General features: G+C 37.2%; 1 long non-coding RNA gene across 3 annotated transcripts; it reads right to left on the minus strand.

Annotated features, from left to right (window-relative positions):
- Nucleotides 1–435: 435 nt before the first annotated feature.
- LOC309863548 lies at nt 436–59,767 on the minus strand. 3 transcript variants are annotated; one of them, XR_014311103.1, is made up of 5 exons: nt 59,698–59,767; nt 44,634–44,702; nt 12,987–13,061; nt 11,608–11,651; nt 436–1,475 (listed from the first exon to the last, which is right to left on the minus strand). It is a non-coding gene; the product is annotated as an uncharacterized lncRNA (long non-coding RNA). The 3 variants fall into 3 exon arrangements; XR_014311102.1 differs by lacking the exon at nt 44,634–44,702; XR_014311104.1 differs by lacking the exon at nt 44,634–44,702 and having other exon boundaries at nt 12,987–13,143; nt 59,698–59,748.
- Nucleotides 59,768–72,089: the final 12,322 nt, after the last annotated feature.

The raw sequence follows: 72,089 nt of genomic DNA on the forward strand, positions 1-72,089 counted from the left end.
GCTACCATTTTGCTTTTAATCAGCAACGCACAAGAGTTTGAACTTTTCCACATCTTTACCAAAGTTGTTCTTTTCTGGTTTGTTTTGCTATGCTTTGTTTCTCTGGGGGTTTTTTGTTTGTTTGTTTGTTTTTTATTTTCATAATAGCCATCCTAATGGGTATGAAGTGGTATCTCATTGTGGTTTTAATTTGCATTTCCATAATGACATAGTGATGTTGAACAAATTTTCATGTGCTTCAACAATTACATTTGACATAAAGTGAACATGGTATATAGGAAAGAGCATGGAATTTGCATTTAGAAAGACTAGAATTCCAAACCAAACAATAACCACTATATGACCAAGACTAATTTATTTAAACTTCTTTGAGCCTCTGTATCTTCATTTATAAAGTGAGGGAAGCAATACTATTTTTCAGAATTTAAGGTACACACTCAGATAATGGTCATAATTAATAACTTTGTAATATAAGAAAACAAATTTAATGTTTTATTTCAGGACACTAGATATACTGGTAAAATTCTAAATGAGATTCCAGTTTTAACAATAGTGAAAAAACTCTATTCTCTAAGTCGTTTAGCATTACACTAGGGGAAAAATAAAGAAAATAGTCCTTCAAATAAAAAAACTAATGATCATAAACTTGTTTTTTAATGTATAAAAGTAAAGGTGAAACAAAATATTTTAATATTTTTTTGTTTCCTTTTCTCTACTTGCAAACCATTTTGCATGGTAAAAGTTCTGAGTTAGACAATGGAAGGAATTTTAGATTTCTTGTAATGGGGCTTGAACAAACTAATAAATCTTGAACTACTGGCACACATTTTTCAATGGCAGACACAGGGTGATGTTTTATTTGTTTAATAGAGAGAGAGAATTAGTTCTGGTTGTGCTGTCCAGGCACAGTGATAGATCTAACTCCCTTATCTAAATGAGAACCATTATTTTGAATAAATTCTTCTCCCATGTCAGAGAAAATGGAGTCCAAGAGCCCGTAATATAGATAAAGGATAGGAAGGACATGAGACTGCCCACTCCTTTTCAGGCAGAGATCTGTCACAGATGAAAGCAGGATTGATTAAAACATTCATTTTCTGACTTTCTGCCAAGTTATATCACTTGTAGATAAGAAGAATGGCCTGAAAAGTAATAGGGCTTGCAGGCATTAATCACAGTGACTCTTTACCTTGGCTGATTCAGAACTCCCCTTTTGCAGAAGCAACTGATGACTATGCAGAGCTTAATATTCTGTCTTTTAAAACAATCAAGTATGAGAAACCTAAAAATCCTGTACTCGCAAAACACTGAGCATTCAAGACATTCAGTGAACCAGTCATTAAGGAATTAACAAATATTTTTCAGCTTTTCCAGTTGGTGACAATTCCTACATCCCTTGAGAAGAACGTGTGAATCTTCATAGATTCCTTTGAAATGCTTCTGTTAATGACGATGATCACCCCTTCTGTGTTCTCCTGTAGGGCGGAAACAATCATTTCTTATAAAAATGAGTCGGGTCTGGGGTTGAATCCTCACACTACTACATCCCATCTGTGGTTGACCTGAGACAAGATCTCAATGAGCTTCAGTTTCATCATGAAGATAGGGAGGAGAACCTCAGACTCACAGGACTGTTGGGAGATGAGCTCTGATAACACTGGTGAATGTACAGTGCCAGACCAGCGGGGATTCAAAATAAGTCTACTTCGTTCTTCTTTTTATACTGTTTTATTTGTTATTATTCATTATAAACTTTCCACAGAAGTATGATTCCTCTACCTTCATGTAGAAACTCCTCAAGGGTAGAAAAATGATTTCTCCTTTTTCTACTATACTCATGTAGGGTATTGAATGTAGTCATCCATATGATATGGCTTCTTTTCTAATTATAAAAATAATATATGTTCATTTTAGATGATTTACAAAGTAGTTACACTATAAAGGAAAAAATTAAAATTGCTTATACTACAATACCATAGAGAGAGCCACTCATAACTCATTTTGGCATATTTCCTGCTAGTCTTTCCCCCTGTGTGTTTTTAAAAACTAGGATCATGCAGTACTTAGAGATTTGTGCTTTGCTTTTTTTCATTTAACTTTATACGGTGAACATTTGTCACATTAGTATTTTCAAAAATGTACATTTAGTAATCCATCAACTGACTGTTAATACTTTATTTTACCTTCTTTTGGACATTTGTTTCCAAATTTCCACTATGATAAAAAATTATCCATTAAACAATATTGTACATAAATTTTTGTGCAAATTTCTTATTATTTCCTTAAAAATTCCTTTAAGTGAGATGAAAAGATAAAAGAAAGCGACTATTTTTAAGACTCACCGTCTCTTCTCTTTAATACAACTTTATGATTTTTACTGATTTATAAGACTCATTACATAAGATTCAGATATTATAAATATCCTTATTCTTTATGAAAAGCAACAATATCTATTTTGTTTACTGCTGTATAGTCAGTGCTTTGTACATGTTAGTAGCTCAGTATATATTTATGAAATCAAATGAGCCTGAATGAACTTATTAACACTTGGCACTACTGACATTTTGGGCTGGATGACTACCAGTGCCCCTGTCTTCCACCTACTTCATTAGTACTTTCCCAATTGTGACAATCAAGAATATCCCCAGTTTTGACAAATGTCCCCTGAGGAAAAAAACAAGTACTGCCATCTCACCACACAAATATCATTGAGAAACCCTACCTTATATTAAACTACATTCAAAATCATCTATAATTTCACACACATAAATACATTCCATTAATATGTGGTATGTATCATTTGCCCATGCACCTATACATACCTATTAGTTTTCAAATATGGTCATATTATTTTTGTGTTTTTTGTAGCACGTTGTTTGTTTTTAATTATCTAACACATTATGGACCATCCCTGACAGTGGTAAATATTTATGTCATTATCTTTGATGGCTGTGTAGAATTTCATTGTGTGAAAACACCAAAATTCCTATAATCAAATCCATATGTATTAAAATTATTCTCAATTTTTTACTATTATAAATACCCACTTTAGTTAAGCACACACACACACACAATCTTTAAACACTCATCCAGTTTCTACCTTGAGATAAATCCCCAGAAATGGAAGATATTGCCAATTTTTTTTTCAGGAGATTATTCTAATTTATATTTGCAAAATTAAATTTGAGGAGATGTAAATGGTACCAACTGTTACTTGCTTTATTAATTTGAGAATGTGCAGATTTCTTCATATCTTTGTCAAGCCTAATTTTATCAGTTTTTTCATGACCTTCTTTCAGCTTGTTTAATGGGACACTGTTTTTACTAGAAATGACAGAGTATGGTTATTCATACTCAGGTACTTGGCAGACATTTTACCCTCCAAAGAAAACGACTATTTATTGTCAGTAATAAAATTGGAGATTTCAAAGGAAAGCTAAAATTTTGGGGAAATTTGTACCTTCCACCATTAACTTGACAATATCACAATACTTAACGGACTTTCTGTCAAGGTCTGCAGTGATGTGAATAAATACGATTATTTGATGTTATATGATGGAATATATCCTTTATAAAATCTTCATAACTCAATGCACTGCTATTTTCCAAATATATACATTTACAATGCAAAACTAAATGACCAGGGAGTGCCTGGGTGGCTCAGTGGATTAAGCCGCTGCCTTCCGCTCAGGTCATGATCTCAGGGACCAGGGATCGAGCCCCACATCGGGCTCTCTGCTCAGCAGGGAGCCTGCTTTCCCCTTTCTCTCTGCCTGCTTGTGATCTCTCTCTCCGTGAAATAAATAAATAAAATCTTAAAAACAAAAAGCCAACTAACTGAAAATGTAAAAGAGACAATGGATTTTAATGTAAAAGAGTTCTTTAGTATTAATTATTAACAGTGCTAATAATTTTATTATCATTTAATATTAACTTTTAAATTAATAACTTTTATTAATTATTAACAGTGTAAGAGGTTCTTGAGATCAAAAAGTTTGGGGACCATTATTTTAAAGGATACTTTTTTAAAGGAAAATGAAATATCAGTGTGTGTTCTTTCTATACCTTACTTGTTTTCTATTAATTTCTTTTTTTTTAAGATTTTATTTTATATTTTAATATTTTTTTAATATTTTATTTATTTATTTGACAGAGAGAGATCACAAGTAGACAGAGAGGCAGGTAGAGAGACAGAGAGAGGGGAGCAGGCTCCCTGCTGAGCAGAGAGCCTGATGCAGGACTCGATCCCAGGACCTTGAGATCATGACCTGAGCCAAAGGCAGCGGCTTAACCCACTGAGCCACTCAGGCACCCCTTAAGATTTTATTTATATATTTGACAGACAGAGATCACAAGTAGGCAGAGAAGCATGCAGAGAGAGGAAAAGAAGCAGGCTCCCTGCGGAGCAAAGAGCCCAAAGCAGGGCTTGTTCCCAGGACCCTGGGATCATGATCTGAGCTGAAGGAAGAGGCTTTAACCCACTGAGACACCCAAGCATCCCTATCTGTGTTATTTCTTATGGAAAAAAAAAAAAACCCTGTGCTTTGGAGTGAAAATTAGGATGACTTTTCTGAAGGGAAACCTCTCAGTGTGTTTAAACGTTTTAAACTCCTGCTTTTTTAATCCAAGAATGCCTCTTCTAGAAATTTATGGTAAATTAAAAAAGGACATATGCAAAAAAAGTAGAAGTTTGTTTAAGCATACATGCAAATTTTATAAATTGCTGATAATCAGACAAATTAGAAAAAACTTGTGTCCATCAATAAATATGTTTTTCAAGATTTTTCTCTTGATTTCTTTTTTCTCTCTATATTCCAAAAACCATATTTCAAATGATTACCAAACTGATCAATCTTGTCCAAATTCTAAGTATCGAAAATCGGGAGAATTTTACCTTTGAGTATGGAATGAAGAAGAAACTACCAATATTTCAAATTCAATATAATAAAAAAAGAATGAATCTTTTGAACCAAGTGAAATTGATAATTCTGACTGTTTTTGCCTTACAAAAACAGGAATTTCACATGGTTCAACCTAATAAAATGTAACACCTTCCTCCCAGAACCTCAGTTCCTGCATTTGAAACATTTTATTTAATTCTTTCATTTGCTATGTGTAATTAGTATAAGTTATCTAGTCCTATTGCTTCTATTTCTATAAAAATCTCTATTTTATCTCAGTTCATAAAACTCACTACCCTAGTTCAAGGTATCATAACCCCTCACTTGAGTTATTGGAAAAATCTCCATATGGCTCACTATGACTCATTTAGTTGGCAAATTGTGTGCCTGCCCTATCCTAAGCCCTGAACCTGGATGTGCAAAAATAATGTGATATGAATAAACTCTTGAGGGAGATTTATGATCTAGTGGACCCAGAAAAATTATACTCTATGATGTCAACAATAATGATGCTAACAAAACTTTGAGTAACTAAAAAGTCAAACATAGTGAAAGAAATTCAGTGTTATCTTCCACATGCAAAGGGAAATTTTAAAATTATTTATTTTCCTTTATTCTTTAAAAAAGCACTCAACTTTTACTATGAGGTAGGCACTATCGTTGGGCCTGATGGTACTATGAAGAACAAAACATTCTCCTCGTGGATCTTACGGGGTGGAAAAGAAAGCCCTCACAGCATAATGCCTGTCCATACAGAATTGCAAGTAGTGGTTTAAGTGTTTTGAAGGAAAAGTGGTGGGGGCTTTTTGTATTATGGTAGGGTGTACAAAAGGACAGAATTGAGAGTGGAGGAGAGTGGAAAGCATCCACAAGAAAGTGACATGTAAGCCAGACTTGAAAGATAAGTAGAGTCACCAGAGTAAATGTACAATTAAGGCTTTCTGAGCAAAAGGAACAGCTTGAAACAAACACATCATGTGGGAAAGAAGCCCACATATTCACGTGGATACAAAGGGGATGTCAGATGAGATAATATATACTAAAGCACTCTGTAACTTTGTAAACCATAAACGGTAAGTTGTGTTAATTATTATTGGCAAAAACTATTCACAAGGATAACAACATAACCATATATTTATATGGTGTTCTAGAATTTACATATTGATCTCAGGAATACGCTATTTAATCCCCATCATGATTCATGAAGCACTAACCTATGAACATAGTGTCCAATTTTTTAAAAAGATTTTATTTATTTATTTGACAGAGAGAGAGGGGTCACAAGAAGGCAGAGAGACAGGCAGAGAGAGAGAAGAAGCCGAGCTAGATCCCAGGTGCAGAGCTAGATCCCAGGACTCTGAGATCATGACTGAGGGCAGAGGCTTAACCCACTGAGCCACCCAGGTGCCCCTCCTATTATTTTTTTATCTGAAGATTCTACAAAAGTAAATTTAATCATCTATGATGTATGATTTCCTATTCACACTAGAGAAATGGAAGCAATGTTATTGATAGCACAAAAATAAGATCCAAATTTGTCCGTCTCTATTTTTGCCTATATTACCTAAATCAGAGCTGATAATCTCCCCCCTGGACTCCAGGAGCCCCTTCTAACCCCCTTTCACCCTCAGCCATGATCCCCCAGTCTGTGTGGTCATGAAATAGTCATGAAACAAGTTTGATTGTATTACTCTCCTGTTTAAATAGCTACAGATTTTGATCTGTAGTACAACCTGTTCGCCGATATTCTTTATACATACGACCTCTAACCCATCATCTGTTGGAGAAGCACTTCAGGTATTCATTACACAAGGAAATGAGATGAGGAGAAGCCGAGAGTTTCTAGGTTCAATGCGGATGAGGGCAAGGATTCACAGGGCATTATTACCCAGAGGCTAAGTTAAGTGCTTGAGAGATTTGTCTTTCGGTGTTCAAATCTGATCTTAGTGGGTAGTTATTTTCATAAAAATGAACTGCATACTTATGTCTTACATTTTTTCCTGCTTCAAATGGCAAAACAACATCCTCTTTAGAATATCTGCTTAATGATATATCAAGAAGTGTCTTCCTTATACTATCATCAAATTTGTACATGTTACCTTTGTTAATAAGACACTTTTTCTTTCCCTGTGCTCAGCTTAGGAACACAGAAGACAATTCTCCAGACACTCTCCTGGACTTTCTTTCTTTCTTTTTTTTTTTTAAGATTTTTATTTATTTATTGGACAGAGAGATCACAAGTAGGCAGAGAGGCAGGCAGAGAGAGAGGAGGAAGCAGGCTCCCCGCTGAGCAGAGAGCCCGATGCAGGGCTCGATCCCAGGACCCTGGGATCATGACCTGAGCCGAAGGCAGAGGCTTTAACCCACTGAGTCACCCAGGCACCCCTCTCCTGGCCTTTCTTAAACACCTTAATCTCATTCAGGATTCATGTGATTTAATGTAACATCTACCAGCTTCATAAAGATCTCCCAAGCATCTTAAACCACACTTTATACCAATAGGTATGTGCCTTCATGTTGAAGCTGTTTCCAGAATGTTACATGGATTTGGCTACAGTTGGGGTGCAGACACTTGCAGAGTTCCACTTCTGTGTGCATTTACTTGACTTCCCGGAAAGAACTGCTGGAACCAAAGGGCCTAATTCCCTATAATTCTATTCTTCCTAGTTCCTGAAACCATGGACCAATAACCATCGCTTCAAACAGATATCAAATACTATGATCAACCTTCTTTTTAAAAAGCTTAGTGAGGAGGAGGTAAGGAAGATTGCAACAGAAAGAGTAAAACTTCTCTCCAAGACTAGAGAAATTTAGTTTCATCCCTACCAATGTGCATTAGGAAACCTTCCTCCTAGGGCAAGATGAAGCAGATCTGAAAGATTTCAAAGTCATTACCAACACTTAGATCCAGAGAACGTATGATGATCTTAGCAGCTTTCCTAACTTAAAGGTCTGTCGAAATCCCCATTTAACTTCTACATGGACCAGGTACACTTTTCATATTTTGGCATAGAATAATGCCCAAATAATGGAGACAGCCACGCCATAAAATCCACATTATCTTCCAAGTAGTTTGGCCCTCGGGTAGTTATATATCTTAGCAACAGACTGAAAGAAAGACTGTTATTCTTTTCTTTAAGAGCTTTGTCATGCAATAACAGATCAAATAATGTCTTTTGAAACACTTAATAGCCCAAGATGGACAGTTAAAACCGTGTCTTGCTGTTATGTATTCTTTTTATCAATACCTTTTCTATCATTCTACCTCTCCATACAAATCAAACTACGATTTACCATAAACTGAACTGCAACCTGGGAATCCAGCTTTATTCTGTAGACCCATATATCATCGACTATCTTGAATAACAGCATGTCTGAACTCAGGGGGCAATTCTGTTGATATATGAGACAGAATGGAACACAGCTTATTCTTTTGCTGCTTTATTGACTTTGCTGCATGACAGTAGCAAGAGCACAGCATTTTTTACTTATAATTTTCTTGAACAGCCAGGTCTTAGAAGCTCACAAAAGAGGAACACTGTGGTGACTTTCTTGACTAGCTTGTCATTTTAATACACCAGCAGGAATAATAATTATGGAAATAGTTCTGTTATTTGACTCTTAAAGATTGTACTCTAAGTAAACATTCATTCATGGCGTTGTTACCAAAAAAATTTAAGTGAGGGTTAATGACTGTAAGAGAGCAGCCACTAGATATTTAAGAAAATGAATGTGTAAAGTCGGGCACATGGGTGGCTCAGTTAGTGAAGCTTTGCCTTTAGCTCAGATCATGATCCTAGGATTCTGGGATCCGGTCCTGTATTGGGCTCCCTGGTCAGCGGGGATTCTGCTTCTCCTGCCTCTCCCCACCATCTCCGGCTTGGGCTCTCTCTCTTGCTCAATCTCTTTCTCTCAAAGAAAGAAATAAAAACTTTAAAAATAAATAAATAAATAAAGCCTTCTAAGCAGTCTGAGGTTGAGAGACATACTTGCAGTATTCATTGCTTTAAGTGTTTAATATGTACAGCTTCATTCAAGTTTCCCGGAAACCCTATCAAATCAGGATTGTTGCTATCCCATCCACATCCCGTTCCCTTTACCACTTCATTGCACACTGTCCAGCTTCCCACTTCCAGCAACTGCATTTCTTCAACCTTTACCGAAGGGCTTTCTCTCTTTCATACTAGCTTGTATGGTAGGCTACCAGGCTAGCAGAGAATTAACTCCCTCAGAGCAGCCTCCTTGCAGAGACTGACAAGAGTTAGCATTTCTGCTCCACTTTCCTCCATTCCCATGGGGTAACTGCATTGACTCCCCAAATTTCCCACGTGGAATTCATGTTCATACGTTGACTGCTGCTAAATACACATTTTGCTGACCTCCTCCCTATCTCACTTTTTACTCATTCGAATTGTTTTTTTTTCTCTCTCTCTACTTTATAAATAAAGTACATTCACTTAAATTTCTATCTTAAAGTCAGCATTGACTTTCCCAGCATTATCTGGGAAAACTAAAAAAAAAAAAAAAAAATTCCTCTTTTCACAGAAGGGGAAACTGAGGCCTAGAAAAGTCAAGTTACGTTCCTAAATTCACATAGCTTTTCCCAAGATGCAGGCCCAAAATATTGTCCTTAATCCCTAGCACTTAATCATTATATATACAACTTCCACTTGGTAAAGTAAAAAGTTCTCAATTTCCCCTTCAACAGTGCACTCATAAACACTTGCTAACAAAACTCTTTCTACTCAGACATGTCATTTCTGAACAAAACAGAGAAACATCATTTGGAAAACAAAACATAGTCAAAATCATCCAAGTCCAAACTGATTCAAAAATAAATTTTAAAAAGGCTGGACAAAGCAAATTACTTGAATTAGACATGCAAGTGATTCTACCTTTCTTTTCTTTCTTTCTTTCTTAAGAAACAAGAACACAGGGGATGCCTGTGTGGCTCAGTTGGTTAAGCTTCTGCCTTTGGCTCAGGTCATAATCCCAGGGTCCTGGAATCGAGTCCCACATTGGGCTCTCTGCTCAGCAGGGAACATGTTTCTCCCTCTGCCTACTGCTCGCCCTGCTTGTGCTCATTCTCTCTTTTTCTCTCTCTCTTTCTCTATGACAAATAAATAAAATCTTTTTAAAAAAGAAGAAGAAGAAGAACAACATGGGTTTTAATGCATGCTCTAACACAACCAAGTCCTAACTAAGAAATAGGACATGTCCTCTCTCGTGCACAGCTCACAACAGGCTCTTAACAAACATGCATTAGTTTCTTGATCCTTCTCTTCCTCCACTGCAAGGGGGGCTTGCAGGAGTAGCTCCTCTTGCTATATGTCAGAATCACAAGGAAGACTTTAAGGACAGATGGCTGAACTCCCCTCCACGAAACATGGACTTAAAATATTCAGAAATGTGTATTTTAAAAAGCTCCAGATGAGCTCTAGAATAGATATACAAAGTGGTCACCTGTGCATCTGTCACAGACAGGGCTTACAGAAACTTGCTGCTGCAACCTACCTACCTGATCAGCATTTGTTTAGGGGAGTAGAGGAATTAAAGAATAGACACTGTTTAAAGCCAACACACTCATTTCAGACTTTCTTTAAAAAGACTGAAAAACAATCTGAGGGTTTTGAAGGGGTAGGGGGGGTGGGAAGTTGGGGAACCAGGTGGTGGGTATTAGAGAGGGCACAGATTGCATGGAGCACTGGGAGTGGTGCAAAAACAAGGAATACTGTTATGCTGAAAATAAAAAAAAAAGAAAAGAAAAAGAAAAAAGAAAAATCATCTCTTGGGGCACCTGGGTGGCTCAGTGGTTTGGGCCTCTGCCTTGGGCTCGGGTCGTGGTCTCAGGATCCTGGGATCAAGTCCCCCATCAGGCTCCCTGCTCGGCTCTGCTGCTCCCCCTGCTTGTGCTCTCTCTCCTTCTCTCACTCTCTTGTCAAATAAATAAATTCTTTTAAAAAAAATCAGCTCTTGAAAATTCTCATAAATTTTAATATGCTTATCGGGAATCTCTGGGCTTCCTTGACTTTTCCCATAGAAATCTAAATATACCAACTATAATTTTGAGATATAACCTTCTCTCTGCATGTAAGCAAATTCATTTTTGAGATTTTATTTATTTATTTGACAGAGACACAGCCGAGAGAGAACGAACATAAGCGGGGGGAGTGGGAGAGAGAGAAGCAGGCTCCTCACTGAGCAGGGAGCTCTATGCGAAACTCGATCCCAGGATCCTAGGATCATGACCTGAGCTGAAGGCAGACTCTTAACGACTGAGCCACCCAAGGGTCCTGCATATAAACAAATTTAAAATGTGACTTTATTATTAGGATTTTATTCAATGTGGTAGATTAGCAGGATTTGGATTAACAGATTTTTGGCTAAGAATAGTTCATTTTCCAAAAGCTTAAAGCAGCTTTAAAGCACCCTGATACTTGTGTTACTTAAGTTCCAAAATAATTTTGCATTATGATAAAATGATGTGACATTTAGAAAAAACAAGGGAGAAGATTATAGAATTAAATAATATTTGAAGATCTGTAAACTGTGATTTCTAAGGTAGAAGAGTGAATTTGAGTATTATGTTGTGACTAATCAAGAATGATTTATTAAAATCCCAATTTCTCAACCTAAGTTCAAGGTGAAATCAAATGCAAGGATGCAACTCTAGAATTTGGATTAGATGTGAGTAGTAGATACTTACGATCTGTTCCTTGAAGTATTTGATTTTCTTGGTCATGAGGTAACCTAGAAAGATGACATAGTCTTGGTTCAGTTTCAGAATTCAGAAAGACTTACAATCTAAGAATATGATTGTTTCTGATTTCTTTGAAGGCTTCACATTGCCTATTTATGAAATAAATTCATAATTCCAGAGATATGATAAGTCATGTTGGTTCTAATCTATCAAAATTTCAGTGTAGATTTAAGATAGAAACACATTAAAGTTATTTTAAAAAGGAGAATCCTACCATAAAATTCCTGAAAGGGTACTAAGCTTTCAAGTTTAGAGACATCTATTTTAGGAAATTTCTATTAGGATTTACAGAGAAGCTTACAGTCAGTGAGAAATAATTAGTTGCATTCCCTAATTTTCAAAACTCCCCAGTCTTCCCAGAAATTTACACTACAGACCTGAATGGCTAGAAAATGCAAAGTGTAGGAGGGACGGGTGGCTAGGGTGTTGACTGAAAAAAAAGGAAGACATTCTCTGACTGAAGAGTATTTTAAATTCAGTTCCACAATAGAAAAAAAGTTTATTATGGCTTATAGCCGGGCACAATATTCCAAATATCTAATCACTGCTATGGCACAGAAAATAATCAATGAGAACAAAACCAGAGGTTAGTCTACATTGGTGTACATGAGGTCAATCTTATGATTCCATGTTAACTGGCAAAGAAATAAAAAATGATAGAACAGATAGGCTGAAAGAAGTTGCAAGCCAAAGAGACGATTTAGAGTGTGGTCTATCTTTTTCAGCAGGCGAAATACAAAGGGAGAGATTTCCAGTTAAAGATCAATGAAATGTACTAGAATCACCATACTCTAGAGAACACCACACACATTTCTTGACTCATGGCACCTACTGTAACTTCAAAGCTGGCAACATCCCATCTCTTAATATTCCTGCGTTGTTCCCTCTTTCTGTCTTTGCCTCCCTTTTCCACTTTGAAGGACCCTTGTGATTAAACGGGGGCACCTGATAATCCAAAATAACCTCCCAGCTTAAATTCATCTGATTTGTACCCCTAATTCTCTTTGCCGTATTACCCAATTTATTCATAGATTCCAAGGATTAGGCCACAGGATTTCTTGGAAGACCATTATTCTCCCCACCCCAGACAGTAAAGAGATTTTTTAAAAAGGCCACCAATTCACAAATCCAAAGAGAAGAGGTAAGGAGAAAACAGCACAAATTTATAAACTGAGAATGGTGGTCACTGATTTGGCAGACCAGAGAATGCTAAAATCTTTGTCAGCATATGGGAAAGTGCAGAAACAAGCTGATTCCTGTCGCATAACCATAAAAAGTAGGAGAGTTAAGTGGAGTTCAGTGTATTTATGGCATGAAACTTGTACCTCCAGATCTTCTTCTCAAATTTCAGCTTCTTGGCAACTGCCTCTTCATAATTCCTTCAGACACTGGATGCATCTCTTGAGAGGTTGATTCAGGAAAAAAATTCGAGTCAGAGACTGAGCCCAGCAAGGTGATGAAGGAGCACGCTGAGGCAGGTGGCTGGAGCACAAGTCTAAGTGTTACATACTGAAGACCCCAGTCTCCTCTCCCTACTAGCCTTGAAAATTCTGGGAGAGTATAAATTCATTTCTGGAGAAATGAACTAAGCTCCAGATAAAGACCCATAGATAATAACTGTTGGGAGCCAAATTCAAATTACCCAACCTCTCTACCTCATCATCCTACAGTGGACCCCAGTAGTTACTGCTAGTCAAAGTCCTGTCCATCTTTACAGAGCTTCCAATTAAGTGGTTTTTTTTTTACTGCCATATAATTCACAGCATACAACTCAGTAGTTTAGTACATTCATAATATTATGTAACTATCAGCACTTCTTAAATTTCAAATATTTTCATCACCCCAAAAAGAAGCCCCATATTCATTAGTAGTCACTCCCCATTCCTCCCTACTCTTAGCCCCTGGCAAACATTAATCTATTTTTTTCTCTATCAATTTGCCTATTCTAGTCATTGCATTGAGATAGAATCATATTAAAAAAATAAATGGAATCATATAATCTATGGCCCTGACTCCTTCCATTTATCATGTTTTCAAGGTTTATCCCTTATGTAACATGTATCAGTACTTCACTTCTTTTTGTGGTTGAATAACATTTTATTTTATAGATACACCACATTTCATTTATCTATTCATCATTTGATGGATATTCAGGTGCTTTCCACTTTTCAGCTATTGTGTATAGTGCTGCTATTAACAATCAAATACCAGTCTTTATATGAAATCATACAAATCGCTATACCACTTTACATTCCCACCAGCTAAATATGAAGGTTACAGTTTCTCCACAACCTCACACTTTTATTGCCTATCTTTTTTTTATTTAGACATCCTAAAGAGTGAGTGGTTTCTCATTGTATTTTTTCTCGGTCATTTCTCTGATGGCTAAGGATGTTAAGCATATTTTCATGTGCTTATTGGCTATCTGAATACATTCTTTGAAGGTATTCAAATCTTTGCCCATTTTTAAGATTAAGTTGTCTTTTTATTGTCTGGTTGTAAGAATTCCTTATATATTCTGGATACTGTAGACTCTTACCAGATATATAATTTCCAAATATTTTCTCCCAACCTATAGATTGTCTTTTTACTTTCTTAATAGTGTCCTTTGAAGCACATAAGTTTTAGTTTTGGTATAGTCCAATTTATCTAATTTTTATTTGGCTGTTTATATCCAATTAACATTTTGTGCATGTCTTAAATATAAGCTGACAGCTACAGGTCAACAGATGTTGGAGATCTTCTCTAATAAAAATGGCAAATGAACACACTACCACCACCACCACCACCAACAACAACAACAAAACTAATAGAAATAGAGGCTATGCAGAAAGTAGAGGCAAATTCAAAAATTTACAATTATTATTGTACAGATGAAAAAAGTGAAGAAAATTAGTGTGGAACATTCCAAAACTAATTTTAAAATTGGAAATTTAAAATATACTTGTAGAAATTAAATGTACTAGAATTATCATACTCTATAGAACAGCAACAAAATAGGAAAAAATTAGGTAATAATTCAAGAGATTCTATTCACTAAGTCCTACATCGGATTACTACTTCTAGAGGTAGAAAATAGAGGAAAGAAAATTATACTAAAAAATCCTGAAATATGTTCATAACTGAAGAATAGAACCCTGGCTTCTAGATAGAGAAGTTCTATGATGAGCCAAGTACAATGGATAGAAAAACCCCAACACTTCATTTAGCATGAACTTTCAGAGCTTTCAAAACAGAGAGTATCTTATTGTATAAGACTGACGAATCACAGACCTGTATCCCTAAAACAAATAATACATTATATGTTAATAAAAAATAAAATAATTAAAATATCTTAAATATTTCCAGAAAGAAAAAAATGAATAAATCATGCTCAAAAGATAAAAATTATAATCAAACTGCTGAAACTTGGCCCAACTCTTTCGTTGAATAGGCATGTTTATTGGAGTTATACCTTAACTTGCTCACATAGTGTTATCAGGTATGCTGAGGGAAAATAACAGGTCTTTTACTTTATGAAAGACCATGAGGAGCCACACCTTGACCCACTGGAAGGGAGAGGGCTGACCACCACCCAGAGGTCTTAGATTTCAAACTTGGGAGGTTTGAGTAAAGACTCCATGAGGCCAGGTTTCATCCAGTTTACAGATGTGTTCCAAAAGTGTAGATGGTTCCTGGCCTTACCTAAGTTTTTGATAAATATTTTTAAAGGAATAAATGAACAAATGAAAATTTGGATATAATTTTAAGGTTATCTTCCTTGTATGTATGTATATATATGTATATATATATATAGGTGGTGAAAGTATTGGGTAGTTCACTCAAAAACCATTCCAATGGAATTTTCTTCCATCTACAAATTATAGAAGCTAGAAAATGTAAGAAACTACCTAGCAAAATTCATTCTTGCAAGGGTGTCCACATGGCCAATGAGATATTATTGATCTTCTAGAATTTTCTTGGAAATTGTTTTCTTTTCCATTATAAATGCTTCTGCTTCTTGCTTTTCTTCATCTTCCTTCTGAGTGGAATGCAGATATAAAGGCTGTTGCTACTGAAGCCTTTTTAGGACCATGCAGACCAGGTGAAAAATTTTGTAGAGACCTTGGTATTGACATTCGGATCCACTGGCCTACCCTCAAATATACAATCCAAAAAAAATATTTATATTTGGGCCATTGTTAATAATATTTTTTGGTGTTGCTCACAGCCACAGCCCCCCCCACACACATATTTATATACATATGTATATGTATATGTATATGTATATGTATATGTATATACTAAAGGATATACTGTCTAAAGGGAGAGATGAACAGAAATATTAAATAAATTAATCTACAAATAAAAACCATAATAAACACTGGGGCACCTGGGTGGCTCAATGGGTTAAGCCCTCTGCTTTCGGCTCAGGTCATGATCCCAGGGTCCTGGGATCGAGCCCCACATTGGGCTCTCTGCTCCGTGAAGAGCCTGCTTCCTCTTCTCTCTCTGCCTTGCCTCTCTGCCTACTTGTGATCTCTGTCAAATCAATAAATAAAATCTTTAAAAAATCATAATAAACACTGAACACAGTGCAATAATGGAGAATGGGTGGAAGGAGATAAAAGTGACTGGATAGGGTGTCAGACAAGCTCTAAGTAAGTGACATTTACTAGGGCCTGGAAGATACAATTCAGCCATGGGGAGAATCAGGGAAGACAGATTCGATCAAAGTTGATAAAAACATTCACTAAGCATCTGAGGTGGGTATAAAATGGCATGAAAGCAACTGTGTCCTGAATGCAGAGGGTTGGGGAAAGAGACATCTAGGGAGGTGATGAAAGACCAGTTGTCATGTTTTGGGCCATTGTTAGGAAACTTATACAAAGGATCATGTAAGGCTTTTACAGAAGGTAATGACCAAAATATAGTTTATGCTTTTAAGACAAGTCAGAAAGTTTGGTGGTGAGGGAGAATAGAGAAATAAGATGGTACCTGGAAGGACATGCAGGATCAAGGAAGATATTTTTATACTGATGTTAACTATATAATAGTGAGGAATAACTGAAGGCCCAGAAGGTAGACGTGGTAACAAAAGAGACAAAATCCTTGAGCAGCTGATAGAGAGTGCTGCCAGGATCTTGAGTACCTATGCAGCAACAAGTCTTTAAAAGGAAGCACAGGGGCACCTGGGCAGCTCAGTGGATTAAGCATCTGCCTTTGAATCAACAAAATCAAAATCATCAAAATCATCTGTCATGATCCTGGCATCCTGGGATTAAGCCCCCATCAGGCTCCCTGCTCAGTGGGGAGACTGCTTCTCCCTCTCCCTCTGCCTGCTGCTCCCCCTGCTCATGCTCTCTCTCTTTGTCAAATAAATAAATAAAAATACAATCTCTAAAAATAAATCAGTAAAAGGAAGCACAACAGGTCCTCAGGTCCATCACAAGTGGAAAAAAAGGAGAAGGTTTTGAACTGGATATCCACATGGCTGTACAGTCACCAGGAGTAATGGCAAGAGCTGGGCCACAGGGAAGAGCGGGGGTTAGCAAGTGAGGCATTCTGGAGAAGACAGAAATGAGAACAGGAGGATATGCCCTCATGTGCGATCATTAAAAAAGCAGAGGTTTTATAGGATGGAAAAGAGTAGAGTTCTGGAGGCAGCTGCAGAGAATAATAAACACAAGCTCCCCATCTCTAAATCCAGTGTTCACAGAGTGTGAGAAAAACCCAACTTTCTCCTTAAAGGCCTCCAGGGGAAGCCTTCTGAGTATGGTCACTTAAGGCCAGTATAACAGATAACGATAAGTAAAAGGTGTGCCCAAGTGCTTTTTTTGTGTAAAAAAAATTTTAATAGACTTAATTTTTTTAGAGAAGTTTTAGGTTCATAACAAAATTGAGCAGAAAGTACAGAGATCCAAAGTATTTCCTGCTCCCATATTTTCACAGTCTCACTGTGAACATCCCCCCCAGATGCACATTTGTTGCAGTTCATGAACCTACCTTGACGTATTATCACCTTAAAGTCCATAGTTCACACTTGGTTCAATCTTTTAGGTTGTGCATTCTATGGGTGTGGATAAATGTATAATAACATATACCCATCATTCAAGTACCATACAGAATAGTTTCACAGCCCTAAAAATTCTCTATGTTCAGCCTGTTCATCCATCTTAACCCCTAAGCCCTAGCCACCATTGATCTTTTTACTATCTCCAGTTTTTCCTTTTCTAGAATGTTATATAATCAGAATCTTACTGTATGTAGCTTTTTTCAAATTGGCTTTTTCCACTTATTAATATGCATTTGAAGACTCCAACCCCTGTCTTTTCATGTCTTATCCTGCCCATGTCTTTTCACATTTTGGCAACTAATTTCTTTTTAGTGCTGAATAATATTCCATTGTTTGGATGTATCCACAGTTTATTTACTCACTCACCTACTGAAGGATGTCTTCGTTGCTTCCAAGTTTTGGCAATTATAAATAAAGCTGCTATAAACATTCATGAGCAGATTCTTGCAAGGATCTAAGTTTCAACTCTTAATGGGTAAATATCACAGAGCATGGTTGCTAGAACATGTGTTAAGAGTATGTTTCATTTTATGAGAAATCACCAATCTGCCTTCCAAAGTGGCTGTACCATTTTGCATTCCCACCAACAATGAAAGAGAATTTCTATTGCACATTATTTTATGGGTTATTGTTTTCTTATTGTTGAGTTTTAAGAATTTCTTCTTTTGTATGTTTTGGATAGCGGCCTTTTACCAGGTGTGTCTTTTGCAAATATTTTTTTCCAGTCTATGGCTTGTCTTATTCTCCTGACAGCATCTTTCTCATAACAGAAGTTTTTAATTTTGATGATATTTGATTTCTCAGTGATGTCCTTCATGGACTATGCCTTCAGTTCTGTACCTACAGTGTCACTGCCAAATCCAAAGCCATCTAGATTCTATGTTATCTTCTAGGAATTTGATAGCTTTGCATTTTACCTTTAAGCCTATAAATCCATTTGGAGCTAATTTTTATGAAAGATATAAGTTCTAAGTCTAGATTCATTCTTTGCAATGTATTTGTGAGGGTCTACTTTTGCCCAAGCATTTTTATTCCTTTAAAACTTATGTGTGGAATGAGAAATTATAGAAAAAATGTGTTACAAAATACACCTAAAAAGAAATTATGTCATTTTTACTGGGCAAGTAGTATCTATGATTTTGTGTAGATATTCTTTGTTTCCCCATCACTAAAAAGGCTTTTCTTAAATTATTGTTTCATAAAGTGGATAGCTGTCATGCATTGCAATATTATAGAACCAAAAGTACTACAAATATGTTTGAGAAAAACACTTGAAATTTATTTATTTTGGTTTTTCTTGACTAATATCATAAGATTGTAATTGTGAAATGTAGCTGCGTTTGCACTGCCTCATTCCTTCTTCCTTTTTTCCCTTTTTACTCTGAGAGTAAAACAGAAATAAAAAATCCCCTCCAATTATTTAAAAAATTTTTTAAGTAAGAAGTAGACACAAACTTAAGTGAATTTAACACCTGGGTATGTATTTGTGTGTGTGTGTGTTCAGTTAGCCAACATATAGTACATCATAAGTTTTTGATGTAGTGTTCAATGATTCATTAATTGCATATAACACCCAATGGGTATTTAATAGCTCCCTCCTTTATACAGTAACATTATTTTCATAATAATAATGTAGTAATCAATAATGGTCATTATTCTCTTTTTCCATTCTTTAGTTTTAAAACAATTTAAAATAATGTATGTTAAATTGAAAGACAGTATTCAAACAATATTCCATGTGTAATAGAATATTTGTACTTAACAGGATATTACACTTTGAAATTCACATTTTGCAGAGAAGTCAGGCTGATTCTGAGATGGCATTTTCTTTCAATCTGAAAAATGAAAAGTCTGCCACAGGAAGAGCTCAGGAAGTCATGTTTAAGCAGAGTAAAAGCATATGCTTTTACTAAGTTGGGCCCTGAGTTGGGAAAAATTTAGTATATTTTAGAAATGAGGAAAAAATTTACTAGTGTGACTGGAGTGTCCGGGTGAGGAGGAAAAGTGGCATACTTTTAAATATCAAGCAAATAGGAACTCCAAGTAGTCACAGGGAATTACAGAATTGAAAGAGCTTAAGTTTTTTATTTCTCTTAACAATTATTGTACAATCAGTATTTATTTCAAACTTACTCTTTAAATGCAGGAATCTGTAGAATTCCAGAGAGTACTACAGATTCCTACAAAAGGTGTCCATAGAAAGTTCCAACTATTATACACCATTACAAATCCATGCTCAGAATCACATTTGTAGCTGAGACTATAGGTACTGAAGTCCAATACGTAGCTGAGACTTCTGAGAATTAACTTTCATGTAAAATACAATATTTACAAAGAGGCAATAAAAATGTGCTGATTTGAAGCTTATGTACACATTATTAAACTCAATGGTAAGTGCAGAAGTTGTTTTGAACTTAGACCAGTGAAAGGTTCTCTTCAAGCAGGAGGAGAGACAATAAATTTTAATTACTGATAATGTTTAGAATTGCTGGTATAAAGTGATAATAAAGGACAGCTATGTGAGGAAGAATGAAACTTGACCATTCTCTTACACTATACACAAAGATAAACTCAAAATAGATAAAAGACCTCAATGTGAGGCAGGAATCTATTAAAATCCTAGAGGAGAACATAGGCAGTAACCTCTTTGACATCAGCCACAGCAATTTCCTTCAAGCTTCAAGATATGTCTCCAAAGACAAAGCGAAAATGAACTTTTGGGACTTCATCAAGATGTAAAGCTTTTGCACAGCAAAGGAAACAGTCAACGAAACAAAGAGGTAACCCACAGAATGGGAGAAGATATTTGCAAATGACACTACAGACAAAGGGCTGATATCCAAGATCTATAAAGAACTCCTCAAACTCAACACACACAAAAATACAGATAAAAGATAATCATGTCCAAAATAATGGGCAGAAGACATGAACAGACACTTCTCCAAAGAAGACACACAAATGGCTAACAGACACATGAAAAAATGTTTATCATCACTAGCCATCAGGGAGATTCAAATCAAAACCACACTGAGATACCACCTTACCCCAGTTAGAATGGCCAAAATTAATAAGACAGTAAACAACCTGTGTTGGAGAGGGTGTGGAGAAAGGGGAACCCTCTTACACTGTTAGTGGGAATGCAAGTTGGTGCAGCCACTTTGGAAAACAGTGTGGAGATTCCTTAAGAAATTAAAAATAGAGCTTCCCTATGACCCTGCAATTGCACTCCTGGGTATTTACCCCAAAGATACAGATGTAGTGAAAAGAAGGGCCATTTGCACCCCAATGTTCATAGCAACAATGGTCATAGTCATCAAACTGTGGAAAGAACCAATATGCCCTTCAATGGAAAAATGGATAAAGAAGATATGGTCCATATATACCATAGAGTATTATGCTTCCATCAGAAAGGACGAATACCCAACATTTGTAGCAACATGGACGGGACTGGAAGAGATTATGCTGAGTGAAATAAGTCAAGCAGAGAGAGTCAATTATCATATGGTTTTACTTAGTTGTGGAGCATAAGGAATAGTAGAGGACATTGGGAAATGGAGAGGAGAAGTGAGTTGGGGGATATTGGAGGGGGAGACAAGGCATGGAAGACTGTGGACTCTGAGGAACAACTGAGGGTTTTGGAGGGGGAGGGGGTGGGGGATTGGGAGAGCCTGGTGGTGGGTATTAAGGACAGGTGTTGCATGGATCCCTGGGTGTGGTGCATAAACAATGAATTCTGGAACACTAAAATAAAATAAAATTAAATTAAATTAATAAAATAATAAATTAACAAAGTGACTTTTACTTGTCATGAACCATTTTTAAATTCATACCCATCTCCACCCAATGCATTAACTTATTGCCTGTATCCAGATGAATATTCCACATCCAGCCCTTGATACACCACCAGTAAGAAAACTATTTTACCACTCAATTTCAATAGATTCTTGTAATTTTTTCCAGATTTTCTTAAATTTATAATAGTAATTAAACTTGTTAGAGCAGTTACTGTGTGCCTGTTATGATTTTTTTCATAGTTGTAGAAGAGTACTTTATTAATATCCTCAAAATCAAGTTATTCTTTCACTCATAATCAGATACTTGTGTTTGCCTGTTATTTTAAATGTTATTAATTTATTTAATCCTCATGACAAGGCTATGATACAGATAGTATTTTAATACTGAAATTATAAATGATTTTTATGTTATTTTTATTGAAAAATGATATTCTCACAGTTTTCTTTTTGTTTCTTATTTAAAGTGTCCTTTTTCTTTTTTTACGGTGTCCTTTTCTACACATAAGGTTTTTTTTATCCCCTCTCCTCCTTCATTTCTGATTTTATCTATTTGAGTCTTCTTTCTCTTTCCCTTCCTCCCTCCTTCTCTTTCTAATGAGTCTGGCCAAAGGTTTATCCAATTTTGTTAATGTTTTTAAGGAACTAGTTCCTGGTTTTATTGGTTCATTCTATTGGTTTTTTGGTCCCTATTTCATTTCTGCTCTAATCTTATTTCCTTCCTTCTACTGGCTTTGGGCTATTCTTTATCTGGTTCCTTAGGTATAAAGTTAGGTTGTTTATTTGAGATTTTTCTTGCTTCTTTTATATTGGTATGATCTTCCCTCTTAGCTTTTGCTGCATCCCAAAGATTTTGGAACATAATATTTTTATTTTCATTTGTTCTCCATGTATTTTTTATTTCCTCTGATTTCTTGGTTGACTCTTATTGTTTAGTAGCAAGTTACTTAGCCTCTATGGATTTGTTTTCTTTCCAGGCTTTTTCTTGTAACTGATTTATACACAAGTTTTTAATTTTAAGTAGTCAAATCTGTCAACAGTTCTCTTTATGGCTTCTGAGCTTCTCATTTTACTTAGAAAGGCCCTTTGCAAGCATATAAACACGTTTGCTTTTCACACTCAAACATTTCCATCTGGAATTTATTTTTGTATCTGCTATGAAATGAGAGTCTATCAAATTCTCCCAAATTTGTTCATTTGTTCAACATTTATTAAACTTACAACTTGTACTATACAATATTTAAGGCATGGGGGATATACAAATAAGGTCAATGTAAATAAAATAAATATAAATACATTTAAATACATTTTAATATTTTTATTAAAATTTTTCACAATCTAGCAGGAGAGGCAAATAGATACAAATAAATTTTGTATGAGGTAAAGAGTATCAAGGAAACCTTCACAGAGATGATAAAAGTTGAACTTGGCTTTGAAGGGACCTTGCAAGGAGGTAAGGTTGGAATGGGAAAAGGAGAATAGGGCATTCTAGGTGAACATGGTGTTTCAGTCTTGACATAGAAGCTTCAGAATCCATGTATTTGAAGTGTTTGGTGAGGGTACAAGTACACGAATAAAAAAGGCCATATGGATAGAATAAGATGTTGGGCTTAAAAGTTAGATTTGTTTTGTGAGATTTAAAAAAAAAAAAAAAGTTAGATTTGGAACTGTGTGTGTGTGTGTGTGTGTGTGTGTGTATACACACATTTAACAAATGCCAAGTTCCCTCTGCCATGATGTGCCATAATTACTAGATCTTTAAAAAAAGATCCCTGAGAGACTGTGGATTCTGGGAAACAAACCAAGGGTTATGGAGGGGAGGGGGTGGGGGGCGATGGGTGACCCTGGTGGTGGGTATTAAGAAGGGCATGTATTGCATGGAACACTGGGTGTGGTGCATAAACATGAGTCTTGAAACATGAAAAAAATAAAATAAAATTAAACGTTAAAAAAAATAATCCCTGCTTTGCAACATTCGCTGATTTTGAGATTGTAAATACTGCTATCATGGAATTTAAAGCTACAGGAGCATCACTGAATTCAGGGCTGGGGAAAGATGCACACCAGCAGCTCTCCAGGGCTGCTAGGAAATGGCTCCAGCTCACCATTCTCCCTTTGTTTTTTTGCCTACTTCTACTGTGCAGGCTGGAGAAAATAACTGAAGAATTCAGGGAAGGGTATAATTATCATTAACCATGTATTTATAAATGGGGATTTTGGCAACAGTTACAAAGGTGGAATGGGGAGGAATTGCATGTAGGGAAATAAGAGGGTAATTTGGGCAACAGATGAAAAACGATGGTCTGATCAAGGGCTGGAAGAGTGGAAGCAACAAATAATGAATATCTGAGAAACACTGTGATGAGTGTGATGGGTTAGATCGGGCTCAGGAGGGGAAGGAAAGTGGGAATAAAACCCAACCTGAGGTCTCCAGGCTGGAGCCTGGGTTGGGTGTCAAAAACAACTGGCAATATCTAACATGGAAAAGCAGGTTTGCAGGGAAAGACGTTAGTTTAATTTGAGACATAACTTTTGAGAGATCTCCAGAATATTCAAGTAGACATATTCAGAATGCAATTAGAAATAGGAATTTGTTTTTTGGTAGGAAGTTCTGCCTTGCATTCATCATTGAAAAGGACATCACTGACAAAGCCTCTCTTCTTCTAAACTTCAGTGAGGCCCCTCTAGGCTTCAACCTTGGACTTCAGTGCCCACCTTTTTCAGGTCTGTATTGCCCAGTTATAGCAAGAATCTTCTTAAGTCAGTTTAGAGAGAATTCCCCACCCTTGATATCTGCTCAATTCTTCATTTAGATCCCTGATATCTAGTTACCCTGGCCTGCTTCCAGTAAGAATCTTTTTAAGTCCATTTAGCTAGAAGACCCCCTTACTTCTGAAGTTTCTTCTTAGTAAGTTTCCATCCACTGACCCCTCCTCTGCTCCTTGGCTATGAAGTCCCTTGTCCCTGCTGTATTCAGAATTGAGCCCAGCTCTGCACTGAAGTCTCTCCTCTCCTATTGTAGTAGTTCCTTAATAAAAGCTGGTTTTACAAGATGGGATTGGGAGGGAGACAAACCGTAAGTGACTCTTAACCTCATAAAACAAACTGAGGGTTGCTGGGGAGAGGGGGGGTTGGGAGAAGGGGGGTGGGGTTATGGATATTGGTCAGGGTATGTGCTATGATGAGTGCTGTGAAGTGTGTAAACCTGGCAATTCACATACCTGTACCCAGGGGGATAAAAATATATTATATATTTATAAAAAATAAAAAATTAATTTAAAAAAAGCTGGTTTTACTGTTTCAATTATTATTCATCTCTGGGTTTTCTTTAACACAATTAAGGGGAAAAGGTGTAGAAGGAAAAGGACCAAGAATGAAACCCAGGGAAAGCTAACACTTAAGGATATGAAGGCATAGTAAGGGGCACCTGCCTGGCTCAGTCAGTAGAGCATGCAACTCTTGATCTCAGGTTATAAGTTCTAGCCTCACTTTGGGTGTAAAGATTACTTAAAACCTTTTTTTTTTTTTTAAGAAGTCATTGTAAAGTGAAATGAGGGTGATCAAATAGGAGAAGAATGATGGAAGAGACATAGGAGTAATCAGATTCATAGAGGAAGAGAATTTCAAGAAATAGAAGGTGACCAACAGTTCCAAGTGTTGTAGAGACACCATGGAGAATGGCCAAGAAAAGAGTTTGGATTTAGGACATCATCCCTGACCCTTGAGGGAGAAATTTCACCTGAGTGGTGCCAGATGGGAACCAAGTTAAAGTTCAGAGGCAATGAGGGAGTACATAGAGAATGGATAAATTAATGGAAATATTAACAGAAGAACACAAGTAATGTGTGATAAGATGGCAAAACAGAGTAAAAGGCATTTGATTGGATTGATAGTGATCATCATGTCATGAAGGCCAAAGTGTACAAAAAAAAAAAAAAAAGAATAAAATGTGAATCCCAAGCTTTGAAAAATTAGAACATTCTATTACCACTTTTATAAGTAAAATTTACTAAAAGTTCTTGCCTAGATATTGTATATTATATAGGGGATGAATTTAGGAGTGAGACTTACTATTAAAATGAGACACACAATTTCTTTGGTGCATTTAAAGGACCCAAATTTCCTAGTCATTCAATTCTAAGACAGACATCTTAAATTTTCTAAGCTTCTACACATTAATTTATCAGTGCTCTGGGGAGAGTTATTCTGCTGGCTTAAAATAACTGAAATTTCCTCCCAGAAGATTGAAAGGGAAAGAAAACTTCTGCTTTCATCAATGCCAAGGTAATAAAAGTCTTTTTTTTTTCTTTTTTCCTTTCTTTCTTTCTTTTTTTTAAAATCTGATCCTGGAATTGAGTGCCTAAAAACAAGATATAATTTTGGGTTAATCTCTATTTGCTTCCAATGTAAGTGTGATTCTTCTGTGCTATAATTCATTGCAGCTAATGTATGAAACAGGCTGAAAAATGGTTTTGAAGATTAGAAAAAATACATCTGTGTAGGAAGTCTGGGATTTATCTCTACTCTGAACTCTAAAATGTGACCTCCCTCCAAAATATGGAGCTATAATAATTACTATTTCTACTTTTACTTTGATATGAATTTTATTGTCTGAAAATATCGCATCCTCTCCAATTTCATATTTTGCAATTTTTTTAAATGTATGTGGTATGTGTATCATTGAGGAAGATACGACTTTTTTTTAAAAGATTATTTATTTATTTATTTGACAGAGATCAAAGTAGGCAGAGAGGCAGACAGAGAGATGGGGAAGCAGGCTTCCTGCTGAGCAAAGAGCCCCATGTGGGGCTCGATGTGGGGCTCGATCCCAGGACTCTGAGATCATGACCGGAGCTGAAGGTAGAGGTTTTAACCTGCTGAGCCACCCAGGCACCCCAAGATACGGCTTTTTAATTGGAATTGTGAGAATTTGTGCAACTCTTGAAAGCCTTATGTTTTAACTCTGTTCACATATTGGGAACATAAATGGATATGCTCCATTTCCATTTTATATTTCCCTTCTACTTAAAAGAATATTTTCTTATTGTTTGTAATGGAGAATTATTTGATAATTTGCTTTACTTAGATTCACTTATTTGGGAGGTTTAAGTGACCAATTCAAAACTTGAAATGTGGGAAACAGTGGAGATTCCTTAAGAAATTAAATATAGAGCTATCCTATGACCCTGCAATTGCACTACTGGGTATTTACCCTAAAGATACAAATGTACTGAAAAGAAGGGCCATCTGTACCCCAATGTTCATAGCAACAATGACCACAAGTCACCAAACTGTGGAAACAACCACGATGCCCTTCAATGGACAAATGAATAAAGATATGGTCCATATATACAATGGAGTATTATGCCTCCATCAGAAAGGATGAATACCCAACCTTTATATCAACATGGACGGGACTGGAAGCAATTATGTTGAGTGAAATAAGTCAACCAGAGAGAGTCAATTGTCGTATGGTTTCACTTACTTGTGGAGCATAAGGAATAGCATGGAGGACATTGGGAAATGGAGAGGAGGAGTTGGGGGAAATCAGAGGGGGAGACAAACCATGAAAGACTGTGGACTTTGAGAAACTGAGGGTTTTAGAGGGAGGGGGTGGGGGGATTGGGTGAGCCTGGTGGTGGGTATTAAGGAGGACACGTATTGCATGCTGTGCTGGGTGTGGTGCATAAACAATGAGTTTTGGAACACTGAAAAAAACTTTAATTAAAAAAATAATAATTATGTAATCAAGTAATTATCTAGTCAAAGGCAGAAACCTGGGCCTTTTTTTTTTTTTTTTTCCTAAAAGAGAAACCAAAGGGAACTCACTGATTTTGAGTATTTCCTTTTTTTCCACCCCTCATGTCTTAGGAGTGCTAGATGCTAGTAAGGGTGAAAAGAGAGAAACACTCAAAAGAGAATCAATTCTTTCTTTTAATCCCAAAGATAAATAATGTAATTTCCATCAGCAACTATTCATCAAATGCATTCTAAGGCATTTTTACTAAAATTAATTTTTTATGGATATTGCCATCATGGAGCTTATGGTTTTGTAAAGGAGTTAAAGCAGGTGTGAAAATAATTATAATTAGTATAGAAAGTATTTATGATAGATAGGGGTTTGGAAGAAGAATTTTGTATGAAGAAAGGGATTATTCATTACAGAGTTAGCATTTGATTGAGCTTAATCTAGAGTTTGAGCATGCAAATAATGGGTGGGAAAGAGTTATCCAGCTTTTGGCATGTAGAGATGGAGAAGAAATTGTTGACAGAGGGAGCAATGTGGACAAAGGCACAGAAGGAATGTTAAGGGGATAATGAAGTTTGGCTGGAGCATCAAGTGACAACTGTGGTGAATCTTTAATCTTTATGCAAATGGAAAACCATTAAGACTTTTGAGCAAGAAATGGTGTTGACCAGAGCTGGCTTCTGGAAGAAAGTTCATTTTGCAGCATTGTGTAGACTTGTCTGGAGTACATTATCTATACTATATTATTCTCCTTTAACCACTTCCTTTTTCTCTTTCTCTCTTCCTCCCTCCCTCCCTCCTCTCTTCCTTTCTTTCTTTCTCTTGCTCTCTCTTCCTCCCTCCCTCCCTCTCTTCCTTCCTTCATATCTATCTGTCTTTCTTTCTTTCATCTACCTATCTATTCCCCACCCACCCACCAAAATGTTCTCACTCCTGGAGGGTAGGGCTTCATTATCCCGTTCCCAGGGACAATGCACACAGGAGAATTAATGGCTGACACTTCAATCTCAAGGTTGATTCTGAGTGTTGAGTCTACTGCCAAACTGTGGTCAAGGCCAAGGAAATCTGTATCTCCATTTCTGAGTATTACTAAATGAGTAAAATAATGTGTCATGTCCGAGGGAATCAATTTTATTCTCCAGTATAACAATGTGTTTGGAGATTGCCTTGAAAATATTTTTTCCACCCCTTTCTTGCCCTTCTTTGTCCAGAACCTTTTAGTACAAAGACCCCTCCACAACTCAAGATACTTTCTGAAATATTTGATTTAAGGCACAACAGTCCATTGGAGTAAACAACTTCACTTTAGAATGAATACAATTAAAAATATTGTTGCAGAATTGAAATGTATAACAAACTACTCCTCTGAACCTTTAAACTTTAATGGGCACTATTTTCAGATGAAGCACTTAATGTTAATTAAAGCCTTTAGTGACATTTTAAATTTTACCCACAAATTCTGGTTTTTCTATTGTATTTCTTTTCTATGAGTATTCATGTTTACTTTCAAGGCAAAATAGAAGACAATGTGATTTATTTTCACTGACTCTTTGGCTTATGGCACTCTGTCAGTAGAATGATCTATAGCACATTACATTTTGATGGCATATGTTATAGTATGTTGATGAAATGAATTATTGAGCTTGATTAAAGATTTGAAGGAACACATCTTTCACATAAGGAATAAAATATTAAAACAAAATCTCGTGGAGAAATTGTGATTAGATGGATTAACTCTGTAAATGTGCTTCCTGTTTATTTTAACTCAATATCAAAAGGTCACATTATTTCATCTACACACTTTGTTTTTCTCAGTGTGATTAAGAAAATAGCAGTTTTAGTGGGTTGTTGAGATTTTATGTATTCGTACTTCCAAAGTACCTTGTATGACTTTGTTATGACTTCCTTTCTGTCTGAGGAAATAATTTCACTTTTTCTTAATTTTCCTCTTCTGTGTTTCTTATGCTTGCTACAACAAGTAGTGACAATCTCAGCATATTACTGAATAGTTTAAACATTCTGTTTCTTATAGATTATAACCTGTATCTCAATTTCCAAAGGGGGAAGAATCCCCAAAATCTGAGAATACAGTGCAACCACTGACATCTCCCTTTCTGGAATGATATGCTTCTCTTAAAAATGACCAGCTAACTCTGGAGTAGCACATTGTTATTGACCATAAAAAGTTAAACACTTAGTACTCTTAAATTGCTGCAGTCAGCAGCTTATGTAGTAGTTACATAAAGTCCATCTGACACCCAGACTTCTATCTAAAGGGGGCCTGCAGTTTGATTTCACTTAAGTCTCAACTGGGAAGCCACTGTTTCCAGCAAAGGACAAGGACATTGCCTTCTTGACAGCACAAGCCAAACCCACTGGGCTCAGGCTGATGAGAAGTGAGCAGCCTGGAGCAGACCTAGGGACACTGCTTATTGCACAAGTTGCATCCAGAAGCCTTGCTGGCAACAACCCATATATAAAGAACTTTTTTAGTAATCACACACATATGAACTAAGATTTTTTTCCCAAGTGGAAATAAAGACCTTGATTCTAGGAAGTCGCATTCAAGAATATACCAATAAAGGACAAAGCCAATGAGGGACAAACAAGAAAAGAAAAACTTAGATAAGACAAGAAAAATTCATTAAGGGTTTCCACTGGCTTTTTCTTCTCTTTTTCTTTACTTTTCTTTTCATTTTTTTTTTAAAGATTTTATTCTTTTTTTTTTTTTTTTTTTTTTTTTTTTGATAGAGAGAATGCACAAGCAGGGGAGTGGCAGGTAGAGGCAAAGGGAGAGGAAGGCTTCCTGATGAACAAGGAACATGATGTGGGATTTGATCCCAGGACTGGGATCATGACCTGAGCTGAAGGCAGACCCTTAACCCACTGAGCCACCCAGGTGCAACCCCCACACAAGCTTTTTCTATTCCATTCTGTTCATTCTTCAAAGAAGTATGTACTGGGCACCTCATAGGCATTTGTAATTTATGCTTATGTTACTATATATTCCATAATGAGGATTCGGTCAGTTATAATCAACATTTCTTGTCCCAGTAAATATCCTCTCTTGGTGTTGTTTAGAGAAATACCTGGGTCAGACAGTCTCCCCCTATTATAGCTATCACATGTTGTAAGTTGACATCCTGTACAAATCAGGAACCCATCTCCGTTATGTAATATTGCTTCACCAATACTTATTTTGGCTTAATCAACTAAATATCATGATAGATTAAGAGAACATAACTATAAATTTCTAGTAGCCACTTTTCTTTTGTAGGGGAAGGAGGGAAGGAATTTTTTAAAAGATGGATAACTACAAACTAATTTCATAAAAATGATATGGTAATAAATCCCAAATTTATGCATCTGCATAAATATATACATTGGATCTTATAAATTCATTTAGTCTTTTCCATGCAACATCTGTTAAATCACGGCATCCATAGTTATGATCCTAGGACCCATATTTATAATTATAAACACAGATAAAGCTTATTAAATGCCAGGCACTACTCTAAGCACATATAAGTCATTTCTTCTTTAAAATGTTGTAAGCCTATCATGTAGATATTGCAATTATAGCCAGTTATAGACATGTATGTCTGGACTTTCAAGCTGGCAGCTTGATTTCAGAGTCCACACTCACCAGCTACCCACACTGCCTGTCATTAGGATGGGTGTGCAAGAGTGAGCTTACAAAGGTTAGAGGGGGCAAGTCTTCCCTCTTCATCTGCTAACACGTACAAAGTCCCTACAAGGTGACAGATGCCATTTTAGGCATGGAGGACACCAAGGAAAATCAACCCTGGCCTTTGACTACAAAGACTATTTAATACTATTTGGTGAATTCCAAAATGCAAATTCCTTTGAGCACTTTGAAGCAATAAAGTTCAGTGTTATATTTTGGTTATTTCTATGAAAGTTAATCATAGTGTCTGTGTTTAAGATTGAGAGCTGCACTGAGTTTGTCTTCCCCTTTATAGATAGTTTTATATCTCGAAAGGCAAGTGCTTATAGTAGAAAACCCCAAAGGAAATTCTTATTACTGAGATGATTGCCATTCTTCAGTCTCAATTTAGTTTCATACGTGTACTGAACATTATATAAAGTGTCTAAGATTGAGGCATTTTACTCCTCTGTGGAAACATCTTGGTGAGGTGGAAAGGCCCAGGACTTGGTGTTTGAAGACTGATCCTCCTCACTAGCTTCTAGACCTTGGGTTAGTTCTTGTTAAACCTGTTTCCCCATCTATAAAATGAACACATAGGGGTGAAAAGTATCTTCAAAGACTATTACTAAGTGAGTTGTGTGTATGTGTGCATGTGGCAATTTTGATAACATGAGTGATTATTTTTTTTTAAGTAAATTGTTCCAGGAGGAACTTTAAACTCTTATAATTATATCTTTCCATAGGGAATGTCTTAAGTTTTGTAGGGACAATTAAACTCAACAAACAGTGATATTCCATCTTGTTTTCATCAGTCCTGGTTGAGTGACACTCTGGCTGCTATGACCAAGGCTTCAGAGAGTCTCTTGCTCTGGCCATCAATCATGGTCATCCAGAGAAAACAAATTGGTGTATTTCTTTAGGAGGGGGTAGTGGTAGTACAATATGGATGGGAAGAAGATATATAGACATGATATTGCAAATGTTCTTTTTGAAGTTAGCCAGAAGGTATCTCTAAACCTTATAAGCACTTAACATTCAGAGAGGTAAATAGCTATAGGAAAGCTCTATATCTTTAGAATAGAAAAAAAAAAAAAACCCAAAACAAAAAAACCCTGGAAGCTTGAATAAGAATTTTTTCTTTATATAGTACCAAATTCAGCTGCAAACCATATAGATATTTCCAAATGAATACAAAATGTATCAAATGTATTAAATTAATGCTATTAGGCAGCCATTCTGTCAGGCACTAGAGAAACAATTGTGAGTAATATATGTCAATTATCTGGTCTCAAAGCTTGCATTGTGTTAGACATATAAACAAGTAAAGGAATAATGGTGCATGATGACTGATATGAAAGGGGAGATAGAGCATTACAAGGGAAACAGGAAGGGCAATTAAGTCATGGAGGGCTTTCCAGGGAAAGTATAATTTAAACTGAAAAGGGGAAGATGAAAACAAAATTCTCTACAAATAAATATTAGTGTCCTCAACTTATAATGAAATTAAGGCATTACTAAGAGGTTACATGGTTTGTAATTACATGGTGGTAATGAGAGTGATAGCAAGTCTAGGCAGCTTGTGTGTGTATGTGTGCATGTGTGTGTGTGTGTGTGCGCAGACACACATAAGAATGAAGACTAGCTTTGATTTTAAAGATGGAATAGATTTAAATATATGTAAAAGATAATGGGAGAGAATCAGTCCCTGTCTGGCTGGAAGGGAAGGGGTTCTAGAGTTCCCAAGAGGGAATGGCCTGGGCATTACATCACCAGAGAAAAGTAAACGGTTGAATGCATGTGCAGGCAAGGGAATTTTAATCTAATACTCTAGAGCTGGTTGGTTAACTTTTAAAGTGCCCTCATCAGAAATTCACACTTCAGATGTTGCTGTTTTCAAAATACTGTCCTCAAAATCTACATCAGAGAGTTTTTTTAATTAGCCTGAAATATGTGATAGAGGAGTTAACCTGAAATAATTCTCATTGGTGCAATGGATAGTGCTCAAGATATGTTTTTGTCACAAAGACTCTCCAGCCCCCACCATATTTGTCTGATTCAGGTTTAAGACTCCGGCCAGTCCAACTTCATTGTATCTCTGCAACATGCTTCTATTTTCCTATAATTCTTGAAGAATTTTATCAGCTAATTCAACTGCATTTTAGGCTGATCATAGAGTATTTCTTAATGCTTAAATGAAACTTGCACTGCAAGTTTCTGGCTACTAATTTTGCAAAGTCCAGTGCAAACAGGGTCACCTGATAATAAACAGGAATATAATGCCATTACAGATATTAAAATATTGTTTTTTTCTTTTCTTCTTAGGTCTTACTTTTGACTTGTCATAGTGTTTTTTAGTTCCTATTTTTTTATTATGGTAAAATACACATAACATGAAATTTACCATCTTAACCCATTTTTAAGTGTAGAGTTCAATGGTATTAAATATATTCATAATCTTGTACAACCATTACTGCCATCCATCTCCATAATCCCTTTCATCTTATAAAACCAAAACTATAACCACTAAATAACTCCCCTTCCCTCTTCCCCAGGCCATGGCAATCACCACTCTACTGTGTGTCTCTATGATTTTGACTACACTAAGTATCACTTACAAGTGGGAGTCACACAGTACTTGTCTTTTTTTTTTTTGTGACTGGCTTATTTCACTTAGCATTATATCTTTAAGGTCCACCCATGTCATAGTATATATCAGAATTTCCTTCCTTTTTAAGACTGCATAATATTCTATTGTATTTCTACACATTTTGCTTATTTATTCATCTGTTGATGGACATTTAGGTTGCTTCCATATTGTAGCATCTGTGAATAATTCTTCCATGAAGACGGGTGTACAAATATTTCTATGAGACCTTGCCTTCAATTCTTTTGGGTATATATCCAGAAGTGGAAATGCTGGATCATCAGGCAATTCTATTTTTAATTTTTTGAGGAGCTACTATATATAGCGGTGGCATCATTTTGTATTTCCACCAAGAGTGCACAAGTTTTCTCCAGATCCTTACCAACAACTTGTTATTTTGTTTTGTTTTTTGTTTGATATTAGCTTACCTAAAGGGTATGAGGTAGTATCTCCTTGTAGTTTTGATTTAGTTTGATTAGTGTGTTGAGAGCATCTTCTCACATGCTTATTGGCCATTTGTACTGTCTTCTTTGAAGAAATGTCTATTCAAGTCCTTTGCTCATTTTTTGAGTTGTTTTTGTTTTTTTGAGTTTTAGGAGTTCTTTATATATTCTTGATATTAATCCCTTATCAGATATATATTTCGCAAATGTTTTCTCCCATCCTGTGAATTGCCTTTTTACTCTGTTGATATGTTGATATTGCTTTTAATACACATTTTTTAAAATTTTGTGAATTCCAGTTTGTGTATTTTTTATTATCTATGCTCTTGGTGTCATATTGTCAAATATTGCCAAATCCAATGTCATGAAGACTTCACTCTTTGTTTTCTTCTAAGAGTTTTATAAATTTTTTATTCCTTATACATAGCGCTTTGATCCATTTAAAGTTCATTTTTGTATGTGGTGTTAGGCAAGGGTCCAACTTCATTTTTTTACTTATGGATATCCAGTTTTCACAGCACCATTTGTTGAAGAGATTGTTCTTTCCCCATTGAGTAGTTTTCCCCATCTTTGTCAAAAATCATTTTACCATGTACGTGAGTGCTGATTTCTGGGCTCTTTATTCCATTCCATTGGTCTCCGTATTGGTCTTTATGCCAGTACTACTCTGTTCTGATTACTGTAGCTTTACAGTAACTTTTGAAATCAGATGTTGGTTTCCCAGTTTTGTTTTTCTTCTTGAAGATGGTTTTGGCTATTCAGTATCTCTTGGGATTACATATGAATTTTAGGATAACATTTTCTATTTCTGCAAAAGCATCATGGCAATTTTAATAGGGAATGCACTGAATCTGTAAATCACTTTGGGTAGTACTGACATCTTAACAATATTAAGTCTTCAATTCTATAAACATAGGTTGTATTTCTATTTATTTATGTGTTCTCTAATTTCTTTCAGCAATATTTTGTTGTTTTTATTGTGTAAGTTTTTCACCTCTTAAGTTAATCCCTAAATATTTTATTCTTTTTTTATACTATTATAAATGGAATAGTTTTCATTACTGTCTTTTCAGATTGTTCATTATTAGTATATAGAAATGCAACTCTTTTGTGTGTTCACTTTGTATCCTGCTACTTTATTGAACTTATTACCTCTAACAGATTTTTGGTGCTATCTCTAGGGTTTTCTACATATAAGATAATATTACCTATGAACAGATATCATTTTACCTCTTCCTTTCCAGTTTGGATGCCTTTTTTTATCTTGTCTAATTTCTCTGGCTAGAACTTCCAATACTATGTTGAATAGAATTTCCAACACTATGATGAAGGATCATCTTTTCCTTGTTCTTAATCTTAGCAGAAATGTTTTCCGTCTTTCACCTTTAGTATACTGCTCTGTGGGTTTTTCATATATGGCTTTTATTACATTGAGGTAGACTTTTTTTCTCTCCCTAGCTTGTTGACTGTTTTTATCATATAATTTTACTGCAGCAATTGATATGGTCATATGATTTTTCTCCCTCTTTATTCTGTTAACATGGTGTTTTGATCAATTTTCATATGCAATAACATCCTTGCATTCTAGAAATTAATTCCCTTTGGTTATGGTATATAATAATTTTAATGTGATGCTGATTTTGGTTTTCTAGTATTTTGCTGAGGACATCTGCATCAATGTTCATGAAGGCCATTGGTCTTTAATTTTCTTTCCTCATAATGTTTGTCTGACTTTGATATCAGGGTAATGCTGGCTCATAGATAGAGTGATGAAGTGTTTCCTCCTCTTCAGTTTTCTGGAAAAAAAAAAACTGAGAAGGACTGGTATTAGCTTTTCAGATGTTTCATAGAATTTATCAGTGAAGACAGTCTGATCCAGGGCTTTTCTTTGTCTAAAGATTTTTTATCATTGATTCAATCTCTTTACTAGTTGTAAGTCTATTCATAGTTTATCTCCTGGTAGCTTTCATGTTTCTAAGGGTATGTCCATTTCATGTAAGGTACCCAATTTGCTGTTTTAGGATTGTTTGTAGTACTTTCATATAATCCTTTTCATTTCTAGCATCTGTAGTAATGTCCCATTTTAATTTCTGATTAGTAAATGAGTCTTCTAGTTAATCTTGGTAATATTTACCAATTGTGTTGATCTTTTCAAAGAACCAACTTTTTTTTCCTAATATTGTATTTATTTGTTTGAGAGAGAGAGAGAGCACAAGCAGTAGGGGGAGGAAGAAGCAGGCTTCCCCCTAAGCAGGGAGGGATCCCTTCCTGAAGCTCGATCCCAGGATCAGGACCTGAGCTAAAGGCAGACGCTTAACCAACTGAGCCACCCATGCACCTCTCAAAGAACCAACTTTTGATTTAATTAATTTTCTCTATTTCTTTAATTTTCTATCTTATTTGTGCTTGAATCATTATTATTTACTTTCTTGAAAGAACTTTGAGTTTAGTTTGTCTTTGTTCTTATTTCTAGTTCCTTAAGTAAAGTTAGGTTGTTGATTTGAGATCTTAATTGTTTTTTAATGTGTAATAGCTGTAAGTTTCCCTTTAGTACCACTTTCACGGTGTCCTGTAAGTTCTGGTATATTGTGTTTCCATTTTCATTTGTCTTTAATTATTTTCTAGTTTTTCTTGTGACTTCTTCTTATACATTGGTTATTTTAAGAGTGTACTATTTAATTTCCATAAGTTTCTGGACTTTCTCATTTTAACTGTGATTGATTTATAATTTCATCCTGTTGTGGTCAGAGAAGATACTTTGAATGATATCTTTTTAAATCTACTGAGACTTCTTTTGTAGACTAACATATGGTCTATCCTAGAAAATGTTCCATGTGCACTGGAGAAGAATGTGTGTGCTGTTGTTGTGTAGAATGTTCTGTATAGATCTGTTAGCTCTAGCTGTTTTATTGTGCTGTGTAAGTCCTTAATTTCCTTATTTATCTTCACTGTTCTCTACATTATTGAGAATGAGATATTGAAATACCCAAACATTACTGTAAAACTGTCCATTTCTCCCTTCAATTCTGCAAGTTTTGCTTATATATTTTGAATACTTGACATTAGGTTTATGTTTGTAATAGTTATATCTACTTGTTAAATTGAACATTTTATTAATATAACCTTCTTTGTCTCTTATAACCTTTCTTGATTTAAAATCTATTTTGTCTGATATTAGTACAACCACTCCTGCTCTCTTTGGATTATTATTTGTAAGGGGTATCTTTTTCCATCTTTTCACTTTCATTCCATTTATATCTTTAGATCTAAAGTGAATCTTGTAAACATTATATAGCTGGATTATATGTTTTTATCAATCTTCCAATCTATATCTTTTGAATGAAGAATTTAACCCATTTAAATTAATTATTAAAAAAAACACTTCTATCATTGTTATTTGTTTTTCATTCACTTTATAGACTTTTTGTCCCTTATTTCCTGCATTAATGTTTTAAGTTTTTTATAGTAAAATGTTTAAATAACTTTATTTCCTAGTGTGTATATTCTATTGCTGTTTTCTTTGTGGTTACCATAGGGATTCCTTTTAACATCCTAAAGTTGTAATATTCTAATTTGAATTTATATAGCTTAACTTCAGCAACATACCAAAAAAACTCTCCTCCATCACAGCATTATTCCTACCTTTTTAGTTATTGATATCACAAAATTACATCTTTATCAGTTAATAATATTTGAGTATATTAGTCTCTTAATTTATGTAGAAGACAAAATTTGGAGTTACAAATTAAAGTTATACTAGATTTCACATAATTAGATTTTTTAAAACAAGTTTCTTTAATCAAGTCAAGAACAAAAAAAAAGGAGTTACAAACCATTGTTAAAATAATATTAGCTTCTATCATTGCTCATGTGTTTATTTTTATTGAGATCTTTATTTCTTCATATTGCTTCAAGTTACTATCTAATGTCTTCATTTCACCCTGCAGAACTCCCTAAAGCATTTCTCTCAGGACAGATTTAATGTCAACAACTTCCCTCAGCTTTTGTTTATGTGGGAATATTTTTATCTCTTCCTCACTTTTGAAGGACACTTTTGCTGGATATGTAACCCTTGACTTTGACATTATTTAGCACTTTGATTATATCAGCCCATTACCTCCTGGTCTCCAAAGTTTTTGATGAGAAATCTGATAAACCTGTTGAAGATCCTTTCTGTATAATTAGTTACTTCTTTCTTGCGGCTTTTAAGATTTTCCCTGTCTTTATCTTTCAAGAGTTTAAGTATGTCTTGGAGTGGGTATCTTTTTTTTTTTTTTTTTTTTTAAATATAATAAGATGGAGTGGGTATCTTTAAGCTTATACTACCTGGAGTTCTTTGAGCTTCTTAGATGTGTATGTCTATTCATGTCCCTGGGTAGTTTCCAGCCCTTGTTTCTTCAAATAATCCCTCCATCCCTTTCTCTATCTCTTCTACTGGAATTCTCAGAATACATATATTGGTCTACTTTATAGTATCCCCCAGTTCCCTTAGGCTCTGTTTACTTTTTTTTTCAGTTGTTTTTCTTTCTTTTCCCTGGATTTGATCACTTCCATTGTCTTGTCTTCAAGTTCACTGATTGCTACTGCTTGCTCAAATATGCCTTTGTATCCTAATTAATTTTTTATTTTGGTTATTATACATTTTAGCTTTTCAGTTTTTTAAAAAATTTTCTCTTATTGATACTTTCATTTTGTTCATCCATCATTTTCTTGACTTTCCTCACATCTTCTTTTAGTTCTTGGAATAGTTTTGTTTTTTTTTTTTTTTTTTTTTTTTTAATAAACATATATTTTTAGTCCCCAGGGGTACAGGTCTGTGAATCACCAGGTTTACACACTTCACAGCACTCACCAAAGCACATACCCTCCCCAATGTCCATAATCCCACCCCCTTCTCCCAGCCCCCCTCCCCCCAGCAACCCTCAGTTTGTTTTGTGAGATTAAGAGTCACTTATGGTTTGTCTCCCTCCCATTCCCATCTTGTTTCATTTATTCTTCTCCTACCCACTTCAGCCCCCATGTTGCATCACCACTTCCTCATATCAGGGAGATCATATGATAGTTGTCTTTCTCTGCTTGACTTATTTCGCTAAGCATGATATGCTCTAGTTCCATCCATGTTGTCGCAAATTGGAATAGTTTTAAAACAGTTGTTTTAGAGGGTTTTTTGTTGTTGTTGTTGTTGTTTTCTAGGAGATCTGCCATCAGGCCTTTCTCAGTGACAGTCTTGATATAGTTTTTTCTTTGAATGAGCCATACTTTTTTGTTTCTTCATATGCTTTGTGATTGTTTGGTTGAAAATTAGGCTGTTGAATCTCACAATGTGGTAACATGGAAATCAGATTCTCCCCCTTCCCTTTCCCCAGTATTTGCTATATATTGTTATTATTTTTATTTATTTATTCATTTTTTATTGTTGTAGACTATCTTCATGCTGAGGATCAGCCTGGTGTAAATTTAAGACCTCTTAGCCCTTTTTTGAGACTTTCTTGGACATGTAATCATTACCTTATTTTCCCTATACAGTTGTTTTTTAATGTTCTAGACTTTAACATATTGCTCTCAAAAGGGGAAAAAGAAGAAAAAGAAGAAGGAAGAAAAGTGCACTAGCTCTTTAAATTTCCTGGAAGTCACTTCAGCCTGTGGGGGGGTTTGTAGCAACAGGGTAAAGTGCAGCAACCCTGACCTCCCACTACTTTCCATCTCTGTGATCAGAAGCAGCAATCAGTGATCAATCAGATCCCTAGTATTTGAAAGACAAGGTCTTTTCTACTTCTTTGCTATTTGATGCCTTTCTAAGTAAAGAAAAATTCAAAGTTTAAATAGCATCTTTATATAGTGCAATGTAGGTTTTGTTTTTTTTTTTTAAGATTTTTATTTTAAAGAAAGAGAGAGAATGAGTTGGGGAGAGGAAAGAGGAGAAGCAGACTCCTCTCTCCCTGCTGAGCAAGGATCAAGACATGGGTCTCAATTCCAGGACCCCAGACCTGAGCCAAAGGCAGATGTTTAATCTGCTGAGCCACCCAGGCACCTCTATACAGTAAAATGTAGTTTTAAATAAAAATATAAAAGCATATGACTCATATGCAGAATCACTAAAATTACATAATTTGTATTTTATAGTTAATAATTGCATATGTATTTTGTTCTTAACAGAATGGAAATTCTGCACAAAAGTAACTCAACAATTTTTATTTCACTTCTTGATACACACACATTCTATTAACATGCTCTACCTTCAGCTTACTGATGGGTCATTCAGAACTAAAAAGAAGAGAAATATGAGTTGCTTTATCTTCCTATTTCCCTCTATGTCATTATTTTCAGCATAAATGGTTGGTTAATACAAGTAAGTAATACTAGTCAGAAAGGATACTGACAAGTTTCCTTGATCATGTATGCTTTCTAAAATACTATGCCCTCTTTTAAGCAAGTTTTACATTAAGAGGAAGGATGGCTTCTCAAGGCTGTCAGAGACCTGCTTACCCAACCAGAGATGGAATATGCTTACCTTGTACTCATTTTGAATCCCACTGATTCCCACACATAGTGGTTCCACCAGATTCTCACTGAGCATCATGAACATTATTTGTGACTAGCCACAAGGAATAGTGGTGGACACACACATTGCATGTGTCTCCTCTGATCACACAAACTCCATTGTCTCACTAGTTTTTATTTTCTTCTCAACACCTTAATCCTTAGCAATGATCTCTCTTCTCAATACAGACTACTTTGTATATAAGCTTAAGGATCTCCTAAGGAGAAGTCCTAGATCTCGGTCTTCTCCCCCTATTTTTAATAAATTAATATGGACCACAGTGACACTGACTGGGTGTGCCTCCAGATTTCTCGCACAAGTCACCACATCAGAGATGAGAATAATGGTGAGAAGAGCTCAAAAAACAGAGAATGGATATACTGCTAATAAAGCTTGGCAAGTGCTAATGCAATTAATTGGAAAAATTACAGAGATCAATTTTATTGTAGGCATCACAAATAATATTAGTTAGATAATCCAATATCCACTCTCCTCAACTATCAGATATCTTGGGTTTGGATTGATAATAAAACCCATGAGATACAATAGGTTTTCCCTAGTATCAAGTTCAGTTAGCTGGCAGAAAGAATAAGGGATAGAAAACCCACAGCTTGACTGGTAATGGGGAGGTCTCTTTACTCCCACTAGATATGGTTGCCAAATATCTTCCAAACTCCCCTCATTTAGGAACCTGAGGTCACAAGAGAATAGGCTAATTGACATTGACCACTTCAACCTAGAGAAGCCATCAGCTCTTTGATCTCTTGAGCTTTTTTATCTGGCTTCAGTGCTACTATATCTCATCTGTAGCCCCTACAATTACTTGTTGCACAATCTCAACAATGAGGGACATAGCAATTTCAACCAATTTTGATTTATCTGAGATAGAGTTAAAGTAGTCTCAATATAGTAAAGACAGTGTATATAGCAGATATAGTATACATACATATAGATATGTATGCAATAAAGAGTTAACTTTGTCCCCAGCTCCTGGGAGATCATCTCTAAGCCCCTGAAATGTCCTATCTGATGGGAATGTCTGTTTAACTGGAGGTCTTAGGCCACATCTGCTCTATGCAAATAATTTGACTATGGTGAAGGCTTTGGGTCATGCAGGTATTAGCTTGACCTGTGGATAGGCTGGAGAATAAGGTCAGCCACAGATGGTTGCCACGTCTACATGGCTGATCCCCAGTAAAGTTTTCTGAAATCCTTAGCAAATGTCAATTATACAATTAAGTGTTAACAACTACAGTCACCACATTATACATTTGATTCTTAAAACTTTTATCTTACAGCTGAAAGTTTATACCCCCTTACTAACCTGTCCCTATAACATTGTATTGTATAACTGAAATTTACTGAGACAGGAGAAACACACACACACACACACAAAATATGTGAGGTAATAAATGTATTAATTAACAAGATGAGAAAAGCCTTTTCACAATGTATACATATATCAAATAATTACAGTGTACACCTTAAATATATGACAATTTTATTTGTCAATTATACTTCAATAAAGCTGAAAAAAGAAATCTCAAAGACTTGAAGGAGCTTCCCTGATTAGCAATACACTACAGGTACTGTCACACACCATTGCTGTCAGAAGTAAGTACTGTTCAAAGATTCTACTGGAAGAGAACTGGAATCTCATGCTTGGAACTCTCCTGGAACCTGCCCGATGTGCCTCTTCCTTTTGCTGATTTTTCTACAATAAACTGTAGCTGTGATATAACTTCTATGAGTCCTGCCAGCAAATCCTTGCACATAGGGTTATGTTGTAAAACCTCCAGGACACGCAATATCCTTCTATGAATTTCCCAAGTTAATGTTTCAAGGAATCCCAGAGGCTACGGGGAAGATCACAGATCTGCTGTTAGCCATCTCCTTCCTTGCAACATGCATTAGAGGGATAGAGCTCTGGGGCAAGTGCACACTGAGGAGCTGTATCCAAGGCAGGGGTGGCCTATAACGGATAAGATATGGTTTTTAACTCAAGGAAGAACTAGTTTATTAAGAAAAAAAAATGGGAAAAAGACATGCAAAATGTAAAATAGTAAGGACACTGATATTCTTCAATTTCTCTTTATCTCAGTTTTCTTATCTGCAAAATGAAGGGGAAAGTCAAATTACATGGAAAATGAAGACAGGCTTACAGACTTCTTTCAATAACTTAGAGCTAAAGGGGGAAAAGAGAGAGAGAGAGAGAGGCTTTTGTCATATTCCAGCAAAGAAACTCAATTCTTAAAAAAGTTGTTTTCTATACCATAAAGCAAGCCATCTCATTCACTTGCAACTAGGGTTAACAGCCCAGATGTTTGTATTATTCTTTCTTCCTAGAGGAGTACAATATATACCAATTAAAAATAAAATATATAATTGATTTGTGTTTTATTTCCATGTGTTTGGAAGTGCCATATTCCAAACTAGTCTCTCCTTATATGTTTGCTAATTTTCATGTTAATAACAAGATGTGTGACATTTATTAGCCTATAAGTTTTAACTCTATTTAGAAGTCTCTGCTTCCAATTAGCCTTAAGGACAATTAAAGAGCAATTTTTCATTGCTTCCTTTTCTACACAATACCTTCTAATTTTGTTTATTCTTTTGTTCTAATCAAATATAATAACAGTAAAAGTTTATCTGTGACTCTCTGGTCTCATTTGGTTTATCTTTTACATAGCTAAGAGGTAGTACAGAGTCTGAAAATTCCCATGTTCTTATGGGTAAAGAGGAAAAAATTATTAAAGAAACCCTCTATTTATAGAACCTAGATAGTAGGTAAAATTCACATGAATTTAACAACTTGGCAAAAAAAAAAAAAAGATGTCTATTTTTCTTTTTTCTTTTAATGACAGAGACTACTGTACTCACAATTACCATTTACTTTTTATGTCCAAAACCTACATTCACTAATGGTTAAAAATTAGAAATAAATACTAATGAATCACTTCTGTGATCTGTTAGCTCAGTTAACTCAGATGTTTCCACTTGCCACTGATGAAGCCAAGGTCATGGGAGTGATAGAAATAATTGGATCTAGAGTGTTAATGACTATAAAGGTCCTTTACAAGTATTACACCATTTGGCCCTCACAACATCCCTGTGAGATCCTTAGAACAAGCATGATTATTGCCACTTTATGAAAAAATAAACAGATTCCTAAAGGCTAAATAAGTGACTAGTATAACATCACATAATTAATAGACAGGGTTAAAATCTTGACTCTACATTTTCTGACACCGGCCTTCTTTCCACTCAGTAACACTGCTTCAAATTGAATGTGTTAACTGTTTCCCTGTAAATAATAAAATGACTATGACATTCATTACCCTGTTGATTATACCTGCATTTAGAAGACCCTGACTTTTGGGTTGAGATCATGATCTCAATGTAAATGAATTACAGGCAAAATCATAAGGAAAGGCAATAATTAGCAATAGCTTAAAACATAAGGACAGGAATCAAATGTATATGCCAGACACTGACTGATAATTCCATCGACTTTAATGTTGCAGCAGCTGGATAAAGCAACATTACCAGTGGTCTGCCTGCAATCTACTCTCTGAACTAGAATGACATAACTGGAAATAAAGAGGAGAGAAAGAAGCTTTGACTCATTTTTACTGCTTGTTTTCAAGCAACAAATACCACACTAATAAAAAAACTGAAGGGTGGGGGCACTTGGGTGGTTCAGTGGGTTAAGCCTCTGCCTTCAGGTCAGGTCATTATCTCAGGGTCCTGGGATTGAGCCCTGCATCGGGCTCTCTGCTCAGAGGGAAGCCTGCCTCCTCCTCTCTCTCTACCTCTCTCCCTACTTGTGATCTTCCTCTCTGTCAAATAAATAAATAAAATCTTAAAAACAAACAAAAAAGACAAAACAACAACAACAACAACAACAACAACAACCTGAAGTGTGCCTGGGTAGCTCAGTCAGATAAGTGTTGGACTCTTGATTTCAGCTCAGGTCATGATCTCAGGGTTGTGAGATGAAGCCCCAAGTGGGGCCCTGCCCTCAGCAGGGAGTCTTCTCCTTTTCCCTCTCCTTTTCCCTCTGCCCCACCCCAACTCACAACTCTCTCTTCTCTCTCTCACCTCTTTCTCTCTCCTTCTCGCTGTCACTCTCAAATACATACATAAATCTTAAAAATAAAAAAAGAAAAAAAAACTAAGTAGCCACCCTCTGCTGTCTTTTGAGACAGCTGAGATCTTGCACTTCCCTTCTCAATTGCCTTCACCCAGTAAAAGGCTATTTGTACAAGGCAGGAATAGATAGCAATGGAAAGTGGCCCTTGTATCCTAGGAAGATGACCTTTCAAGTGAAGCTAAATAAATAGTAGCAGAGACAGAAAGAGCCCTGGAGTGGTGCTGGCTGGGAAGAACAATCTTTCGTGGACTGCACCTAATTAAATAATGGAGGGCTGTTTTAGAATATATGCTATCTTTCTTATAGTAAAGAAACTGAGAAGTAAAAACAGAACTTTCCATTACAGTACCAGATGAATGTTTCTGAGGTATTATACACTGAGTTAAGGCTGTGTACAAGAGCATGGTTTTTACCGATACAAAACTGACAGTAAGGACAGTCATGGACAATCTATTGCAGCAATGTGTCTGCAAACCCAACGCCTGGATATAAGTCACTTCATACCAGAATGAGAAAAACAGCAGAGGGTAAATAAGAACAGATTACATTAAAAAACAAACATTTTAAAGAAATTTTAAACATTGTAATAACAGGATTAAAATTTTCATTGGAGTCATGTAGAACAGAACGGAGTCCAAACAAATTGAGTCAGTGATGTGAGCAAAAAACTTCAAAATTTCTAAGAAGAAAGAGGGAAAAATCATAAAAATGGCAACTGTGACAACATATGAGAGAAGAGATCCAATATATTGACAAAAAGATATTCTAGGAGAGGAGGAGTCAAGATGGCGGAGAAGTAGCAGGCTGAGACTACTTCAGCTAGCCAGAGATCAGCTAGATAGCTTATCTAAAGATTGCAAACACCTGAAAATCCATCGGCAGATCGAAGAGAAGAAGAACAGCAATTCTGGAAACAGAAAAACAATCACTTTCTGAAAGGTAGGACCGGCGGAGAAGTGAATCCAAAGCGACCGGAAGATAGACCCCGGGGGGAGGGGCCGGCTCCCAGCAAGTGGCGGAGCAACGGCGCACAAAATCAGGACTTTTAAAAGTCTGTTCCGCTGAGGGACATCGCTCCAGAGGCTAAACTGGGCGAAGCCACGCGGGGTCAGCGTGGCCTCAGGTCGCGCAGGGTCACAGAAGAATCGGGGGTGTCTGAGTGTCGCAGAGCTTGCGGGTATTGGAACGGGAAAGCCGGCTACAGAGACAGAGCCGACAGTAAGCTCACAGCTCAGTGTTACCTTGAACCGGCCACAGGCTCGGTGAGCTCGGAGCGCGGCCGGAGGTCAGGCAGACGGGAGTAACTGGGCGCTGTTCTCTGAGGGCGCACTGAGGAGTGGGGCCCTGGGCTCTCGGCTCCTCCGGGCCGGAGACCAGGAGGCCGCCATTTGTATTTCCCATCCTCCGGAACAAAAGCTAAGCTCCTGAAAGCAAACCCGAGCGGATTACTATCCCAGGCCCCTGATAAGGGTGGTGCAATTCCACCTGGGGCAAAGACACTTGAGAATCACTACGACAGGCCCCTCCCCCAGAAGATCAACAAGAAATCCAGCCGAGACCAAGTTCACCTACCAAGGAGTGCGGTCTCAATACCAAGGAGAGCAGCAGAATTCCAGAGGAGGAGAAAGCAAAGCACGGAACTCATGGCTTTTTCCCTGTAATTTTTTTTAGTCTTGCAGTTAATTTAATTTTTTTCTTTTTCATTTTTTGTTTTTTTTTCTCGCCTTCTGGTAAATTTTTTTTTAACTTTTACCTTTTTCTTTTTTAACGTTTTTTAACTAGTTTATCCAATATATATATTTTTGCTTTTTTATATTTTTCTTATTTGTTTTCTTTTTTTTAATTCTTTTCTTTTCTTTTTTCTTTTTTTTTTCTTTCTTCCTTTTTGAATCTCTTTTTATCCCCTTTCTCCCATCTCACGATTTGGGATCTCCTCTAATTTGGTTAAAACATATTTTCCTGGGGTTGTTGCCACCCTTTTAGTATTTTACTTGCTCCTTCATATACTCTTATCTGGACAAAATGACAAGACGGAAAAATTCAACACAAAAAAAAGAAAAAGAGGCAGTACAGAAGGCTAGGGACCTAATCAATACAGACATTGGTAATATGTCAGATCTAGAGTTCAGAATGACAATTCTCAAGGTTCTAGCCGGGCTCGAAAAAGGCATGGAAGATATTAGAGAAACCCTCTCGAGAGATATAAAAGCCCTTTCTGGAGAAATAAAAGAACTAAAATCTAACCAAGTTGAAACCCAAAAAGCTATTAATGAGGTGCAATAAAAAATGGAGGCTCTCACTGCTAGGATAAATGAGGCAGAAGAAAGAATTAGTGATATAGAAGACCAAATGACAGAGAATAAAGAAGCTGAGCAAAAGAGGGACAAACAGCTACTGGACCACGAGGGGAGAATTCGAGAGATAAGTGACACCATAAGACGAAACAACATTAGAATAATTGGGATTCCAGAAGAAGAAGAAAGAGAGAGGGAAGCAGAAGGTATACTGGAGAGAATTATTGGGGAGAATTTCCCCAATATGGCAAAGGGAACGAGCATCAAAACGCAGGAGGTTCAGAGAATGCCCCTCAAAATCAATAAGAATAGGCCCACACCCTGTCACCTAATAGTAAAATTTACAAGTCTCAGTGACAAAGAGAAAATCCTGAAAGCAGCCTGGGAAAAGAAGTCTGTAACATACAATGGTAAAAATATTAGATTGGCAGCTGACTTATCCACAGAGACCTGGCAGGCCAGAAAGAGCTGGCATGATATTTTCAGAGCACTAAACGAGAAAAACATGCAGCCAAGAATACTATATCCAGCTAGGCTATCATTGAAAATAGAAGGAAAGATTAAAAGCTTCCAGGACAAACAAAAACTGAAATAATTTGCAAACACCAAACCAGCTCTACAGGAAATATTGAAAGGGGTCCTCTAAGCAAAGAGAGAGCCTACAAGTGGTAGATCAGAAAGGAACAGAGACCATATACAGTAACAGTCACCTTACAGGCAATACAATGGCACTAAATTCATATCTCTCAATAGTTACCCTGAATGTGAATGGGCTAAATGCCCCTGTCAAAAGACACAGGGCATCAGAATGGATAAAAAAACAAAACCCATCTATATGTTGCCTCCAAGAAACTCATTTTAAGCCCGAAGACACCTCCAGATTTAAAGTGAGGGGGTGGAAAAGAATTTACCATGCTAATGGACATCGGAAGAAAGCAGGAGTGGCAATCCTTATATCAGATCAATTAGATTTTAAGCCAAAGACTATAATAAGAGATGAGGAAGGACACTATATCATCCTCAAAGGGTCTGTCCAACAAGAAGATTTAACAATTTTAAATATCTATGCCCCCAACGTGGGAGCAGCCAACTATATAAACCAATTAATAACAAAATCAAAGAAACACATCAACAATAATACAATAATAGTAGGGGACTTTAACACTCCCCTCACTGAAATGGACAGATCATCCAAGCAAAAGATCAGCAAGGAAATAAAGGCCTTAAACGACACACTGGACCAGACGAACATCACAGATATATTCAGAACATTTCATCCCAAAGCAACAGAATACACATTCTTCTCTAGTGCACATGGAACATTCTCCAGAATAGATCACATCCTCGGTCCTAAAGCAGGACTCAACTGGTATCAAAAGATTGGGATCATTCCCTGCATATTTTCAGACCACAATGCTCTAAAGCTAGAACTCAACCACAAAAGGAAGTTTGGAAAGAACCCAAATACATGGAGACTAAACAGCATCCTTCTAAAGAATGAATGGCTCAACTGGGAAATTAAAGAAGAATTGAAAAAAAATCATGGAAACAAATGATAATGAAAATACAACGGTTCAAAATCTGTGGGACACAACAAAGGCAGTCCTGAGAGGAAAATATATAGCGGTACAAGCCTTTCTCAAGAAACAAGAAAGATCTCAGGTACACAACCTAACCATACACCTAAAGGAGCTGGAGAAAGAACAAAAAAGAAACCCTAAGCCCAGCAGGAGAAGAGAAATCATAAAGATCAGAGCAGAAATCAATGAAATAGAAACCAAAAAAACAATAGAACAAATCAACGAAACTAGGAGCTGGTTCTTTGAAAGAATTAATAAAATTGATAAACCCCTGGCCCGACTTATCAAAAAGAAAAGAGAAAGGACCCAAATAAATAAAATCATGAATGAAAGAGGAGAGATCACAACTAACACCAAAGAAATACGAACTATTATAAGAACATACTATGAGCAACTCTACGGCAATAAATTTGACAATCTGGAAGAAATGGATGCATTCCTAGAAACATATAAACTACCGCAACTGAACCAGGAAGAAATAGAAAGCCTGAACAGACCCATAACCAGTAAGGAGATTGAAACAGTCATTAAAAATCTCCAAACAAACAAAAGCCCAGGGCCAGACGGCTTCCCGGGGGAATTCTACCAAACATTTAAAGAAGAACTAGTTCCTATTCTCCTGAAACTGTTCCAAAAAATAGCAATGGAAGGAAAACTTCCAATCTCATTTTATGAGGCCAGCATCACCTTGATCCCAAAACCAGACAAGGATCCCATCAAAAAAGAGAGCTATAGACCAATATCCTTGATGAACACAGATGCGAAAATACTCAACAAAATACTAGCCAATAGGATTCAACAGTACATTAAAAGGATTATTCACCACGACCAAGTGGGACTTATTCCAGGGCTGCAAGGTTGGTTCAACATCCGCAAATCAGTCAATGTGATACAACACATCAATAAAAGAAAGAACAAGAACCATATGATACTCTCAATAGATGCTGAAAAAGCATTTGACAAAGTACAGCATCCCTTCCTGATCAAAACTCTTCAAAGTGTAGGGATAGAGGGCACATACCTCAATATCATCAAAGCCATCTATGAAAAACCCACCGCAAATATCATTCTCAATGGAGAAAAACTGAGAGCTTTTCCGCTAAGGTCAGGAACACGGCAGGGATGTCCATTATCACCACTGCTATTCAACATAGTACTAGAGGTCCTAACCTCAGCAATCAGACAACAAAAGGAAATTAAAGGCATCCAAATCGCAAAGAAAAAGTCAAATTATCACTCTTCGCAGATGATATGATACTATATGTGGAAAACCCCACACTCTAAAACTGCTAGAACTTATACAGGAATTGAGTAAAGTGTCAGGATATAAAATCAATGCACAGAAATCAGTTGCATTTCTCTACACCAACAGCAAGACAGAAGAAAGAGAAATTAACGAGTCAATCCCATTTACAATTGCACCCAAAACCATAAGATACCTAGGAATAAACGTAACTAAAGAGGCACAGAATCTATACTCAGAAAACTATAAAGTACTCATGAAAGAAATTGAGAAAGACACAAAGAAATGGAAAAATGTTCCATGCTCCTGGATTGGAAGAATAAATATTGTGGAAATGTCTATGCTACCTAAAGCAATCTACACATTTAATGCAATTCCTATCAAAGTACCATCCATCTTTTTCAAAGAAATGGAACAAATAATGCTAAAATTTATATGGAACCAGAAAAGACCTCGAATAGCCAAAGGGATATTGAAAAAGAAAGCCAACGTTGGTGGCATCACAATTCCGGACTTCAAGCTCTATTACAAAGCTGTCATCATCAAGACAGCATGGTACTGGCACAAAAACAGACACATAGATCAATGGAACAGAATAGAGAGCCCAGAAATAGACCCTCCACTCTATAGTCAACTAATCTTCAACAAAGCAGGAAAGAATGTCCAATGGAAAAAAGACAGCCTCTTCAATAAATGGTGCTGGGAAAATTGGACAGCCACATGCAGAAAAATGAAATTGGACCATTTCCTTACACCACACACAAAAATAGACTCAAAATGAATGAAGGACCTCAATGTGCGAAAGGAATCCATCAAAATCCTTGAGGAGAACACAGGCAGCAACCTCTTCGACCTCAGCCGCAGCAACATCTTCCTTGGAACAACGCCAAAGGCAAGGGAAGCAAGGGCAAAAATGAACTTTTGGGATTTCATCAAGATCAAAAGCTTTTGCAAAGGAAACAGTTAACAAAATCAAAAGACAACTGACAGACTGGGAGAAGATATTTGCAAACGACATATCAGATAAAGAACTAGTGTCCAGAATCTATAAAGAACTTAGCAAACTCAACACCCAAAGAACAAATAATCCAATCAAGAAATGGGCAGAGGACATGAACAGACATTTCTGCAAAGAAGACATCCAGATGGCCAACAGACACATGAAAAAGTGCTCCATATCACTCGGCATCAGGGAAATACAAATCAAAACCACAATGAGATATCACCTCACACCAGTCAGAATGGCTAAAATCAACAAGTCAGGAAATGACAGATGCTGGCGAGGATGCGGAGAAAGGGGAACCCTCCTACACTGTTGGTGGGAATGCAAGCTGGTGCAGCCACTCTGGAAAACAGCATGGAGGTTCCTCAAAATGTTGAAAATAGAACTGCAATATGACCCAGCAATTGCACTATTGGGTATTTACCCTAAAGATACAAACATAGTGATCCAAAGGGGCACATGCACCCGTATGTTTATAGCAGCAATGTCCACAATAGCCAAACTATGGAAAGAACCTAGATGTCCATCAACAGATGAATGGATCAAGAAGATGTGGTATATATACACAATGGAATACTATGCAGCCATCAAAAGAAGTGAAATCTTGCCATTTGCGACAACATGGATGGAACTAGAGCGTATCATGCTTAGCGAAATAAGTCAAGCAGAGAAAGACAACTATCATATGATCTCCCTGATATGAGGAAGTGGTGATGCAACATGGGGGCTTAAGTGGGTAGGAGAAGAATAAATGAAACAAGATGGGATTGGGAGGGAGACAAACCATAAGTGACTCTTAATCTCATAAAACAAACTGAGGGTTGCTGGGGGTCGGGTTTGGGAGAAGGGGGTGGGATTATGGACATTGGGGAGGGTATGTGCTTTGGTGAGTGCTGTGAAGTGTGTAAACCTGGTGATTCACAGACCTGTACCCCTGGGGATAAAAATATATGTTTATATAAAATAAAAAATTTAAAAAAATAAGATATTCTAAAAAAAGGAAACAAATCAAGTAAAAGAGAATCTATAACCCAAGATATCATAGAAGAATACTTTTCTAGACAGGAAAAACCAGATCTATTGTGTTCCTCAAAAAATTAATAAAACATTTTTAATTAGAAGTATAAGAATAGAATGCTTTCTTAAATATTAAATTCTAGTAAGGAGAATAATGTCTACAGAGGCCTGAAGTTTAAAAATGGGGAACACAGAATCCCAAATTAAGCCAAATGTCACTCATGTGTGATAGTAACAGAAAACATTCTTGGGGCGCCTGGGTGGCTCAGTGGGTTAAAGTCTCTGCCTTCGGCTCAGGTCATGATCCCAGGGTCTGGGGGCGCCTGGGTGGCTCAGTGGGTTAAAGTCTCTGCCTTCGGCTCAGGTCATGATCCCAGGGTCCTGGGATCGAGCCCCATGTCGGGCTCTCTGCTCTGCAGGGAGCCTGCTTCCTCCTCTCTCTCTCTCTCTCTGCCTGCCTCTCTGCCTACTTGTGATCTTTCTCTGTCAAATAAATAAAAATCTTAAAAAAAAGTAAAAAGAAAAGAAAACATTCTTATACATGCAAAAGCGTCAAAAAAATACAACACCCACTTCCCTTTCATGAATGAGAGAAATGAAACAAAACCTCAGGGATGTACTCCACCCATTTGGAAGTTCAATCATCATCAAGATCTCTAAAATGGAGAAGTACTTGGGAATTGTTAGTAATGAATAATGAACCTAGCTACAACTATGCAAAGATATTTTAAGGTGTCTTCTGAAAATCCTCAGAATTAAAGTGAAAACTCAAAAATATTGCTGTAGTTAAACCTTGATGTTAAAAATTCATAATCATGGTCTATAATTATAATCTCAGGAAAAAGTAACACCAAAATAGGAAGTGGGTGTGTAGTAAAGGAAATTAATATTTTTTAAATTCCTGATTTTAAAACAATTACACAACTGTTGTTTTACTCTTGATTTAATAATTAAATATAGGGCCAAGTGGGTTGTGTTTGGTTTTTTTAATATTTAAAATGGTTATTTCTCTTATGAAACATAAGTTATATCCTGAATTTTTAAAGAAAATGAAAGCAAATTAAAGTTGAAGGGCTAGAATTTCCCTAGACTGTTGAATACAAATAAATGTTTTCTGTTTTGTTTGTTATGCTTTGTTTTTAATTTTCAAACTGTGTTTCAGGGAGTACCTGGTGCTTCCTCAGCCACAGGTGGGGTTGGAGGGATGAGACAGGAAAGTGTGACGGGGGCAGGGGTTGGGGTTGGGGGTGGGGGTGCTACAGCTGTATCTCCTGGCTCTGTCTGATTAAGCAGTGCAGTCTTATGTTGTTTACATGTGGAGCTTCTGAGCTGGATGTCCATTGTTCTATTAGTAAAAATGCTCAAGAAACGTGCTCTAAATTAGAACTCTGCTGAGCTGTTTTTGGCCAAATTGACAGAAAGACCATTTGTTCATAGGGTGGGTTTCATGCAGGTTGAACCTGTGTGGTCACACAGAGCCCCTACCACAGAAGGCCCCGTGCTTGAGGTTTATTGCTCTTAGGTCACCATCTTAAAATTTTCAATAATTTTATACTTGAATTTGTATGCTATAAGTGAAGGCAATAAAATAATGAAGCATCTGTTGGGGGCTTGGAGCCTTGGCTCATGGGCACTTCTACTTACATGCAGTCTTAATTCCCACCACTTCCTGCCTTCCCTGCCCCACTGCATGCTGCCTCCCCACTTCTCTTACTTCCTTCTCTGCCCAGCAAGCACTGCTGAGCTCAGCCTCTTTTGCAGGCCTGAGTGTGGATATGGGGAGGGTCCAGATAAGACAGGTGTGGAGGCCAAGTAAAACAAGGCTGTACCCACCTCAAGTCTAGCCCTGACATAAGTACAGCCATCTTGACAAAGCAAAAGCTGGCACCTTGCACCCCCTTTCCACCTGCTCCCCTCCCCTCGGTAATATGTGTGAACAAATAGTTAACTTGCAGAAATCACAATCCTGCAAGACAGGGGCCTCCCTCGGTTTACAAATGCCCCAGTGCTAAATCTCACTAACAAGGACACTTGATAGGAGGAATGTGACATTCCACCAGGAAACTCCCAACTGTCTTCATGTTAGTGCCTCATTAGAGGGAAAAACGGCATTGGCTTGGTAATAACTAGGCCTCCAATATCCTCCAATATCCTGACAGTCTTCTTTACCCTGATAGCCCTTCTGAACACCCCCTTTATCTTCACCCACCCCCGAGTCCACCCCTACCCTGCCTTTAAAAACTCTGACTGTAATCTGGTTCAGGGTCCAAGTCCCTACTCCACTGTGTCGGGTATACTTGGGCCCAAGCTTAAGCTTGTCAATAAGCCCTCGTGTGATTACATCAGTGTTGGCTCCTTGGTGGTCTCTCAGACACAAAAACTCGGGCATAACACAGGTACCTGGGACAGCATCTCAGGGCAGACATGGCAGTGGTTGTCCCTGCCACAGGCAGGCCATACATCCATACATTCAATTGTCACTACATAACGGTGAGCTTCTGAACTTCTTATCCACTCCACCCAGAGAAAGGACTCATCCAGGTATTGAGGTTTTTCTCTTTGGTCATCTCTAGTCCACTGCAAACTGGGATGGCAGGTCACAGGAAGGGGAGATTTATTTCCCTGCCTCCAACTGGGACATGGTACTGTGCAGTGATGGTTGGGGGAAGAACGGAGGAAGCCCTGCCACTAGGGGGTTGTGTACTAGACAAACCAGGGGGGCACCTATAAGCACCTATACCCAATGAGAAGAAAGGGAAAAGCTTTATATTTTAGTACCTTTAATGGCACTTCTTTTTCCTGTCTTATGAATGAGGAGCAAGTATTTTCATTTCACAAGGGGGCCTTGCAAATCATGTAGCTGACTCTATAAAGGTTTTCCTTTTCAGGTATTTCTGTGAATGCTTAGGCACTTACTGGTTTCTCAAAGAATTCTGATCATCTTGGAAGCTAGATTCAAAGCCATCCACTTGAATGTTAATTGGGAGACAATGGGACTAATGAGTCTGGACCACCACCATTCACAAGGAAAAGCAGCAGCAGCAGTAACCGGATTGCAAGGACTTCTTTGTTTCTGACTTGGGAGATCAGGTTGCTGGAGATTTCACCAATCAGTACAGACTGGAGGGAGGAGATATTTGGGAGTTATATAACCTTGAGTTCTGCTTTAGATATACTGAGATGTATACTGGAACATTTTATTTGCAAGTTATAGAAATCTAACTCAGAAAACATCAAATAGGTACCACTGGCTTATATAAAAAGAAAAAGGGTAATTGAGGAATCCAAATGCACCATCAATGTCCATTGCTTTGCTGTTCACCATGGTTCTCTAATTGTAGGTTTATTCTTTTCTGGTGTTGCCACATTGCAGCTATACAGATGATCTAGATTTGGAGTCTATCTTTACAGCTCATGACCCAGGAATAAAGAGATCTTTTTCCCTCCCAATGTGAAGTTGAAGAAAAGGACCGATTGCCTTGGTTAGTATGTTCATTCTCAAGCCAACACTATTACCAATTAGATGCATACTATGACTACCCAGTTCTGGGTTATACATCAGAGTAGGACAATTCTGGAACTGGCATCCTTGGGATCCTAAGGAGAGGCAGAGAAGTAGCCCTGCAGTGGAAGAGGCTACTAATACCAGAAGAAGGATGAGTATAGAGACTTAGCATTAGGTGCTGACTATAAATTATCTGTGAAATGTCCAGATGGGGGTGGGTATATTTTTAAAAACCAGAAAACTGCCTTCTACTTCCTGGATTCATGTAGCAGGTATAATAAGAAAACTCCAATACCTTGTGTTTGATGTATACTGGGATGTCTCTCTGTTCTTTCTGTTCCCACACAGTGACCTCTAGATTGCCCTGCTCATGGCTTGCAGTCCATCTCTGCTCAGTACGAGGTATTGGAGGCAAGGAAATCTTTCTGGCTATTCATTTTTCTCTTTTTCCCCTGACTTGGTGATGTGCTTTGGATTGGCATCTCTCTGAGTGCAGTTGCAAGATCAACTTGGATGGAGGTTGAAAGTGAAATATACGTTGTTTGAGGGTAAATGTTGCTTTAACCTAAGACCTTTCTCAAATTAATCTTTCCATGCAACTTTTACGGGAGATTTTCACAGTTACAGGATAATTACCAAGCTATTGTCAAAAGGTACTTTCCAGTTTGGTTATTATCCCTGTAGGTTTCCTTTCTTGCAGGAAATCAGAGAAGAAAATAATCATAGTTGAGATTATTCAGGCACCAGGAATTTCTAACTGCATCTAGATATAGAACTCAGAAGAGAGGTAAGAGTGAAGTCTAGAATTATAATTTTGAGAGTAGACAGTTTGTGAGTGATGTTGGGAATCATAGGAGTGGCAATGATTATTCTTGGGGAGAAAGTAAGGAATGAGAAAGAAAGAGCAGCTAGGGACTTTTTCCTTCTTATGAATGGTAATTAATGGTAGTAAAACACTGTAAATCCAACATCTATATGCTCTTTTCCTAGAGGATAGACACTACTGAGCAAGAATATGAAAAAAAGTCCTCTTGGGTAAAGCCTGTATGTTAGTATGGTACACTGACTTGATCTATTTTTATTGGAAAATAAAGAAAAATCTATTCATCCATGTCTCCAATGAGGGAAAGGAATATCAATTTATTTATATCAATTTATTATTGATATCACCACTGAGTTCACCTCAAATAACCCAAGAGATTTTCAAATGGGTATTATTAACTGTCCATAATCCCTGTCTTTGGGAAAGTAATTACAAGGATTAAAAACAAACAAACAAACAAAAAAAACCCTCCTCTGGAATGGTCAATGATGCAATGGCAGAAGTTTGGCAGCAAATAATGGGCATACCCTCTGGGGTTTTTTTCCCCCCTCAAAACCTACATGAACTGATCTAGTCTGAAGAATATGGAAAAGTAAGGAATGTGAAGAATTATCAGTTTTAAGCTGATAGCAAGAGTTTCATAAATATCTGCTGCTACTACTAATATTAAGATACTCAATCTTTGTAAGGTATATACAGATTACAGATTATACAGATTATTTAGTGTGTCCTTTATACAGATTATTTAGTTAATTCTTCATTATAACTTAAAAAAATTTTTTTTCTTTTACAGATAAAGATCTTAAAATTAAATAACTAACTTGGGGGGCAGTGCTATCATTTGCCTAAAAAGCCCCCTCCAAATCCACTGATTAGAGTAACTGGCAGCCCCAGGTCTATCCAAGGGGGTCCAGGCTCCCCAGCATAAGCTGCTAAGAGAATACATCTTAAAGTTCTCCTCACAAAGAAAAAAGATTGTAAATGTGTGTGGTGATCACCAGTCACTGTGCTGATCATTTCTCAGTATACACATATCTACAATCAGGATTGTATACCTGAAATTAATATAATGTTCTATGTCCATTATTATCTTAATTTTTAAAAATAGTAACTCACTGCAAGGTAAAAATTTCAAAAAGGAAAGAAAAGAAATAGCCCATCACTACTGTTCTCTGCTGCCAAGAATATTGTTACTATTAATTATGGATTCCCAAACTTGAACTGTGATTCAAGTCACAAAAGAGTACAATAGAAAAACAAAGTTAAATTATGAGCTTGAAGATCACACAACATGTAAGTAGAGGAATCAGTATTTGAATTTCAGTCTCTCTGATGGCAAAGTTCATGCTCTTCCAACAGTTTATACTGCTTTCTGTGAGTAGTCGAAGAGATGAGAGCAAACGATGCCACAAAAGTGAAGGTATAAGGAATCTGTGAACTAAGAACTGAAAAAGGACCATATGACTTGAAGAGTAAGTAATTCTTACAACATGGTGAACTAAGTTAATGTAGTTAAGCATTGAACACGTTAAAATACATAGAAATGATGCATAAAGGTAATCACAAATATTTTTTAAAGATTTATTTATATTGGAGAGAGCGAGAGAGTATGTAGAGGAGAGGGGCAGCAGGAGGAGAGAGAAGCTCAAGCAGACTCCCTGCTGAGCACAGGGCCAGACAAGTGGCTCCCTCTCGGGACCCTGAGATCTCAACCCGAACCCAAACCAAGATCCAGATGCTTAACTGACTGTGCCACCCAGGTGCCCCCCAAAATATTTTTTAGTATTGTATTTATTATATATTTATATACAATATATTATATGTTATAAATGTATTATTATATAATATATTGTAAAATACATTATTTTGTAGTATTTTATTTAAACATTATTTATTTAAAAATTGTTAACATTTTATTCTTTAACATTTTAATACTTTATTTTGAGCTTAGCTCAAAATAAAGAAAGGGAAAACATTCCAAAATACCAAAAAGAAGACTGAATTCAAATATTTAATGGGAAGTAGAAACTAATACTGTGTTGGGAGATTGAGTGCTCAGACTTATATTGGCTCTGGGATTGGAGTCTGGGTTTTCAATACCCATGTAGGTCTTGAGATAGAGCCTCAGGCAGGGAGGGCCTCAAAGGATGTCCTGTCATTTAAAAAAGGAAGTAAACAAGCTGTGTACAACCGGATGAGGAAGAAATAAGGATATCTGCTGCTCCAATAGAGCAATTAAAGAAACACATATTCACTCCAAAGACACCTGGACGCATACTATCTGTGTGGTTGAGAACTAATAAAAAACCGTGATCCAGAAATATCAAACTCTCTCAAAAGGACGCTTTTAAAACCCAGGGCACAAGGTATTCATTCCCACAGTTAAAACAATTTCTGAAGAAGAGCTGACAACAAAAATTGCACAATATATAATGAAGCTATAAATAAGAATGGAGACTCTACAGATAATCAGTGAATGGAATCATCACTTTTTAAGAAAGATTTTCTTCATTTATTAGAGAGAGAGAATGCACAAGCGTGGGGGTGGGGGCAGAGGGAGAAGAACGCTCCCCACTGAGCAGGGACCCCGCATAAGAGAAATTGTCACTCTTAAGAAACCAAACAAATGAAATAATTAGAAAGAGATCATCAAGCAAATATACTAAAAATTCTTAAGAGGTTAAGAGAAAGGAAAGAAACTGTTAGGGTCTGTAATCAAAGGAGCGAGACTGATACAAAGCGAAGGTCAAGCAAAGCTTTATTTCGCGCCAAGCATCGAGAACCAAACTGACCGATCAGGGCCAATGCCAGCTGATCGGTCAGTTTGGTTCTTGATGCTTGGCGCGAAATAAAGCTTTGCTTGACCTTCGCTTTGTATCAGTCTCCTTCCTTTGATTACGGACCCTAACATTGGAGGGGGTACCCGGATCCAAAACGAGGAGAACTGAGCCAGCATCGGAATTTTTGGGAAAAGCCTCCGGAGGTAAGATCACGGGATCCTATCTGTCTGTCTGGTTGGAGCTCCAGGGTATGGTCCACCAGGGAGAAGCTGGACGCAGCCATGCTCCCCAGGGCTGGAGTGGATGCGGGGACTCCCCATCCCTCTGCTGGCAGATCGACAGTGCCCCTGGGCAGTCGGGGGGTTCGAGTCCCCCTAGACGGTCAGGGGGTTCGAGTACCCCTACACGGATGGGGGGTTTGAGTCCCCCTGGGCAGTCAGGGGGTTCGAGTCCCCCTAGACGGATGGGGGGTTTGAGTCCCCCTGGGCAGTCGGGGCATTCGAGTCCCCCTACACGGATGGGGATGAGCTCTCATAAAATCTGTAAGAGCTGTAAGAGCTCTTGTCAGAGCTGTAAGAGCCGCCCAGAACCACCGCCCTTGGCAGCGGCGCCATGGGGAATGGCCTAGCCGCCAGCAGCCTTGCCACCACAGAGGAGTGGCCCCACGGCCTCGCTGCCCTGAGCCGCGGCCCCGCCCTGAGTGGCCTCACCACCCGGAATGGCGCCCCGCCCCAAGGGGCCTCACCGGAGCCGCGTCACTCCGGGGAGCGGCCTCCTCGTCCAGCGGCCTCGTCTGGAGTGGTGGTCTCCTCTGGAGTGGTGGCCTCCTCTGGGGAGCCAGCCTTGTGAGAGTGGCGTCATGGGACGCAGAGTCTGTGTTATCAGGGTTGTTGTCCTCCTTGTCATCATCGCTGTCGTTGTCACCTCTTCGTCGTTGGGAGCGGCCTCATCCAGGAAGCGGCCTCCTCCAGAGTGGCCCCTTCTTGGGAGCAGCTCCAACCGGGGAGCAGCCTCATCTGCGGAGCAGCCTTGTCCAGAGCAGCCTCCTCTGGAGGGTCCTTCTTGGGAGTGACCTTGTCGGGATCATCGTGGTCACCTTTTCGTAAGAGACAGCCCTGACCGGCCAGTTTGATTTTTGATGCTTGGAGTGAAATAAAGCTCTGTTTGATTTTCGTTTTATATCAGTCTTGTTCCTTTGATCATGGACCCTAAAAGAAACATTTATGAAAGAATAGTAAGGGGCACCTGGGTGGCTCAGACTGTTAAGTGGCAGCCTTTAGCTCAGGTCCCGATCCCAGCGTCCTGGGATCTAGCCTCACATCAGGCTGCTTGCTAAGCAGGGGAGCCTGTTTCTCCCCTGCCTGCCATTCCCCCTGCTTGTGCTTGCTCTCTCCTTCTCTGTCAAATAAATAAATAAAAATCTTTAAAAAAAAAAAGAAAAAGAAAAAATAATAGGTAAATATGAAAGATTTAAAAATAGAACCAAATAAAATTTCTAAAAGGAAATATAGTTATTAAATTTTTATACCAATGTTAATAGCTTTATCGAGGTACAATTTACATACAAGAAAATCAATCCATTGTAAGGACACAGCTCAATAATTTTCAGTAAATGTGTAGAGCTGTACATTTACTATTGCAATCTTGTTCTGGAACATGTCCTTTGCCCCCAAACAGTCATTATATTTTAATATTAATGGGAACTCAAATAAAACTCCAGAAAAGAAGCATAACCTATATTAGAAAAGGTTAGCAAATCAGTGATTATTGTGGTCAAGGGCTGGATGGAGAGGCGTATAAAGGAACTTTCTAAGGTAATGAAATGTTCTGTATCTTGGTTGTGGTAGAAGTTACAGAATATATAAAATTGCAAAGCTTATGGAAATGCATACTTACATTTGTCTTTCTTAGTCCATTCTGGTTGTCACAGCAAAATATCACAGATTGGGTGGCCTCTAAACAATAGAAACTTATTTCTCAGAATTCTGAAACCTAGAAGTCCAAGATCAGAGGGCAGCATGGTTGGGTGAGGGTCCTCTTCTGGACTGCAGAATTCTTTCTGTGTGCTTCCTTGAAAGAAGGGACAAGGGAACTCTCTGAGGTCTATTGCACAAGGATATAATCCCATCAGAAGGGTTGTCTGATGACCTAATCAGTTCCAAAAGGGCTCATCTGCAAATACCCTCTCACTGGGGATTAAGTATCAATATATGAATCTGCGGGGGCGGGGGGCAGGTAGGGAAACACAAACATTCAGTCTATAGCAAGGATCTTTCAGATAAAAGAAAAAGATATGTCTTCAGCTTGAAGAAATGCAATAAGCACTGAAAAGGATAAACAGAAACAAATCCACAATGGTGGCAGGATGAAACTACAGAACACCACTTATCAAAATTAAAAGCAACCAAAGAAGACAAATTATCTTGAAAACAGCAACAGTTTGATTGATAGCAAACTCCTTTTCGGCATCAATAGGAATTAGAAGAAATAAAATAATGTCTTCAAAATACTAAAATAATATCTGTCAACCAAGAATTCTACCTTTAGCTAAACCTTCAATCTGGAGTAAGGAATAGAAAACCATTTTCAGATTAAAATAGAGAGTTTACTATTCATAAACTAAACACTGTATCTCAGAAATCAAAGCCTTTGTATAGTAAAAAATGAACTGAAGGCTCTTCCCAGGGCCAAATCAAGAGTGGGGTAATAGTACAACCTCACAGTATTGGCTCAAAAGTGAGCAGAAAGAAGGAATTTAGGAGAATCCAGGAAGGTGAGGCTTGTGCCTTTTTCTTTTCTAGTTGTAGTACATCAGGTGAAAATGTTACTGGAGAGTGGAGTGTGGTTGTGGATCCAGCAGTAAAGCTCAGCATAGTTGTAGGCTAACTAAAACACAAGAGAAAGTGTTATTGAAGAAGTGATGATTGTCCAGCTGAGAATGGAAACCAAGAATTACTACCAAGAATCCATAACAAATTCTTTGGGCAGAAATATATTGCTCCTTTAATTCAATACAGAGTGAAGTTTTAGAGAGCTGTTAATAAGTCTTTGGTGATAGCATCTTTCAATTCCAGGTTTTGAAAGATACTTCAAAATGATTAACCATCATGGCAAGCCAAGATTTTCAGAGGGTATGTCAGAAATAAGGAGGTGGGGGAAAGGCAATAGGGAGTTGTCATAAATATTGACTTGCTTGCCATTCTATGTGGGGTGTTTCTTTTCAAAATATTTCTTGAATATATTCTGGGTAGAAGAATTTTAAAGAAAGATCTAAAATATATATCTTTGTATATATATTTATATGAATAGGTTTTCTATATTTTATTATTTATTATATATTTTTATATTTTGTTGTTAAATCTTATGCATTATTTATATATTATATATTATTTATTGTAATTATATATTACGTATCTTTTGTGTGTGTGTGTGTGTGTGTGTGTGTGTGTGTGTGCGCGCGTCGGCTACTGCTCTGCCAGAGGAGACTATTTTAGGTATAGCAGTGAACACAAATTTGAAAACAAAATGTTTACTATCTAACATGAAAAGGCACATCCCCAGGATTTTAGTATAACAATGCTGAATATGCATTTTTTGAAGTCTGCAACACTTTGTCTGAGTAGGACCATACTTGTATTCTTATGGTAAGGAGACTGATATTTCAAGAGAAGAAAGACATACCAACCAATTAAAGGGTCTCACCAGTTTTCATAGTCTTCACTATCTTTCCCAACCCTCTTCTTAAGATGGGAATCTCTGGGTGTCTGACTCTTACAGGACCTCTGAGATGACTTTGCTCCCATAGGGAGAGAGGGGTTGCCCTCAACTTAGAGCCCAGATTTTGGAAGAATGAACTAGTTTCAGCAAATGTAACAGTACCCTTCTGCTTTTCATTACTCTCTCTCAGGCAAAAATTGTGGGTCCACAGTGAAATCTAATTGTAATTTCATTTTGTTTTATTTGGTATACAAAAGTGAAAATTTCTCCCTTACTTCTTTTCAGAGCAAACATGTGAGTTTTGTAAATAAGAGGACCATTAGTCAAGGAATCGACTCATTTTACCTTGGTGTAAACACTCTATTTTAACAAAAGGAATTCATCTGGATTTAATTCATCTTAAGAATGATACTAATCATAATTTATTACTTTTCCATAATCCCATAAGAAGGAGAAACATTGACACATGTGAGCAATGTCTCATTACAGGATGACTTCCCTGAGGCTCCCCACAAAGGGTACAAGGCAGCAATACAAAGGGATGAAGAACAGCTAAGCTGAACATTTAGTGCCTCATAAAAGCGACAAAATATTTGCTTATCTGAATGACAGATGAAATATTAAGGGGTATGATTTCTTTCAGAGGCATTTAGTTGCAATATTAGGCAAATGTGATTATATTTAGGAGTCAAGCAGAGAGAGTCAATTATCATATGGTTTCACTTATTTGTGGAGCATAACAAATAGCATGGAGGACAAGGGGAGTTAGAGAGGAGAAGGGAGTTGGGGGAAATTGGAAGGGGAGGTGAACCATGAGAGACTATGGACTCTGAAAAACAATCTGAGGGGTTTTAAGTGGTGGGGAGGTAGGAGGTTGGGGGAACCAGGTGGTGGGTATTAGAGAGGGCACGGATTGCATGCTGGGTGTGGTACAAAAACAATGAATACTGTTATGCTGAAAATAAATAAAAAAATAAATTTAAAAAAAAAAGAATCAATTAATCAAGGGGTACCTGGGTGGCTCCATCAGTTAACTATCTGACTCTTGATTTCAGCTTGGATCACAGGGTTGTGGGATGGAGCCCCTAGTAGGGCTCCACATTCAGCGTAGAGTCTGCTTGAGACTCTCTCCCCCTCCCCCCCATTCACACATGTGTGTGTGTCTGTGTGTGCGTGCACACACGCACTCTCTCTCTCAAATAACTAAATCTTTTTTTTTTTTAAAGGATCAGTTGATCTGAACATTTGGATTCTAACAGTGAAGAAATAATTGATTTAATACCAACTGTGTTTTACTTGGAAATACTATCATTCATTTAAAGGTTTTTTCTATTTTTCCTGGCGATAATATATGTGGAGGTACATGTAGAAATGTCAAGAAATAAGAAATGGAACTGGGTAGAGAGCACCAGTAAAGGAATAGCGGAAATCATTTACGTATAAGACACGGTTATGCATTCCATAGACAAAATCCAAAGACATGAAAACCGGGTATAAACCAGACTACAAACTCAAACTGGAATGTAAATCTCAGCAAAGACTAAGCCAAAAAGGTAAGACAGGACAATCTAATGGTTACCATTTATCAAAGTTATTTTGAAGGTAAAGAAACAGGCTCAGACAGGTTAAATGACTAGCTCACGTTTACACAGCTATTAAGGTAGCAGAGCCAGAATTCAAAACCTCAAGTCTGCCTAACATCCGATGTGCTTTCTGCTCTCCCTTCCTCACCTGGCTCGAGTATCACAGAGCCAGATACCAAGTGTATAGTCAGCTGGTTCTAGGCCTCTAGGTAGGAAGGGGCCCCAGCGGCCAGAGAGAACTTTATCCTTTCCTCTTCCATGCAATGTCAGGCTGTCCCAGATATTCCGGGAAAAGACATCACAGTGATACATGTACACTTCCCTGTCAACTGAAATTGAACTTTTTAAAAAAATATTTTATTTATTTATTTGTCAGAGAGAAAGAGAGCACAAACAGGGGAAGCAGCAAGTAGAGAAAGAAGCAGACTCCCCACTGAGAAAGGAGCCCAATGCAGGACTTGATCCCAGCACCGTGAGATCATCACCTGAGCCAATGGCAGATGCTTAACTGAGCGAGCCACCCAGGGGTCCCGAAAATTTAGCTTCTTTAATCAAAGCTCATACACAGTTGGAATTCAGCTCTTCACCCTCCCAGAAAGTCAAACATTGCACTTAAGGATCAGCTTTCACCCCATACCTCTCTTTTATTACTCATAGTATCCAATTAAATTCCGTTAAGCTATTAATAGGTTTTATTCTTGTGTCTCTGAATGTACTAAGCCAATTTTGATTTAATGGAGATTGTAAAATAGGTACTTCGTAGCCTTGTTGTAAATAGAAATAGTGTTTAATGTCCATTGTGTAGTATAATGCCTCATGTATTCGATAGATTCATTTCATCATCCTGCAGATGGGATCAACCACCTTCAATGCAGAAAGCCTATATCAGAACAGGCCTTACATTCTACAACTACTGTAAATTTCCAGCAAGGCCTACTGCCACTAACTTAAGGCTTTCTGTTCTTTTGCTTTGATCTTTAGTAACTGTAATTCAAAAAACGTGTTAGATGATCTATTTTCCCAGAAAATGCCATACTGCTTCACAAACATTTGTTTTGGTTTTCATTACCATGCTGAGATTTCTCTGTATCTTAGAATTAGAAAGGAATTTAGAAATCATCCATCTCTGTCTGCACTTTACATGCAGAGGAATGGAGTATTACAGCAGTTCAACAATGTGGCCAAGGTCACACACACTGCAGTAGCCCGGACGAACCCAGGGTTTGTGATTACAGACCAAGGCTCCAACAGTTCATGCCCCTTATGCTGCCGATATCAAGTGTTAACAGTAGAGAATCTGCCAATACTGAATCCATGCACTTTAGAAATATACTTTAGGCATAGCCAGACTACACTTTAGAAAGGAATTTTTTAATTAGGGGAAAGACCTAAAAAAATGATAATTCATAACCATGTAGTATAAAATAGATGCAAATCTATTCCAATCAATCAGATTCGTTAGCAAAAATTGCTCATAGCATGACATGTGAGAAGTTCTGTAAGACCTGTTCTGATATAGGCTCTCTGCATTGAAGGTGGTTGATCCCATCTGCAGGATGATGAAATGAATCTATCGAATACATGAGGCATTATCCTACACAATGGACATTAAACACTATTTCTATTTACAACAAGGCTACAAGGTACCTATTTTACAATCTCCATTTCACAGATAGGGAAATTGAGTCTTCCATTCTGTAACAGGTGGAGTCAACAAAACAGTTGCGAGAACAGAGACTCCCCAGTGGAGTGAAGATCACTGGATAGACAGTTAGGAGAGTTTCCTCTGAGGCTACTGAGTTGGTGCCGTTGGGTAAGTCACCTCTCCTCTCATGCCTTCCTTTCACTGGCTGTTAAAGGAGGATATTTGCCTAAATAAAACTTAAATTTCATGCCAAGGTAACAGACCCAGCTCCAAGTCTCTCGATGGCTCATCTCCAATTGCACAACACTGAATGTAGTCAGTACAAAATGAGAAGTGGTGTCTGGAACAAATCTAAACTGACTGCTGAAGGAAAACAATGCACTTTGAATGTGGACCAAAGGATGAAGGAAAGACAGAAACTGTGGGAGGATGCTTTGCCATCAGCAAGCTAAATTTGAGGACTGTGTGGGAGACCAGTTAATGCTCTGAAGATTTAAGACAATGTTGCCTAAATTTACATATTTATAGATACTGCTGGTGGTCACACCTAGAATGAGAGCAGTGCCAGGCACCACATAACCTACTATATCATTACTATGCTACTTTACACATTTTCCCCCCAAATCTTGGCTAAATCCTCCTTAAATTAGTGATAATATCCCAGATTCTTAAAATAGCATCTCTGCAAATCCATCTGAATTACTAAATAAGGATTGAACATGAGCTGCTGCAATGGCATCCGGATATAGTTCTCAAAGGTTTAATAGGACACCAAAGGAGGGCAAGAAGCCACTCAGTCATTTAATGTGAAGTGGTACATTTTTCCTACCAGTTTTAATTGGATCAAGTCCCAGCATTTCCCCTTCTCCCCACTCCCTCTCACTGCTGTGCTGTCAGGGGCTGCTGGCTGGATCGGGCGGCATGGATGACTATTATGGGAAATGAAGGGAGAAAGCCCAAGCCTAAAACAATTCATTTTTTTTGTTTTGTTTTTTCTTTTTCCACTCTCGGTATCAGCAAGTCATAAAAAAGCACAGACTTTTATAGCCATTTACAGTCAACATGTTTTCATTTATTTATGTTTTGTTTAAAGAAAACAGAACATCAAGAGACTCCGTATGCATGTGTGTGCATGTGTGTGCTGCCCTCTATCAGTTTCACATTTCTTACCAAATCCTATTTTCTAGTGACATAATGTTAAAATCCAAATAATAAAAACATTCCCAGGGCCACCTGGGTGGCTCAGTGGGTTGGGCGACTGCCTTTGGCTCGGGTCATGATCCCAGAGTTCCAGGATGGAGTCCCCCATTAGACTCCCAGCAACATGGGGAGTCTGCTTCTCCCTCTGACCTTCTCCCCTCTCATTTTCTCTCTTACTCTCTCTCAAATAAATAAATAAAATCTCTAAAACAACAACAAAAACATTCCCAGAGTTTAAATGCAGCATGTATTATAATGTCTGACATAAAGTATGTTTCTAATAAATATGTATTATTTGATTGAGTAAATACATAATCATAAAATATATTATGACTCCTCATTCTCTCACTAACTTTTAAGAGATTTGAAAAAAAGGACAAAATTGACATCTTTTAATTCAAAAATTATTAAGTGGGTTTTTTTTTTCCTTTTTGTCTTGTTCTCATTTTGTTACATAAACCAAAAAAGAAGAACTGAGTAAGGGGTCAAGAGGTCAAGTGTGAGTAACAGGAAGGAAACAGAAGCTGACTTGCCAAAGAAGGGAGTGAGGATGACAGTTTGTGAAGGAGGAACATTTAGAAGTCCATCGGCCTCTGACAGAACAAAGCAATAAAGTTCAATACCAATGAGCACAGTCCCATCAAGAACTGCACAGCTTCCAAACTACCTAAATTTAGCCTCATTTCAACAATGTGTGAGTAATTCCATTATAGCAAGGTATGGCCAGTAATTTGTTTTTTAAATTTAAATATTTCAAAAAGAAGCTATGACTTCCTAATGCAAACCATCCTTATTACCCTGATCAGCATGAGTTAGAAATGCAGATCATAGGTGTAAGATCCATAGTATAAACATGGGCTTAAAAGTGTTCAGACTGGGGGCACCTGGATGGTTCGTTCAGTTGGTTAAGCATCTGCCTTTGGCTCAGGTCATGATCCCAGGGTCCTGGGACCAACTCCCACATTGGGCTCCCTGTTTAGCTGTGAGTCTGTTTCTTCTTCAGCCTCTGCCTCTCCACCTGCTTGTGGTCACTCTCTCTTTTTCTCAGATAAATAAAATCTTTTTTAAAACTTGTGTTCAGGGGCGCCTGGGTGGCTCAGTGGGTTAAGCCGCTGCCTTCGGCTTAGGTCATGATCTCAGGGTCCTGGGATCGAGTCCCGCATCGGGCTCTCTGCTCAGCAGGGAGCCTGCTTCCTTCTCTCTCTCTGCCTGCCTCTCAGTGTACTTGTAATTTCTCTCTGTCAAATAAATAAATTAAAAAATCTTAAAAAAAAAAAAAAAACTTGTGTTCAGACTGAGGGTTTTCAACACCCTAACAGCTAAATTAGATTAACTAAAGAACGAATCTTGGCACACAAGCAAGCCTGTAAGAAAGGAAACAAGAGGGTGGCTATGACATCTGTTTGCCCTTTTTGCTGCACAGGAGCCCTTGAGATTGACTCAAAGTTAAGTGCAGTGTTCATGTATCCCTGTCCCTTCTGGAATCTTCTATTGCACCAAAGCGAGGGTATAAAGACCATGAAGGAAGGGAGGGAAAGAAAGTAACATAGTCAAGAATTTACTGTATGCCAAAGAGCTGTAAAAATGTTAGAAAAATTCGAATGTTTTCACTTTATTAGTAACCCTAGCACAGATTTACATGAAAATTTAAATGCCCAACTCTGTGAAAGAGGTTCATATCTGTAAACGATCTACATTTCCCACGTTCCAGAGACGGTAACCAATGAAGATGTCTACAAATACTTGTTGGCTTTTCACGACAGATTTCTGTTCCAAAGTTTCATCCAGTCATAAGTATGCTGCCCACATCTGAAGGAGCAACATAGACATTTCCGAGATTTTTTGGCCTTTCATTTTTTACCTTATCCCAAGAACATCCTTTTTAAGGAGAATTCTCTACATTTTAAAGAAGTAGTCAAATTGTCATTACTCAGCTGCACATTTCTGTGCTAATGCTTTAGGAATATACAGTTCACACGAATCAATTTTATTTCTTTTTATCAGTAACATCCGGTTTTCTAAGAAATGAAAGGAGACTGAGGTGAACAGTGATCCATTATATTCTTGATGAACACACTATGGATGGTTTTCAAAGTGGTTCTGAGGAATTTTTTTTTTTAAGATTTTATTTTTTTGACAGAGAAAGAAAGATCACAAGTAGGCCAAGAGGCAGGCAGAGAGAGGGAAGCAGGCTCCCTGCTGAGCAGCCCGATGCGGGGCTTGATCCCAGGACCCCGGGATCATGACCTGAGCTGAAGGCAGAAGCTTAACCCACTGAGCCACCCAGGTTCCCCTCTAAGGCATTTTGATTACTTAGTGTCCCAAGACTTATCATAAGCTTTGGGTTTTTGTTGTTGGTGGTGGTGGTTGGTTGTTTAGATGGTTTTAGGAAAGGTGTGCCTCTATTTTGTTTTTGTTTTAAGGTCTGTTTGAAATACAGAGAACAGAAAAACTCATAACCATTGTTATAGTTGATTAACAAAAATTCCCACTGATTTTAATTCCAATCTAATGTTTCCCTATCCCCCAGAAAAAATGCTTCACATAATTATAATAATAATAACCAGGTACTCTACTACCACTTTGTATATGTTTCTCATGTTTTCCTTGGAAATAACCTGATGAGGTAGGAGTGTCATGCCATTTGGCACACACTGTTTTGTTCACTGCTGTATCTCCAGTACTTTGTGTGTACCTAGCTGATACTGTTTGATAAATATTTGTTTCTTGATCAAATGAATGATTAAACTAAGTTGTGGAGAGTTCAAATGTCCCAAGAGTTGCCCACCACGTAAGTCCAGGAGTAGGGATTCAAGCTCAAATCGATCTGACTTTTGAGCCTGAGGCAAAATTGTCTAGAATTAGCATGAACAAATAACAGGATGCCACAGTATGCTTTTGGTAACCATTCCAGAATTCTGCCTACCAAACTCTGAGGAAGTGTCTGCTTTTTTCCCAATTAAAATACCTTGAAATACTGTTGAGACATTATTTCTTTTGTTTTGTTTAGAGTGAAAATGCAGACATCTCATCTTCTAGTATTCTCTACCTCATGGTATTTCTAAAGTGACTGAACAATTTTACTTAAACTCAAGTATTACAAATTGTCATTGCACTACAGGAATTTGCTTCCTAAAGTAATTTTATAGTGAATAATGCCCTGCACCATAGGATCACATAGAGAGTGTTTTAAAATTCCTGAGGCCTAAATCATATCCCAGACCAATTAACTTAGAAGTCCCAGGGATGGGACCAAGGCATCAGCGTATTTTTAAAGTTTCCCTGGTGATTATAATATGAGTTTAAATTGGAGAACTATTGTCTTAGAAGAGGAAACAATTCACTGCTAATGTCTCTTTTCAAACGAATGTTATCTTTTTCTCAGCCACCTCTTTCCTCTAATAATTCCTAGTTTCCTTAACCTCTTCCCCGAGTTGTAATTTTTTACTTTCATTATTTTACTAGCTCTTTTGTAGCTTTTTGCCAAATTCTTATATGTAGAAATGAATTAAGCATAGAGCTATAAGGGTCAAATATGTTCAATTACTACTAAGAACTTCCTTCTGATAGTTATAATTCACTATATGTAATAGCACTTATGAAATGACTATGCTCTAAATTAAGTTATCCAAAAGGACTGAATGATACAGATTTCCATGCAACCACCATTTAAGGTGGATCCTTTTCTTACTCTGAGATCATGACAGTAACACTTCCCTCAGAGTGGCAGAGCTTACTAATCACTTGGATTTCAAATGTGTATATTCAGTGTTAGAGTAAACAGTGGCTTTTGGTTCTGAAGGTCTATTTGCATATTTACACTTATTTATAAATTCCATGCAAGACTAGAACATATTGAAAAGGAGTGATCTTTTTTTTTTTTTTTAAAGGAGGGATCTTATTTTGTTTCTAGTCTTACCTTAGATTTTTCACACTCTATTCCTTTTCACTAATAATTTTAAAATGTCCCCCAAAATTCATCATAAGGGAAAATAAGCACATCGTCATTTTATGGTGTAGAATGATAGCTTAGAAGCATACAATTGCAAATCTGCATGAAAAGTTTCATCTTTCCCTAAACCCTAAAAGAAGACTTTAGATTTCCACTGTTTAGTCATTACAGGCTATACTATTTAGACACACACAACCCCCCCCACCCTAAAAATAAGGAATAATACTGGATAAAATAGTCTCTTAATTTTGAAACACTTACAATATAGGAAAGAATTATCAGCTCAAAGCATACAAGAAAACAAGAACCCAGAAAACCATGTAAGCAGGATACTCAAAGTCTGCTTTGACCAGAAGTCCTTTACCCATCCAGGACAAAATGAACTATAAAATGGAATTGGAGACTGCCCACCTTAAAGGGAGCACCCCAAAGGATTATACCTTCATGGTAAGGAAGAATTCCAAATAGCTACATCTTGAGGGTAAGGAGGACCAAGCCTACTACTCCCGCTACTATAAATCTCAGAACTTCCAAAAACTTACACGGTGCTAGGCAAATTAGGGCAAATGTATGTTAAGAAAACGATCTTGAGTTGAGATATTATAGTCATGGCTGGTGTATCTGTATTTGCAGTCTACATTTTTTTACCATCAAAGTGTTGCAAGAAGCCATAAGCAATAAATTGGAAGTAGTATTGAACTAAGAGTGCTCCTAAATACCTGAAAGGAACAAATGTAAATCACTTCTAGAGGAAAGCACATATATCCTAAGCCTCAGGGAACTTCCATAAATAATGTTTTCAAGGACAATGTGCAGTATACAATTAAAGATAACTAAGCATAAAAGTAAATAAGCTTCCATAAGCAATAAACAGCAGGAATAACAGGCAGAAGAAGACTACAGATACTGCCATTATCAGATAGCTTATAAAAAATGGATGGTCACTATGCATAAAAGAAACAAAAGAGAAATCTGAAGTTATATGCATGAAATAGGAAAATATAAGAAGTAATGTAGAAGATTTAGCAAAGAACCAAGAG

This window comes from Mustela nivalis (genome assembly GCF_964662115.1).
Source record: "Mustela nivalis genome assembly, chromosome: 4".
Lineage (NCBI taxonomy): Eukaryota > Metazoa > Chordata > Mammalia > Carnivora > Mustelidae > Mustela > Mustela nivalis.